Here is a 72,089-nt window from a genome sequence, read left to right on the forward strand (position 1 = left end):
GTTACTACAACTAACTATAACGGAAGAATTTCCATGGTTTTGTACGTAGGTTAAAGAGACATGTTAGTCAGGTGATATTGAACAAAACCACTGAAATATAATAGTTATAGGTAATTCAAGTAATCATAACTCGTGCCCTAAAGTAACTATATTACGCACAAAGTTGTAATCATTTTAGATGTTGCAGTATTGTTATCAATGATGTCATGGAATATGTCATGAGTGATGTAATGTGTAGGGTAATTAACAGTGCATGGCAATGACGTAAGTTATAGTTACTTTAGGGCACAAGACATCCACATTTCAAATTTTGTTGGGGCTTTAGTTGGAGCCTCAGGGCCTCCATGGCCCCAGTCTGCCCTGCAGCCAGAATCCATAGTGGGTACCAGTGGGAGCCAGTATGTTTTTCTTAAGTGGGCACCTACTGCTCAACTTTTTTGGGGAGCCATGAGAGAGCCCCAAAGCCCCCTTGGCCCCAGTCGGCCCTCCTGGATGCAGAAGCTTGTTTAACCAATTTTGGTGGGTGCCACGGTGTCCACCTAGGTCACCGAACCCCGTTAGGACTGTTGGAGGCCATGGGGAAGCCTTAAAGTCCCCCTGTCTTGACTGGCTCACCAGCCAGCATTATACTGGATGCTGGCAGGGGCCAGTGGCTTTTCTTTGCTCCCACGAGGGCAGGAGCAGCATTTTCTTACTGGTCATGCAGGAAGGCAGAAAATGTGTGGTCCCCGCACAGTTGAGTGCAGGAATGGCATACATAAACGCGCACAAGCCGGAAACCACCGTGTCCCGGAGAGTGCCTCCCTAGGACACTGTTAAGTTTTGGGTCCTGAGGGTGGGGTCCCCCAGGGTGCGGTCCCTAGAGCCTTTGAAAGCTTGGAGAGGGGGCTGTGTGCTCCCTTCCCCTTATAAATGATAATGTCCCTGGGGATTGGGTTCCCAGGGCCTGAATACGCTCAGGGAAGATGGCTGCATGCCCTCCCCCCTTCAAGATGAATATGTGGCTGTAGGACTTGGACCTTTTTGAGTAATGTTCCCTAAACGTTTTGCTTTTCCCCTAGACCTTTTTTTCTGACATGTATAGCCAACTTAGATGCTCTGGACACTTTGCCACTGCTAAACAGTGTCAAAGTGCAAGTGTTCCATGTATAAAGTGTAATGGTGATTGCTTGGCCATTATTGGTATGTTTGCTTTACTAGTAAAGTCCCTAGTGAAGTGCACTATGAGTGTCATGGCTAGTAAGTTAAATGCTACTGGTGGGCCTGCAGCACTTTTTGTGCCACCCATCCAAGTAGCCTTGGAAAGGGAAGCCAGGCCTGCCATTGCAGGGCCTGGGCGCAGTTTCCTAAACTGCCATGTTGTTCTGGTAAGTGCACACACTTACCAAACCATGCCATTCCCTTTTCATGCACATCAGGCACCATTTTGGTAGGTCTAGGATACCCCTGGACAGGATGCAGTGCATGTGAAAGGTGGGGCATGTACCAAGGTGTGTGCCATGTCCTGGCAGTGAAATAATCTCCATTTTATTTTCACTGCTGAAAGGCCCTCTTGCTCATTAGAATGGAATTGGGAGGCGGTGTAATATATTTTCCAGCCTATCTCCCCAAGGGCTTAAGATGGAAAGGTGAAGTTTAGTATACCTGAACTCACCCTGCAATAACACATCTTTTTATGAAGATGGTTTTTGCATTGTGTGTTTGTAAGCCAATCTTTTAGAAGTGTCTGCGTTTTTGTGCTTTAAACATTTCTGTGTGTCTCTGCCCGATTGTGGATTGACTGGCTGGATTTGAAATCAATAGGATCTGGGGAATATATTGACCCTGGGGAGGAGGTGAGACAAAATAGGCTGACCTGCATCTGGTGGGTAGGAGGAGGAGTAGGCCTAGAGTTGGAGAGGCCTAGACTGGTGCTATAAAACAATTGTTCCATCTCCAGATGAGTGATTGAGAATTCAGACCCCCACTAATCAAAGAGAGATGGTGTCACTGGTTGGGAGGCACCCAGTACTGGTTTGAGAAGGGGTCAGTGCCCCCTGTAACACAAAAACCTCAAAGCCATTGAGGGGTATTACTATGCGAGCTGAAACCCCTGAACTTTGGAGAGTGGATTGAACAAGTGTGAACAAGACTGGAGCTACTTTGTGGATCAAAAGGAACCTTTGCCAAGGAAGAAACAACTGAATAGACTTCTGGATAGGACTGCTCTTGCTGTGTGATCTAGGACTGGCCTGTAGTTTGCTGTTTTAACCAAGGAAAGGCTGTAGGGATTTAGCTGTGTGCTGTGTCCCCCTGCTTGAAGGACTTTGCTGTGTGCTGTGTCCTGAAGTAACTATACCCAAGGGCCTGAGGTGAGCTACATCCCTGTTTGGAAACACAAGAACACAAATATTTCCAGAGAAGACTCTCAGATATGCCGTGGATGTGTGTGCTCTGTCTAGCCTGAGCCTTCACAAGTTGTGCCTTGTGATCTTGGGCACAGGGAGTTCCAAATGAGATTCTGAGACTTGGTGTGTGTGTGCTCTGTCTAGCCTGAGTCCTTCAAGAGGATCGTTCTGTGAACGTGTGTGCAGAGGAGCCAAGTAAGTCTCAGTGACGTTGTGTGTATGTGCTTGGGGGCAGCCTGAGACTTTCATGTGGATTGGCCCATGATCGTGCACATCAGAAGAGCGAGTGTGCCTCAGCGATGCTGTGTGCATGTGCTGTTCGCAGCCTGAGACCCTTGCTGGAGGGGCCCTGTGATCGGGGGCACCGGGAGTTAAAGTATGTCTCAAGCAACGCTGTGTGCGTGTACCTTCTACTGCCTGAGACCTGCACAAGAGGTGCCCTGTGATCGGGGGCACCGAAGGATAAAGTGTGTCTCAGCGCCGCGTAGTGCGTGTGCTTTCTACTACCTGAGACCTGCGCAAGTTGTGCCTTGTGATCGTGGGCAGGAGAAGATCAACTGTGTCTCAGCGGTGCTGCGTGCCTGTGTCATGCGTAGCCTGAGACCTTCATGAGGAGTTGTCTGGTTAATGTGCACCCGGAGTTCCTGTGAGTATTTGTGACTCTGAGTGCGGGCGTAGTGTGCAGCCTGGGATCTTCCCATTGCCCCGAAAGTCAGAGATTGCATCGGAGGCCAAAGTCGCTGGACGTGGAGAGGAGAGTGGGTTCTCGCCCCACATGTAACCTGTGCCAACTCTTGGGGCAGGGCACGGGCTTGGAGGGAAGTACTCTTGACCTCTCTATCTGTTCTGCAGTGTAAGCCTCTGCTTCAGCTCGGATGGAGGCCTGTGCACCAAGGGAGTAGCAGCACCAGGGCCTGAGTGCGAATCTGCAGTTACTGTGTTCTATCTTACCCGTGTGGGGGGGCAACTGTGGCCAGAGACTAACCGAAAGCCAGCACTAGTGGCGGAGAGACCATTGGAGGCACTGTGAACGGTGCTTGAGTAACTTACGTATTGCTTAACTTTTGCTTAGCGGAGTATCTGATGATTGTATAACGCATTGTTTTATTTCTGCACACCGGACTGCCTGTTTTATCATATTGCCCATTGTATTAGTTTTCCTAACGAACTGCCTGATAGGTGTGTTATGCATTGCACTAGGATTGCATAATGAACTGCCTGACAGAAATGTTACGCATTGTCTGCTGGATTGTCGTATTACGCATTGCATTAGTCTTGCATACCGAACTACCGAATATATGTGTTCCACATTGCATCAGTTTCGCATAACGAATTGCCTGATAACTGTATTACAAGTTGCATTGCTTTTTCCCACCCGAGTACCTGAAGGAGGACTGTACGCATTGCATTACGGAGGCATAACAGTTTACCACGGTGTTGCTTTACGCATTGCATTACAGTGACAGTACAAATCGCCAGATAACCGTATTACAATCTGCATTATTCTTATGTTGTGAAGTACCTGACTGTTGCATATCGAACTGCATATTACGACATTAGTAGTACGCAGAATTGTTAGGCTTAGCTCAATAATAATAGGACAGGGGGAACATTACCCTGACGCATATGTTGGTTTAGTATTGTTTGGTTGCATCGTATATCGTTTTATAAACTATACTATGAAACTCGTGTGGAGTCTATTTGTGGTGTCATTATTGGATCGCTGTGAGCATAATTGCAAATACTTTACACATTAAGCCTTGAAGAAATCCTGGCTGCTCGCTCCAAGCTACCAAGGGGGTGAATCAGGAGCTATCTCAGGAGGTGACCTGTCTTTTCCCTAATGCTGTGGCTCACGGGTCCCTGCTTGGCCTGCGGTACCCACCTCAGCCAACCAGGGATCTTGGAAATTCCAACAGTGGCCAAATTAAAAAATAAAATGTTGGGCCTCAGTGGGAGTCCATCTGGCCTGAGGGTCATGTATCATTACCCTGCTCCCTTATATCTTTTTAAACTTTTTTTCTAGTACTTGAAACTGACCCCCAAGTCCTAAGACGGCTGCCGACCCATCGTTGTTGATGGAGTGGCAGCCAATCAGATCTGCTCTGGAGATCTATAGGCTCTACAGATCCTCTGTGGCTTGAAAAACTACTTAACAGATTTACAGCAAATTACAAAAAGCATGCTTTCTGGAACATGACCTTGCTTTCTGCCAAATTTGGTGTAATTCTGTTTAGCAGTTTTTGCATTATTACAATTATTGTGTGAAATAAATAACGTGGAAAACAGTGTCTCAAAATCAATCTGACCCATGAAGCACCTCAGGCGGGTAGGTGAGCAAGTTGGTCCCTGTGTCCTCCTGGTTCTCAAAGACGTTTTGGGCCCAGAATTGTTAAATCCTCAGTTTTGTGATGTGGTCGTCTGAGCACCTTTAGCCCAAAGGGGACAGGACTAGGGGGGTCACCTCTTGGGGTTCCAGACACATTCAGGCTGGGTCAAGGTGTTGTTCAAGATGGTGGGAGCCTTTTATGTCCCTGTGGCTGTGAACACGAGACCAGACATTTAGCCTTTGGGGTCACTCTGGTAGTCCTGGGTGCACATGAAGATGTAGGGCTCCTCATCAGGGTTAGCTGCTGAGGGTTCAAGGCAGGCTCCAGGCAAGCAGGCAGACAGGCTTCCAAGTACAGCAGCAATCTGGCAGAGTGCACAGCCACTCACAGCAGCAGGCAGTCCTCTGAGAGGCCTTCCTCAGGTCCAGTAGTGAACTGAAGACTGGGTTGAACTAACCTATTTTTATACCCTGGTGCCATTCTACGAGAAGGTGGGAGCAGTTTCCGCAAAGGTTCTTTGGAGTGCATGGAATTTCCTGGCTCCCCTGCCCAGGGTAGAAGATTGCTGCAGTGACTATACAGGGTTGTTAGGCTCTTTTTGTGAAGACAGAGCACACATTATTCAGTTGTAAATGGGGTTCCATACCGCCAGCAGATGGCCCATTGAGACACACCTAATCCCTCTATTGTGTGACGGTCTGGGAGGAATGTACAATATCTGTCAGCTACACCTAGTCAGGTGACCCAAGACACGCTACAGGCACAAAAGGCAGGAAAATCCCAACCTTCTAAAAATGGCATTTAAAAATTTGAAATTAAAAAAATCCCAACTGCAATTTTATAAATACCAAACATGACATAGCTGCCAGCTCCAAATTGGAAATTACAGCTTATTAAATCTAATAACAAATCCCCAATGTTATCCTATGGGAGGGTTAGGCCTCACAGTATGAAAAACAATGTTTTTCACATAACAAGACAATGTAAAACGTAAAAGTACATGTCCGACTTTTTAATTGCACAGCACCCTGACCTATGGTCCACCTTAGGGGTGTGTTAAATGAAATAAAACGGGAGTATAAGGCTTGGCAAGGGGGTTTTAATGCCAAGTCAACCTGGCAGTTTAAAACTGCATTCAGGTTTAAATGGCAGGCACGGGCCTGTTTTGAAATGCCACTTAAGTGGGTGGCACAATAAGTGCTGCAGGACCACTGTTAGCATTTAATTTACAGGCCCATGGTGTGTGGTATACCACACTACAAGGAACTTACAAGTAAATTAAATATGCCAATCAGGTCTATGCCAATCAAACCATGTTGAGCCAAGTGAGCACAAGCTCTTTAGCACTAGTTAACACTAGTAAAGTGCACAGAGTCCTAAGACCAACGAAAACTAATTTCAGCAAAAATTGAAGGTAAGTAGGAAAAATGTTTGGGGGAAAACCACCCGAAGGCTGACAGGTCTAACAGTAAATAAATAAATAAATAGGTACTGTGGTCATCACGTGACAATTGACAATTGATGAGTTACGGCTAATCCTCAGATCCAAGATAGATCAATATATGAAACAAGCTATCAAGAATCTGGAGTCAGTCTAGCACTGATCGAACCCTGGTATGATCAGAATAGGGCAAAATCCTTTACAACGCAACTTTTACCATGCAGTGCCTTTACGACGCAACTATTACAACACATGTCATTACAACGCATTGCGCTGGGGGGCGCTCTAGGATAAGGAATAGATTTAATTTACTATCCAACACCTTCCCTACTATCCACGGGGACTGGAGTTGGAATAGTAAATTAAACTATTCACTATCCAGCACCCCAAAGCGCTATGCGTTGTAACAGCATGCGTTGTAACAACTGCGTTGTAAAGGCATGCGTGGTAAAAGCATGCGTTGTAATGTCATACATCCTCAGAATACCATACTGATAACATACAGACCTAGATGAGAGGTGTGAGTGGTTAACCTGTGAAGCCTGTAATCCCTCAATACAATAGCCCTTATTCCTATACATTCTTGGAAAAGATATGTGGTAGTAATGATCTCACTGCTTTAAAGGCCTTTCAGGCACATCTATTTACTTTTATGTCAACACGCTAAAGCCTCATTTTTACTATACTGATAGCACGCTGCCTCTTGATGCAGATGAAGCAGAAAAGGTGGACGTGTGCTCTTTCCTGACCTTCTGCATAGAAGGTCATGGCTCCCCAGAAGGGCCACATATTTCTACTCATCTGAGATCATAGTAGCAAAATGACTGGCAGTGGCTGTTACACCAATTAGTTGCCCTATTCTGTTTAAGCCAGAACTGACAGGTGTCAGAAAGCCCTGAACCAGCCATTTGGAATTCATCTTGATCTTGCTCTAGGGGGAAAACGTCTAGCATGAACTGTAATTCAGGTCCCTTTTGTACAGAAATACAAGCAACCCCATGCTGTTTTCAGCCTATTGAACTTCATCAGAAGGGTTTAGCTTGCAGTGGTGGCAAGCAGGAGGGTAAAGTGGAAGGGCAATGATAGATACATTCAAAATAAAACCAACCTGCCCGCCTCATCGCCTGCTGCATCAGTGCTTGCAGCTCTTCTCCTGATCACAGGCTCCCAGACTCCTTTGCACCAATCCAGACACTGCTCTCATTTTGGTAATACTATTACCCTGCATGAGTGCATCATCAGGATTGGGCGGAGTTGGCTGGTTTTACGCTCCAAGAGTGACTGAGAGTCTGTGTTAGCTCCTTTCCGTGCACCAGCCGAGAGACTTCTAAGTGTGCATCACAATTTGGACATCCTAAGACAGCCAACCAAACCATCATGCGCCCTTGCAGTGCCCACCACTGCAAGAGTTCTCAAAGATTTCCTTGGCCCCATCCCCAAGATTCGACTCAGCTCCAGCTCCTGTCATTAAAAATACAAAGATAATAAAACTGCTTTATTATCATTTTATTTGACATGATTTTAGGCTGCTGTGGTAGGGGGCGACGCTCCTCCGCCACATGTTCTGTTGACGCAGTGAGCATGGGATGGGCAATTGTCTTGAGGAGGATGGTCACACTGATTTGTATAAAGTGGGCAAACACAATGAGTTGGAGTGCTACCCAGAGCAATTGCCAGTGATTTACACTGTTTGTAGGCATCCCTGTCGTCACTTTTTTGTGAGTGTTGCAGTGCTACTGTAACTTAAGACCTAAGCTGCATTTCACTGATGCCCAATTAGGCTGAAAGCATTTTAGGGTTGCCTTTAGTCCCACCTAGAGGTGCTTGGACTGGCTCTTGGAGCTGCAGTGCTCATATGCGAACAGGACAATTATTGATTGGAACACCAGGCAAATTTCTCTATTGGTTAGTCAACCGTAAATAGATGAATGCAAACTATGCAATAAAACAATGAGAACTTCTAGAAAACTTGGAATTTTAGAAAAGGATAGACCTGTCACTGCCTTTGACTTTAAGCACAATGTGGCCAACTTTGCAGCTGTACAGGCTGCAGATCTGCACTCAGTGAAAATGCTGCAGGTACAAGAGCGTGGTCTGTGGACAGGTGCACAGCCTGGCCCTGTTTGATACACGCAGCACCACAAGGGAAGCATATCATGCTCCAATGCCTACACCAACCCTAACCTGGCCTTTACTTTACCCCTGCAATCTCACCTCCCAAGCCAACTGGTCCTCCAGATGACATCTCACATCTGCTCTAAGATGGCAGAATCCAATGTTTCACCGAATTAAGTGAAACCACTGGAAAACGACCCAGTATTCTTCTTTACGGTACCACAACATGTAATTGCCTTATTTTGATGTGAGATGTGGTTCAAAGTTGGAGATTCAAGACCCTTGGTATGCCTGCCCCAAAATGGAAAGCTCTTAATGAGGATTTTATGGGAGCTTTTGGAATTGCTAATGACTTTACCCTGAGGCTGTGTTCCTGAAACAATGAGAAGCATGAGTGTGGCATCAGTCGTTGTTGGCACCTGGATAAATATTGTGAATAACAGTATTGCAAACAGAAACTCAATGCATTATGTAAGTGTGTATGTATGTGTTATTTTTTATAGCATGAACCTTGACTAAAGCTATACAAGGTCAAATAGAAACATAAAGTCAATAAGTGAAAGGAGAGGTAGAAGAAGTATGGACGGTTAAAAAATTGCGATGCCGATTTATTTGAAGAGATGAGTCTTGAACACCTTCCTAATTGTGGGCAGCATTTGAGCAGTCATGATGAATGCAAGGGTTTTTTACAGATCATGGATGCAGAGATGTAAAACGCCTGCTTTCTTCTTGTTGTTTTTTTTTTTCACACTTAGGGACTGATTACGATGGTGGCCAGACGAACATCAACAACCATCGTGGAGCCGCAGGGGGGCTGGGACCCTGCTAGGGGGCCTAAATCTCGCTTTCTGTCTTCCTTTTTTATGACGGTTGGTCAGCCATGAAAACTCAGAGGGAAAGGGGCATCATAATCCCGACGGTGGTTCCTGCAAAGGCACTGCAGCCATTCAGGGATTACCTGGCTGACCACTGCTCCGAAATGATTTCCAATCCTGTCTGAGGTGGCAGGCTTCCCCCCTCCTGCAGCACTCGTACCATCAGCATTGTAATCCAGCAGTCACACTGCGGCCCTGGATGTAGGGAGGACCACCATTGATGGCCTGTCAATGGCGGTCTGTACAACATCTTAACCCGACCCTTAGTCTGCAGTTTGATGTACTGGTTGCAGGTATCCATAGAACCACCCGAAATGGTGAGCTTGTCTGCAAGATAAGCTACGGTGCTGGTCATGATGACTTTGCAAATGATGCAGTTGTTTTTAAAGATGGTGTGGGCCAGCTAGTAGAGCCAATGAAGTGCTATCAGGAGTATTTCTTTAGGGCCTGGATGAGTCGCGCTGTGGTGTGTAGGATGCCCTTAAGTACAAGGGCTTGAACAGCAGCACTGAAGGCATTTTCTTGAAGAAATGGTTTAACTTTCTTTAAAAGAGGGTGTGGGTGGTTTCCTGGATGAATCTCAGAGAATTGGTTCAGTAAGCAATGGTGGTTTGATCCCATCAATGTTTATGTCTTGTGCGGTTTCTCCTTCTTGGGACCAAGTTCTGTATGTCTTGGTTGCACAAAGAGCTACCTGGACAAGACAGCTGCTTAGATCTAATGATCTTCAATATGGATTCGAATATCAAGAAGCAGCCACTTCTGCTGGAGAATTGTCAACAGCTCATGAATTACCCACCATGAGTCTCCAGTAAGTCTAAATTAATGGGCATTGGCTGCAATTGGTGGGGGGTTTTCTGCTGGAGTTTGGAGCTTCTACCTTACACACAGAATAGCAGATCACCTTGCAGTCTTATTGTGGCTCTGGCAATACTCTGAATTTAATTGGTATTTCAAAAAAAGTTATCCTGCCTAAAAGAGAGAACTTTGTGAACAATTATAAGTATTCGATGTCTGACCCCGAGTTTCTTGCTGCACGTGCAGATCCGACCTTAAAACCAGCCTAAATTCGAGCGCATATTTTGGGACAATCTATCAAGAGGCTCCCTGTTTTCCATTTTGACTGACTTTTGCAGATAAATACAGTCAGAAAACTATTTGTTTACTTGTCTGTATTTATTTTTAAATGTGGATAAAAACATACATTGAGCTGCTTTTTAGGTGATTCTAAATACTTTCTGTCATGACTACCAGGCCAATATCTGTGTGGATTGATAGGTAAGTGTTTAAAAAATAAAGACATTTTAGTAAAGAAGCTTAAACAACAGTAGATATGCAGAAGATGATATTGAATTTTGCATATTTTCACATAAGCCATTGACTTATCTTCCGATGTTTATCTCACTGCAAACTGGCAGGCATTCAAGCATGAGTTTATATTTATCGGTGACTAAATATGGAAGTATACCAGTTTCAGCCTAATTTTTTTCACAAAATCCAAAATAAATATGGATAGATACAGATACAAATATCCAACGATAAATATGGATTAATGCAGACTGAAATGTAAAAAAAAGAAATACCAGAAAACCCGATACCCTACATTTATAACAGGAGCAACTTTAATTTCTTTCACTTCAACCACATCACAGCACTCAAGTGCAACATTTTATAGACCCCTAGCACATATTCTTTACAATGTAATGAATTAATCGCACGCTAATATGTATGTATTCTTCTGATTAATTAGTTATGTGGACTTATTGAAATATATATGCAATATTTATGGATTATCTCTATAGTTCTGAACATTTTGTTTACACCAATTTTATCAGAAAATGACTCGCATTGCTACAAAATGGTGATCTGGATAAAAAGCAAGATGTTTTCCTCTTCACCGCCTACTGCAATCACGCTGCCAATTTGATACCCATCCTCTGCGTTCTGAGCTAGTCACTTCGACAATCAGCTGAAATGATGTAGGTTGAAGCCAGATGCTGCCACTTTTTTGGGCGTTTGCAGCATTTGCTTAAAGATTTGATATTAAATTGTGAGCAACAAGAGACAGACTCTTTAATAAGTGGCAGAATACATACACTCTGAGGTGTCCTTGGCACCCAGGATGAGTTGAAATATTTGACAGTAAAGACTATAGCACTACTCGATCCGTGCCCTAGGGGGGGCTGGGAACCAAACACCCACCCAGTATAAAGATAGCTCTCTGGCAAGATGCACTCTCGAGCAGAGCTTCGAGAGATGACAGTGTTGTCCGCCCCCTTGTTTTTCCCTACCTCTTGGGCCAAGTACAACCTGTGATAAATGTCTTCGTACACTGTCAAGAGTGGTAGAGAATCAACAGAAAAAAGCATTATCTTCAGCAGCACATATTTCTTAATATTTATGTTAAATATTGCAGAGTGGTTCAAAAAAGAAATTTTAATCACTACTACGAGATGAACTTTAAACACAGAGCATTAACCAAAACACCTAGGCTCAGATTACAAGCTGGAGTTTAAATTCCGACCTCTTTGCAAACTCTTCTTTGTAATGGATCAGAATTTTGAGCTGTGCAACAATTATCTCAGCTCTGCTGTTTTCCACTTGGTAACTGTTTGCAGCGCAAACCTGCTGAGCCCTATCAGGTAGGCTTAAGCACTACAAACAAGGCAAATCGTCCATGTTTTACGCACAGTGACTGGTCTCTTTATGTTGCGGCAGATGCAGTGGCATCTAGCATCAACGAGGAGAGAGGGTGCAGGCGTGCGGGAATGGGCCCCCAGGGGCACTTGGCAAAGCCAATGTCCCCCTGGGGGATTTCGCGCGAGGGACGACCTCACGCGACCTGATTGGGTGGTGGGAGGGGTTTAGGGTCAAGTGAAGGGTGGGGAGGGAGGGCGACGTCACTCTGAGCGAGTGAGGTGAACTGCGGAGTCGCTTTTTGAGGCGCCCGTTTACTTCTTGTCAGAGCTGTCAGTCGCTGTTGCGAGTGATTTGTTCGATAGAATTTCAGTCAGTTGCTGAAACATGTCGTCGGAGGAGATTGCCCTGGAAGCAGTGCGAGCTTTGGTGGCGGTAGGGAGGAGCGACTTGTTGAGGCCCGGCGCTTTCGTTGACACAGCTGTGGTTAAGCGTCCACGTCGCTTGGCAGCGGAAGGCGTGTCTCGGGCGGTGGCGGCTTGTCAGTCGGCACGCAGCGACCGTCAGGAGGAGGACAGCGTCGTGAGGACGTCAGCGGCGAGGGTCAGGAGAGCGCGCTCGACGAGCCGAGGAGGCCGGGGTAAGAAGCAGCCGCCCCCGCGCTCGTTGTCAGCCCCAAGTGAGTTCAGGGGGGGCCGCAGTGTCAGTGTGGCACCCCTTCGTCGTAGAGCTGGCAGGCGAGGAGGCAGCGCTGGTGTGAGTTTTGACATGCGCGTGTCTCAGGTCCAGCTGTTTGAAGGAGAGGCTGACAGGGAGTTTGAAGCGCAGAGAGCGTCGACGTCCCAGGAGCCTTGCGAGTCTGCGCCACGTCCTAGCATGAGGGCTACCTCAGGTCTACTTGTGAGGGCAGCAGGGCAGCAGGCGAGTGGAAAGAAAATTGAAATTGCGCCAGATTTAGAGGCTGCCAGGCGGAGTCCAATGTTAGTGGACTATTCCAGCGATAGCGAGGCTGAGGAGTATGAGCTTTCTGGAGTGGAGGAAGGCGAGGAGGTCGAGGGAGGCGCATCTGACGTCGATGAGCAACGCCAGCTGGTTGAGTTCGAGGACTGCCAGAACATTCTTGTTCCCCGGCCTAGGGGCCCCCCGAGACAATTGGTGGAGGAGGAATTTAATGTGGATTTAACGCATGATGTTCAGTTTTTGCAGGAGGAACAGGGGTTGGGTGGGGTGCGACGGAAACAACCAGCAAGGCAGTTCAAGGGTGGGAGGTGGGGGGGCAGGGGTGACAAGGGGGAGGGCAGGCAGGTGCAAGAAGCCACTTCAATGTTTTCAAATGCCAGGCCCCCGCTTGTGTGTCCTGAGGTATGTCATAGCATGGGGTCTGCGATTTCACAAGGCCAATGGGTGTGGGTGGAACATACAGAGCTGCCTGGGTCAGGCAGGGCGGGTATTTCAGCTTCTCAGGCAGGTAAGTATGGTGTGGGTCCTCGCTCGAGCGGCGAGTACCTTTCTGGAGCTGCTGGTATGGTACCAGATGAGCAGTTCTGCTATCCACAGGCGGCGCCGCAGAGCGCGGTGTTTCGGGGGGGGGCGAGTTTGAGAGGCGGATCTGGTGCGGATTTCACATCAGCGACTGGGCGCTTTGCACGGAGGCCCGAGTCTGAGTGTCAAGGTGCTGTTACTAACTTGGCGTCTGGCAATAGGCCAGGTAGGAGTTTGGTAAGGTCGGAAGGTGAACAACACCTCGAAAATGAGTTTGGTGATTATGATAAAGAGAATGTTTATGGGACGAGAGATGGTCTGTCTCAGGGTGGTAGAACTGGGGTGGGGAGGGGGGAAACGAGTTTAACTTCTACCAGTGTGTTACAGAGTTCTGGAGCGGATCTCTCACCGGCACACGGGATGCAAGGCGGACGTCATCGGCGTGATGGTCTGGAGGACTTTCGGCAACGGTCTGCGCAGTTACCAGCAGGTAAGACGGACTGGTGGGCTGCTTGGACACGGCCGTTGGAAGGTGTATCAGGTGGGGCGCCTGCAGAGGGTGGTCCAGTGAGGGTGGAGGTTGGGGACGGCTCAGGTTCACAGCAAAGCAAACATGTAAAGGCAGTGTCAGGGGATGGGGGGAGGCCGGGATATGAAAGCCCGGGTTCATCGGTTACTAGTTCGGAACAGAGTGAATTGCCGAAAGTGAGTGGTACGAGATTGCCTTACATGGGAGTATCAATGCCGTTGGGCATACATTTGTCAACCAGAACTAGGCAGCGTATTTGGGATCATGAATATGTAGATGTGTTTCGGCTCCTTCACAGGGAATTGCAAGCAAAGGAAGGTTCTAAGGAGGAGGAGGCTGAATTGTCCCGTCGTCCCAAAGTTCCTAAAACAATAGAAAACTGGACAGCGGCCCTTTTGATTTATGCCAGCGTATACAGTGAACGGTACCCTGAGAGGGCGGTTTCGCTTTTCAAATATTTAGATGTCATACGAAAAGCACATTTGCAGGCAGGGGGTTACGCTTGGCTGAACTACGATGAGGAGTTTAGGGCACGAATGGGTTTATTCCACGATAAGCCATGGGGGGAGGTTGATCAGGAGTTGTGGTTGCAGTGGATGACAGGTCATTCTTCTGCCAACACGATCCACACAGCCAGTGGTTTGCCGATTCCTTACCGGCCCTTTTCTCAGCGTCCCGCCACACAAGGGGCAATTGGCGTCGGACGTGGACAGTTGCCCACAACTGGAGCATGTTGGAGCTTCAACAGAGGTTCCTGCGTGCGCCAGTATTGTAAATTTAAACATGAATGCTCCCAGTGTGGGGGCAGACATGCTGTCTTCCAATGCTTCCCTAACCAACACCCGGGAGATCATGGTAGGGGCCAGAGGGGGGGGAGAGGATCTGTGCCGCCTCTTATGCCAAAAGGCGCCTACTCCAATTAGGTTACAGGCCATGTTGAGCGCATTGGAGAAATACCCGGATTTGGAAGGAGCGGCCAAGTTATTTTGGGGGTTTAGACTCGGCTTTAGGATTGGTTATCAAGGCCCCAGAGTTTCACGTTGGGCTGATAATTTGAAGTCAGCTAAGGAGTTGCCATCGGTGGTGGAGGTGAAGTTAATGAAAGAAGTGGAATTAGGCAGAGTAGTTGGCCCTTTCAAATTTTGTCCCTTGCCAAACCTAATTGTGTCACCACTTGGTGTTATCCCGAAGAAGGCAAAGGGTGAGTTCCGCCTGATACATCATCTGTCTTGGCCGGAGGGGCTTTCAGTTAACGATTTCATTTCCACTTCCGATTCAGCAGTGGCATATGCGTCAGTGGATGACGCGTTGGCATTGGTGCGCAAGGCGGGGGTAGGAGCTGACCTCGCAAAATGTGACATACAGGCCGCTTTTCGCCTTTTGCCTATTCATCCAGCTGATTTTAGTTTGCTGGGTATGTACTTTGCAGGAGAATATTACGTGGACCGGGTGTTACCCATGGGCTGTGCTATCTCTTGCTCCTTGTTTGAAACATTTAGTACATTTTTGGAATGGTGTGTAGTCCAGCGCTCGGATCACGCAGCTGTATGCCATTACCTGGATGATTTTTTGTTTGTGGGCAAAGCGGAGACGGAGCAATGTACTAAAGTCTTGGCTTGTTTCCAGGACTTGGCTAAAGAGTTTGGTGTGCCTTTGGCGGAGGACAAAACGGAAGGCCCAACGCCTCGGTTGACCTTCCTGGGCATAGAAATAGACACAATGGAGATGGTGGCCCGTTTGCCCAGAACAAAAGTACAAGAGATCAGGTCTTTTTTGCATGAAATACTGGGAGCTAAAAAAGTGCAGCTGAGGCAAGTCCAGAAGCTTCTGGGCTATTTGAATTTTGCTTGTCGAGTTGTCAGGGCAGGCAGGACATTTTGCAGGCGGCTGGGCTTTGCGTTGGCTGGGGCATACTTGCCGCATCACCACATACGTTTGACAGCAAAAATCAAGGAGGATTTGAGCATTTGGCTACGATTTTTGGACGATTTCAATGGCGTGTCCATCAATTTTGTGTCTGAGGACACAGTCTGGCCAGTGCAGATATTCTCGGACGCGGCTGGGGCCTTAGGTTTCGGCGTGTTCTGGGACGGAAGATGGTGTGCAGAGCAGTGGCCGGCACAGTGGTTGCAGCAAGGCCGCAGCATTGCCTTTTTAGAATTCTTTCCCTTGTTGGTGGCGCTGCAGATTTGGGGCGAAGAGTTCAGAGACCGCTGCGTGTTGTTTCACATCGACAACATGGCGGTGGTTTTTCTGGTGAACGGGCAGCGGGCAAAGGATTTAAAGGTGTTGCAATTGTTACGGGCCTTCATGTTGCGTGTTCTGCAGCTGAATATTGTGTTTAAAGCCCAACACATCCCTGGTGTCAACAATTCAATTGCCGACGCTTTGTCTCGTTGCCAGTGGCAGAGGTTTCGGGAGTTGGCGCCTGGAGCGGACCAATGCAGAACACCGATTCCGCCGAACATGTGGGACCTGGGGAATTGAGGATGGCAGAGTTTGCGGAGCAGTCCTTATCAGAAGCCACGCGTCGCAGCTATCAGCTAGCATGGTCTGGTTTTTTGATTTACACCGCACAGCACGGCAGGGATGGCTCGGCGGTGCGGGATGAAAAGTTTATGTGGTGTTTTGTTCTGAGTTTAATAGATAAAGGTTTGTCGCCTTCCACCATTTCGGGCAAGTTAGCGGGCATTTCATTTTATAGTCAGCTAGAATTGGGGTGTGAGGTGCAGAAAGGTTTTCGTTTACAGAAAATGCTGAAGGGTTTTGGGAGGTCCTTTGGGCAGGCAAAGAAGTTGAGGGCCCCCATTACGTTCAATTTGTTACATAAATTGTTGGGGGTGTTGCCCTCCTGTTGTTATGATGAGTGGGAATGGTTTCGGTTCAAGTTATGCATGATATGGTTGTTTTTCGGTGCATTTAGGATATCAGAATTATTGGGGTTACGTAATCAAGAAGGGATCCGGTCATCTGATATTGCTCTGTTGGGTAGTGGTGTGTTGCAAATCACATTGAGAAGGTCAAAGACAGACCAGGCAGGAAGAGGGATGTTGGTGCGACTGGGCAGGAGTGGGGTGGAGGGTTGCTGCCCTGTTGGGGAGTGGGAGGCATTTATGGCTTCAGGAGTGTTTCGAGAGGGTGGGATATTCTGCCATAAGAACAAAACACAGTTAACTTGTTTTCAGTTTCTAGCGGTTTTACGGAAGGCATTGACTTTCGTGGGTGAAAATTCGCACTGTTTTGGGACGCATTCGTTCCGAATAGGTGCGGCTACAGAAGCGGCAAGGTTGGGTTGGGGGGCAGAAGATTTGCAGCGAATTGGTAGATGGAAATCGAATTGTTGTTTTAAATATGTCCGGTTGTAAAAAAAAAAAAAAAAGAGTTACTCGTTGTGGAAGTCAGTTAGTTAATGTTACTTTTTCCATCACAGGTCGAGTGGCGGATTTTCCTCGAAAAAAGAGGACATGGATTGTCGGCCATTCTATAGTAAAGTGGGCTGCGAACTTTGCCGAACAGCAGCTGTGTGGGAGAGGGCTGGGACTATATGGCAACGATCATGAGGTGATTTGGAAGGGCTTAGGGGGAATGAAATGGGGGGAGTTGTTTTCAGTACTGAACAAAATGGCTGCAGTGTGGGGCATTCCAGATCTGTTGATCCTACATTTGGGGGAAAATGACTTGGTGGAGTGTTCAGGTCTTGCTTTAATCAAGCAGATGAAGCTGGATTTGGCTGTGATTAAGGACAGATGGCAAGGGGCCGGGCTTGGGTGGACAGAATTTCTGTACAGGAGCCAGTGGAGGGGTGCCAGGGTTCATGCCGCGGTTGAGAGGGCCCGCAAGAAAGTTAACAAAGCATTGAAGACATACTGTGTGGCAATGGGAATTACGGTCATTGCCCATGAGCATTTTAATGGTGAAATGATGCACTTGTTAAGGGAAGACGGGGTTCATCTATCACAAATGGGGCAGTCATACTACTTGATGGAGCTCAGAGATACTTTGGCCAACCTCTGGTGTGTCGATTTGTGGTGCTCCAAACCAAAGTAAGGAGGGGAAGAAGTTGGGGAAATGAGGTTTTTCCTTCTCCGTCATTAGGTATTGTCTTGAGCGGACTATGTTTCTGCATTAGGGGAGGGTTTTCTGAGGGTGGGGCAGGAAAACTCAAGGGTTTTCCTGGGTGGCGTGTGTGATGGGGATTGGATAATCTAGAGCGGATTCATCCTTTCTCTAAGGGGGAGGGCTTGGGAGGGTAGGTGGGGGAAGAGATGGAAAAAGAAGAAGGAAAACTCAAGGATGGTATCAAAACAAGTTATGTTATCGGAAAAGAAAGAATTGGAAAAAGGAAATGGTTATATGAAAGGTTTGGAGAAATAAATAAAGATAAAGTTTGTTGGAAAAGTTATGTTGCGGGTCTGTCTTTGGCTGTCCTGGTAATAAAGGTGACCTTTTATACTATATTCAGAGTTGTGTGAGAGTCCTTATTTGCGCGATGGGCCCCCAGGGGCACTTGGCAAAGCCAATGTCCCCCTGGGGGATTTCGCGCGAGGGACGACCTCACGCGACCTGATTGGGTGGTGGGAGGGGTTTAGGGTCAAGTGAAGGGTGGGGAGGGAGGGCGACGTCACTCTGAGCGAGTGAGGTGAACTGCGGAGTCGCTTTTTGACCCACCCACCCGCCCGGATTTCAACAAATCAAGGGTTGGTGTTTTTGTTGTGTCTGTGGTGTCTTTACGTTGTTAAATAAAAAAATAAAAAAAAAAAAGGCTGCAAAGAAAGTTTTTCGCAGCTTGATCATAAAGTCGTGCAGGCATGCCTACCTATTGAGTTAGGTCAATGTGTCAGGATGTCACCTCAGGACAACTCAGGCAGACTCTTTTGTTGTCTCGTCGGCGTGTGTGATGGGGATTGGATAATCTAGAGCGGATTCATCCTTTCTCTAAGGGGGAGGGCTTGGGAGGGTAGGTGGGGGAAGAGATGGAAAAAGAAGAAGGAAAACTCAAGGATGGTATCAAAACAAGTTATGTTATCGGAAAAGAAAGAATTGGAAAAAGGAAATGGTTATATGAAAGGTTTGGAGAAATAAATAAAGATAAAGTTTGTTGGAAAAGTTATGTTGCGGGTCTGTCTTTGGCTGTCCTGGTAATAAAGGTGACCTTTTATACTATATTCAGAGTTGTGTGAGAGTCCTTATTTGCGCGATGCACCCACAAGCAAATATTATAATTAAAAAAATATTTACCTTATCCGACGTCCTCTGACTTCCTCAGCTCCGGACATCTTCTTTTTTTTAAGTTTAGAATGCTTTATTGAGATTGTAAGCAATGTAAAACATCAATGCAGAGTCTGATAATGACAGAACAGTGATAAAATAGAACAAGTTATTAGAAACAATATCAGGCAATATCCTTATAATATCAAAACTATACTAAGTACAGGTGCATTTTTAGAAGATTTTGAGATGAGATAAGAAAAAGGAAAAGAGAAGGAAAAGGAAAAGAAGAGAGTAAGGAAAGAAAAAAGAGAAAGAAGAGACCTAAAAAAAAAAGATAAAACATTGAACATGTTAAGAGCAATATTCAGTAAATAATAAACAACATAGCCATATATAACAATAGGAATTAATCTGATTTGCTAGATAAAAAATTAGTTAACGGTAACCATAGTAAGTCTCTTTTATTCAGCAAAGAGGTGGAAGTGGCATAAGCTCTATCCATTCTGTGATGGTGACATAATAAAATCCACCTTGCTTGGTACGAAATTTTTGAGGTGCCTTTCCAGTTGGTAGTAATAATCTGAAGTGTGACAGCTAGAAAGAAGTTGATGAAGTTACCTTAATTTTAAAATTGACCAAAGGAGGGGAGAGATTACCAAAAAAAACATGTTCAATATGGAAAGGAATGTTAGAAAATAACATGTCATTCAATTTTGACCAAATGCGGAACTAAAAGGCTTTAAAAGGGGGCAATGGGAAAACATGTGAGAAAATCCCCATGCTCGTGAGGACAGGACCAACATTTAGGAGAATCTAGTAATTTAAATCTGTGAAGATCGTTAGGAGTAAAAAATAGTCTATTGTAAAAATAGTATAAGGTCTACGTGGTGCTGGCTGAGCGCGAAATAGTTTGAATTTTGGACCAAAGGAGATCCCATGTACGAAAGGGGAGGTCAAGGCCTAAGTCTGTTTCCCAAATCCGTTCTATAGGAGATTTGGTTCGAGCAACAAGGGAATTAGATAATACTTGTAGATGGTGGCAGTTAACAATTGTGTGGAGAAGTCAATAAAACCAGTAGAAGGAGGTGAATGTTCAGGTGCAACAATAGGGTTAGGATTTGCAGGGAAGTAATAGCGACTAAGGGCATCCTTGAGTAAATTGTATGGGGAGTCATGTTGCGAGGAAATACTATATAAGGATTGAAGAGAAGGACATGAAAGAACCATCTTTGATCAGATGATGAGGAGTAATGATACAAAACATAGACAGAGCACAACACTGGGTTAAGTAGACAGCTGATTGAGCCCAACCAGCAAAATTATTTTAATACAAAATTTCATAAAGTAGATTCTGTTCAGCAAACAGTCTTCGTGACGATTGTTCTATGGTTACAACATTGATACAGCCACAGCCGACACGTGTTTCGTCACCATTTACGACTTTTTCAAGGCTTTGTATGAATTGTGGTCGATATTCAAATTGTCATATCCAATAGGACAAATATAAGAGGGGTCCGAGTACGGTAATCCAGCGCAAGTCAAGTAAAATGCTAGATAGTATTGGTCACATACACACGTCATTTTCTTCGCGACCAAGTTTTCATTAGAGGCGTCGTGCAAAGTAAATCTCATTAGTATTGCCTCTATATCAAGTAATACGTCTAAGTTTGACGAAAATGCACTCTCTTTCGTGGATAAAGTTATACTGAGCAATCCAAAAGTTCTTTAAGTTTCACCGCAGCACATCAACATGCCGAAAATCCCCTCCATTCAGAACAAGTCCCGACTTCTATGATAGGAACAGGTACGGACTCCGTCGTCGAGCAGTCTAAGGTAAATAATCTCCCGCACCGTTTGCCTATCGCGGTATAAAAACACGTGTCGGCTGTGGCTGTATCAATGTTGTAACCATAGAACAATCGTCACGAAGACTGTTTGCTGAACAAAATCTACTTCATGAAATTTTGTATTCAAATAATTTTGCTGGTTGGGCTCAATCAGCTGTCTACTGAACCCAGTTTTGTGTTCTGTCTATGTTTTGTAATTGATTAATATATTCGGAGAGGTCCGGTGTGTATTACGGGATACTGTGGGGGGCATTGTATAAGACATAGAGCACGCCTCAAAAAAAAGAGTTAGATACAGGTTTTTATGCAAACAAAGAGGAGGTGCTGGCTGTTCTGTTTATTCCACTGCCATCATGTCCCATTATATCTAGGAGTAATGATACCTTTGCCAATCCATTCTTTCCAGAATAAGGCGCGATTATTGATCTTAACGTTTTTATTATACCAGATCGGGTGTTTAGGGAGCGGTTATTTATAGAAAGATGTGTGCTAAGAGTAGGAAAGGAAATACGCTTCGGAGGTAAAGTGACCTGGATAGCAGAAAGGAGAGAAAATTGACAATATTGGGCTTGTTCTAATGCACTCCATGCAGTACATGACGAAGTAGTGGAGTCAGACAAAAAAGTCCAAATTTGTTTCAAGGCAAAAGCTGAATGATATTGTCTGAGATTAGGAAAGTTAACCCCACCCAATTCTTTAGAAAGTTGTAGGCGAGCTAATGAGATTTTGGGTTTACATTTATTCCAAAGAAAATGAATCAGTGAACTGTTGATAGTGCGAAAAAAGTATAAGGAAGGGAGACAGGAAGCAGAGGTAGAAATTAATGATTGAGAGGAGCATCATCTTAATCGTAGCTAATCTACCCCACCATGAAAGGAAAAGAGGAGACCACCCATCAATGAGGGTCGCGAGCTTCTTAAGAATGTCAGTATGATTGAGTTTAATGAGTTCCTTGTTATTGTTACTATATACAATTCCAAGGCATTTAATGTGAGAGGAAGTCCATTCAAAGCCAGAACATAGAGGGGAGGCAGAATTTATTTAGAGATAGGATTTCTGATTTGTCGACGTTTTATTTGTATCCAGAAACGCAAGAATAATCATGTAATAGGGAAAAAAAGCCAGCAAAGAAACAGAAGGGTTAGAAATAAATAGTAGAATATTGTCTGCATAAGCAGTGAATTTGATATCTAGGTTTTGAAATTGAAATACAATATATTGTGTTGAACATCTAATAGTTTCCAGGAAGGGTTCAAGGGGCGAGGATGAAAAGAAAGGGAGAGAGAGGGCCGCCCTGTCTAGTTCCCCTAAGGAGGGGGAAATATCGGGATTGATTTCCATTTACCCAAACGGACATAGTTGGTGCTGAGAATAAGAGTTTCACAAATTTAATGGTAGGAGGACTAAAACCATGCCATTTCAAAGCGCCAAATATAAAATCCCAGCTAACCCTGTCAAATGCTTTTTCGGCACATAAGGTGATGGCTCAACAAGAGAATCAGACTTCGAGGCTAAATGTATGATGTTTAGAAAAGTACGTGAATTATTTGTGATGGACCGACCTTTCACGAAACCGCATTGATATATATTAACTAAATTGGGGATAACCTTATTGATGCGAAGGGTGAGAAGTTTTGCGTAGATTTTACAATCTGTGTTTATTAAGGAAATCTGTCTATCATTCTTGAACAGAGAGGGATCTTTGTCTTTCTTGGGTATTAAACAAAGCATCGCTTGCGTAAAGGAACCCTGTGACTCACCAGTGAGCATAAAAGTGGCAATCAGCGGCATGAGATCAGGGGTCAAACATTTTTTAAAGTGTAGAAAAAATCAAACGGTGAAACCATCTGGCCCGGGTATTTTATCTTTGGGTAATGAGGCCATTCCCTCGATAAGTTCCTTTACAGAAATGGGGGCATCAAGAGAGGAGAGATCGGGGCTATTATCAGGTGATTTAGGGATGTTTTGAAAAAAGGAATCAATGAGGTTTGTAGGAGGGTAATTTTCAGGAGTATAAAGAGAGGAGTAATACTTAGTGAAGCATTCAAGTATGTTAGAGTCTGAAAGATGTAGATTCCCTAGTTCATCTTTAATGGCCACTATTTTAGATTTTTGTTTCCTAATTTTGAGATAGTTTGCTAGAGATCTCCCTGCTTTATTATGACCACCATACATTTTAGCATTAAATTTGAGTATAAAATTGCTGGCCGAATCCCAAGATGATTTGTTATATTGCATTTTGGCTTTAATAAGAAGGGGCAATGTATCAGGGCAGTTAGTAGTGAAGTATTTATGTTCCAAAGTTTTGATTTGTTGTAGAAGTAATGTTGAATGACAGAGGGGTTTCTTTTTCTTCCGAGATGCAAAATCTATGATAAAGCCCCTAGTGGAGGTTTTAAAAGCATCCCAGACAGAGTGGAATTGAGAGACGGAAGAGAGGTTATGATGAAAAAACTAATGAGCAAATGAGATAAACTGTTCAGAAAATTGGGTCTAAAAGAAGGAAATTATTGAAGCGCCATCATCTGGAAGTAGGAGAGGGTGAAGGGTAGTCTATATCAAGAATAACCGGAGCATGGGCAGAAATAAGGATAGAGCCAATTTCGACTTTGTTCACAAATTAAAAAGCAGGTTGAGTGAGGAAAATGTAGTCAATATGTGAGTGTGATTTGTGGACAGGTGAGAAGAAGGAAAATTCTAGAACATCAGGATGGGAGGTACGACATATGTCTGTCACTCCCCTATTATTAATGGTTTTGAGAAAAACTTTCTGCATCTTATTTGGAATGTATCTGGTCAGGGATTTCCAGTCAAGAAAGGGGTCCATACGTTGATTACAATCCCCACCCATAATCAAGTGCTCAGCCGAATGAGTGGAAAGGAAAGTTGAGAAGTCGTTCCAAAAAGATAGGTCTATGCCATTTGGACCATAAACGTTACAAAAAGAAAGCTGGTGATGGTTAACTTTCACATCTAAATATATCCATCTACCATTTGTATCAGTAAACTCATTTAGTAATGAAACATTCAAAGATTCGTGAAATAAAATGATCATACCATTCTTGTTATTAACAGCAGGTGAACAGAATATTTCACCCACCTACTGTTTACGTAATGATGATAAGTCTTGTAATTTAAGGTGTGATTCTTGCAACATCGCAACATGGCAGTGCAGTCTAGCGAGGTGAGATAGCACCTGTTGTTTTTTGACAGGATTATGCAATCCTTTAACGTTCCAGGTTATAACACGAAGTCCTTTCATGAGTAAGAGGTATAGGAAATAGGTACTTGAAAAGGAAAGTAGATTGGGGAAGAAGGTTGAGTGGGAGTAATTTAAAAAATCAGTAGGCAGATAAGGGTATGAAAAAAAGATCAGAAAAGGTGTAAAAAGAAGAAAGGATAAGGGAGCCAATAGGTAATATATCTGCGAAGAAGAGAGCATGAAGGGAGAAGAATACAGAATATAAATAAAAAGAAAAATAATTAAAGACAAAGAGAAGCACAAGGACGGAGTGTGAAATTAAAAGGAAGTAAAGGTCTAAAGAAAGGAATAATATGTGAGGTCCCAGAAATACAGAGGAAGAAAAGGAAAGAGAGAAAAGGTGCAAATACATAAAAATAGGAGGATAGAGCTTCCCCAAAGTAGATATCAAAAAGAAGATGACAAAAAGCCCTAGGGTTTAGCCATAAGACCATTCAAGGGAGAGGACATTGAAGTGAGAGGGGAGCGGCAAAAAGCAAGACAACCACACAGAAAAGAAACACCGAGAAGAAAGAGGTAACCTAATGGGACTGAGTAAAAATTTGAGTTGTGAGATAAAGGGTAGGAGATGCATATTATTAAAAGAAGATAAAATTAGGTAAAATAAAGGGAGCTTACCATACACTAGGGTAGGACGAGGCCACAAAGTTGAACTTCACATACGATACAAAACGTGGGAGAAACATGGGAAAGAAACATCATCAGCCACATAGGGAAGGGTAGACCTAGGGAACATGAGAGGGAGTAAACAATAAAAAAGGTATATTAAACAATTACAATGAAGTGAACAAACATTAAGAAAATCATAGCAGGAAAACTGTGACAGACCAACATGCTTTACTAGGTTCCATTAGTTCTCCTTTTTTAGAATGAATGCATTTTCGGAGATCAGCTGGGTCTTCAAAGCTCACAGTTCTGTCTTTGTAGGTGACTTTAAAGAAACAAGGGTGAATTAATCCATAACGTGCATTCATAGATCGCAAGGTGGGTCTGAGGTCAACAAACTCTTTCCGTAGGTTGGCAGTCGACTTGGAGACGTCTTGAATAAAGAAGATTCTGTGGCCAGACCATAGCAAGTGTTTATGTTGTTTAATAGCATTTAGAATAGCCATGAGGTCTGAATAGTGGGGAAAATATGAAATTATGCCTCTTGGTTTTGAAGAGGAGGACGCACTCAGCGGCCCCAGTCTATGAGCTCTTTGAATATTGAACTCCACGGATTTTGGAAGGCCAACGATTTGAAGAACTTGAGTTTTCAATTAAGCAATCATGTCGGAGCCTTCAGAATTCTCAGGAATACCATAAATACGCAAATTATTGTGTCTGTTGTGATTTTCCAAATCCTCCGTGGTCTTTTTAAGTTGATTTACTTCTTTTGGAAAACTTTCAACTCTGGCTACGACCTCTTGGGCTTCACTGACCTTCTGCTTGACATCTGAGACTCTGGAGTCGAGACCCAACCATTTATCTTCGATACGTTGAAGGGTGGCCGTAGTGTCAGTCATGAAAGGCCTGAAGGCGCAATTCCTCCATGATGTCCTCCAATGTGAGGGGAAGTGGTGATTTGGAGGGAGAAGGTGGATCCTTTTTGAGGCGTTTGCCTGCTTCAGCATTTGCATCCTTGCGCCCTCCAGATGAGGTCCCCTGAGACTTATGTGGATGCTCCATCATCACGTAGAGGCTTGAAAAATGAGAATGGTGAGCAGCCGTGAAGCGGTTGTCAATACAAAACTAGCGTAGAGGTGGAAAATTGCTAGCGATAAAAAACACAGCAGATTGACAACAGAGGAGTGGAAACTCAACAAAAGAAAACATGAAGGTAGGCGCTGAAAATTACTGCAGGGTACACATTGTAACTATCACCATATCAAAGGGGCTGGAGGTGGTGAGAGGACCCACAAGTTACACAGTGCTATGTGAGGAAAAGCATAGTTCCTTGGTGGCACTGGGAAGAAAAAAGGGAACAATAAATGCTGAAAACAATATTCCTGCGCTCATCAGGTGAAGACTTCAGTCTGTTGTGAAAATATGAGGAGGTGTAAAAGAAAATTGGTAAAGCTCATGAGGAGAAACTTTTAAAATGGCGAACGCGGTAAAAACGGAAGGATAAGAGACAATATAAATTAATTTCCAGACCGTGCCGTGTTCTGAGTCTTTCACTGAATCGTCTCCATGAGGTCTGGCACTGGAATCCATCGTCTGGATATGGCTTCAACTCCCGGAAAAGGTCTCTTCTTGTTCGAGCACAGCTCGATCCGGAGGTGCTTCTTAGGTGGCAGCCATCTTGCGTCACCGCACCACGCGCCTCTACGGGCCTCTTCTTTACCGTATGCTGCAGTGCAGGCACCAATCCAGGTGCTGCTCTCATGCTATGAGAGCAGCGCCCTGATTGGAGGGATCAACCTCACTCACTGCTCCTAAGGGAACTGGATGCCTGCACTTTCTCTAACCCAGCTGTCTTGATTCAGCTGGGTTAGAGGTTTTGTAGTGCACATGTGCAGCTAGCCGTCGCACGACAGCCAGCCAAAAAGACATGGCGTCTCTGAAAAGTTCAAACGCAGCCCACCCTCCTCCCTGCTGCTGTCAGCAGCAACCCCCACCCCCCTCCTGATGCGAGCATCAGGACCGGAGGATGGCAAATAAATGAGTAATGTAACACCATTTTATTTTTCATCTTTGGGGGTGGAAGTAACTTAAGTGGGGATACTCTCCTCCACTCCAATGGAGGAGCCCTCCACAGAGCAGATATCAGTAGGGTATGCAGAATTATTCTACATTAATATTGATGAGGCAGTAATCTGTTAGAGAAGCCTCCTGAAAAGACTGGTAACACATGGATGGAGGCCTTCGCTGGACTGCTGACCCTTGTCTCAGCTTTTACATTCACTACATGCTGTTTTATTGTACCAGACACGGCCCCATAAAGGAACAATGACAACAATAAAAAATGATTAAATGAACAAATTGAACATTGTGAGAAGGTCACTGGGATATGCAAGCATTGTCTCCTGTAATGCTGTGCACTCCCCCCAATGCCAGAGCCAACATTCACAAGTTGTAACCTGTGTAACATGGACAGCTTTCACTTTGTGAATGCTATATCACCCCTTTGAGGAGTTAAAGATATTTGCTACTCACATGTTAGATTATGTGTTTTCGTAAAACACATTTTCACCCGCGAGGGTATCCGGGCACTGAGCAGGTGTGTGCCTAGCCCTGCCTATGATAGGCTGGTCAATGGAAAACCCAGGTCTTCAGCTTCTTGCACAATGCAAGCAGAGTGGAGGAAGCTGTGATGTGGAGTAGGAGGTTGTTCCATGCTTTAGGAGTGATGTAAGAGAACGGCCATTCTCTTGATCTGGTGCTTGGTGCTGTGGATAACTCTTGTACAGTTTTCATACAGGTGACCACCCAAGTGCATTTTTCACAATCGCTATAATTAATTCTTGTGAGGACTATACACATTATGTGTAGAAAAAAAGGAGCTATTTCGCCCACCTCTAATTCTGCTCAAGGAAATTGTAAGGGAAAATAATGGAGCTAGAAAAAGTGCTTTGTACCTAGTCAGGTGGATTGCTGAATTCTAACTAACTAAAATACTTAGGGCTTGAAACACAAGCTGCTTTTTGTAGTGAATATGGTAGTACTCCAGTAGTACTATTTACATTGTACAAAATGTAGTTTGCAATCCTGCAGCCATATATCTCTGCCTCCACCTCTCCTACCATTTCTGTATGGACATCTTTACGACAGTGGTAGAGAGCTCCGGTGCTAGAGGTATACTTTTTTTAGTAAATGATGAAGGAAAGTGGTTGGAAAATGGGAAATAATTACTTAAAAATAAACGGGTTTAGGGAAATTTAACGGGGACTTAGAGGGGGATATGGTAATGCAAAAACACCCACAAATGAATAAGACAAAATACATTCCTAATTCCACCACAACTCGAAAAAGGTACATAGCAATCGCAAATGTATTTCGGCCCATCCCAGACATAAGAAAGCACCATGCAAGGCCCGTTAGTGATACTGCAACACATGCCAATAGAAACCAATGGGGTCAGCAAAGAACACTAGGGAAAAGGGACAATGTTTTTATAAGACTTTACCGATCTCATATTAGCTTAAAAAAATATTTATTAAAATATTTTCGAACAAAATATTACAACAAGGCCCCCAACATATGGCACACACCTAACTAATGCAAGGGGGAGGCAGTGATGACTCAGAACTCCGTCATTCATCTATAGGTGAAACTCATTACAACAACGGCCAATCACATGCAGGTTAACCACATATGTGGAAATGTGAGCGCATTGGGCAGGCCTAGGATGACATATGCCAGAAAGAGCAGTATCTGTGTATCGAAATGTTTATCTGTATCGTTTAGCATCTATTCCCAATATGGAGAAAAAGTGGGGCAACCCCATAGCAAGTGTGTCAGCATGCCTTCTGACACACAGTTCCTCCAGGAGTCTGATTCGCAGGTGGGGTTGCTTCTGTGAAGTCTGGGGGGTGTAAGATACCAATACGTGGTGACCTTGGTTGCCGTTTCCATGCTAGATACATTCCGCATGGTGTTGCAAGCCCGATAAAAGATGTTGCCCCATTCCGTTTGTGAAAGCGTATGCCCCAGTTCAGCTTCTCAGCTCTGCTGTCCTGCAGAACTTACAGCTGGTTCTGGAGGCTGAAATAAATAGTAGCGCTCAGTGATGAGATAGTGCTGGTTGTTTTTGTGTGCAGCCATTTTTTGTATGGGGTAAGGGGTGTCTGGGCCCCTGGACGTACCAAGGGATGCATGATCCAGTGTCGTACCTGTTGGTATTGATAGCGTTCGTTCTCTGGCAGCGCGAAGTCGGAGCAAAGATCTTCGAAGGTCAGAGATGCCCTATAAATCTACACCCCTCCTTATCCCAGTGTTGGAAGGCTACCAGTTCGAGACCCGGAGTGTAATCCAAATTGTTTACTATAGCCGTAAGGAGTGACGGGAAGGAAGTCAGGTCGCACCTTACTGCAGTTGAATCCCAGGTTTTTATTGTTATGCGAGTGACCGGTGATCCATATAGCCATGCAGGGCGGTGGGTTTTGTGGATGAAGGAGTTCCACAGGGACTCGCCAGGGATGGCTCTTTCCCTAAAAAGCAAATGTTTCACTGATTCACTATGGAACCATTCCAATGAAGCTCAAAGCTCCACGGGGAGTGTCTGAAAGATGTAGAGAATTTTTGGTGACATGTTCATTTTGAGTGCTGCCATGCAACTGAGCCAAGAGAGGCCAAATGGCCTCCAGCGGTGCAGGACTCATACGATTTGGGAAAGGAGTTCCTTGTATTTCAAGGCGATGGTGACCTGTGTCGATGTTGCCAACCTAATGCATTGATATGTAATCGATTCCATCGCCCACTGACTTGGACATAGCAGTTTAAGAGCCTACTAAGTGGAGGACTGAAGGGAAACTCCAAGGGCTTGCGATTTTGAAACATTGACCAGGTAACCTGAGGCTTTTGCGAAGCTCTCAAGCTCAGCAAGGAACGCAGGAATGGAGATCTGGGGATCCTACAGTGTTGTGATGATATCATCTGTGTACAGGCGTATGGTATGGCATTCCCCACCAAACTGAACCCCTGAGATCAGTGGATTCTCTGCACTCTCTGGGCCATAGGCTTCATGTAAAGAGTGAATAATAGCAGGGAGAGTGGGCACCCCTGTCTCGGAAAGGGGTCTGAAGAATGACCGTTCACCTGTACTGTGGCTGTGTTTTGACTGTAGGTGCTAAAATACCCATTCGCGGAAGCGGTCTCCCATGTCAAACTGCATTAGAGTGGCCGCCATATACAGTCAGTCCACCCGGTTAAATGCTTTTTCAGCATCGACCGACAACACCACTCGCTCCACCCTTGGAGCCTTATTAAGGAGATAGAGTAGTCTCTGTATATTATCACTGCTTTGCCTAGTGGCTACAAACCCAGACTGATCTGGTTCCACCAGTCTCGGAGTCATCGGTCCGAGCCTGGTGGCCAGGATCCAGTGAAAAGGTTTAGGTCAATATTTAAGAGGAATATTGGTTGATGAGGCACAGTGTCGACCGTCTTTGCCAGGTTTCAGGAGTACAACTGATGCCAGAAGCATTGTAGGGGGATATTGCATTGAAGAGCATAGTTAAGATGGCTACTAAGTATGATGAAAAAGGTCTTGTAAAACATTTCAGAGAACCTATCAGGCTGGGAGATTTAAGATGTTTAAGGCAGACTGTGGCTGATATCACTTCCTCTATATGGATTGGGCTGTCCAGGCTGGCTACCTGTTCCGAAGGTCAGTTTAGAGTGGGTTGCCCCATGTAGATAATTAAGGGAGGCCTGTTCTGCAAAATGTAGAGTCATGTAAAGTTTAGCAAAAAAATCGCGGAACGCACGTGTTATGTCTGTATCACTCAAGCATTCAGAGCCAGTTATGTCCAAGACTCTGTGGACGGTGGCTGCTTTGCATTGGATGTCCAATTTGTTCAACAAAAGGCACCTGCATCTGTCTCTCCCCCACATAAAATGAGTGTTGTAGCCTGAGGACGGTGTCTGCTTTATCCAAATCCAGGTCGGAGAGCTGCGAACATACCACCTCTAATTGCTGCTATACCCGGGGCACCCCTGTCTGCTTATGAATACGCTTGAACTTTTGCATTTGTTTGGTAAGGCCATCCCTTTTGTCCCTTCGAAGCTTATTATGAGCTGACGAAGTGGCAATAAGTTCCCCTCTCGCAACTAGTTTGAGTGTTTCCCATAGGATGGTAATTGAGGTGTCAGGGGTATCATTAAAATTCAGGAATTCCTCTAATGTCTTAGCTAGGCTTTTACCACTGCCGGGTGATGTACCACACAGCCACCAAGAGTATTTTGGCCTGTCTGCTGGGAGGATCGCCAGTGTAAGTGTTAGCGCAGCATTAATGAGAGTAGGGATTGAAACCCAATGAAATAGTCAATTCTAGCGTAGGTTTTGTGCACATGTGAATAAAATTTATAATCTATGGTCCGTGGGTGTAGGGAGCGCCAAATGTTCACCAGTCCCAGGTCGAGTAGTTATTTCCACCCACTCTGCGAAAGGGCCCCGCCTGCCCATGCTGCTGGGCTGGACTGTCTAATTGATTGTCTAAGACCGTATTTATGTCTCCCCCCCAGAATGTTTTGCTTATCCATTGAAGTTGTTAAGTCCATCACTGCTCATCGGAAAATTGCCTCTTGCCCCTCATTGAGCACATACATAGAGCCAAGAGTAAAAGTGCTGGTGTGGATGATTACTAAGACAATTAACAGCTGCCCCTTAATTTCAGCCAGTTTTGCACCCACCTTTCCTCCAAAGGTGCAGGAGAGGAGAATGGCGACTCCGGCTGTTTTGGTTGTGTGTAAGGAGAAGTATTGGTGTGGGAAAGCCCTCAATTGGAGTCTATGTATGTTCCTGGCGGGGAGGTGGGTTTCCTGTTGCAGGCATTTGTGTGCGCCACAATGATTTAGGTAATATAAAATAGCCCTTCTTTTAATCTGGTTATTCAGTCCCTTTACATTTAATGTGAGTATTTTAGTGTTCGCTACCATATGGGTTGAGACAGGGTTGAGAGCTAAACAAGGGACTAGTGTATACCGGCAGACCGCCACTCACCGAGATCCCAAAGGAGCCAAGTGAGTATACCCTGCAGAAACAGTTACCTGAGCTTGACACCAAGCATTCACGGAGCCTGGAAGGGAGATCAAAAATACAAATAAAAAACACATGAAACTATGAAGCAGTGAACAAACATCATATGAATGACTAGAGTCCGGAGCAATGTGCTCCTAGAGAGTTAGTAGACAGGTACCAGTGGCCAGCGTCTCCCTGCTTCTGCCAAGTCCCAGCACCATGAGTTAGTAGGGAGAGATCTAGGAACGAGTCCAGCAGATCGTCCAATATCTTCCCTCACTTGTCATGGTGTCGATGTTCCAGAGGAGTCCCCGGTCAGGGTCGCCAGGACCACTTGTCTCTTTTTGGCCATGGTGCTCAGTTCAGGGCTTAGTGTGTGAGTTGGAGTCTTGATTGTTGTCCACTCATGGCCACTCTGACTGTGTCTACTCATCTTGCTTTGTTGTGCTTCCTCCACCACAGGGACCTCAATACCCAAGTTAGTGCAGGCCTCGGTCACTCAGCGCATTTGCTGAAGTTCCCCGTTGAGGGGGAAAAGTAATCTGAATGGGTGACCCCAGGAATATGAGATGCCAACTGCCCTTAAGTGCGTGGTGAAGCTCTGCGATTTTATAGCGTGGTTGCAGCTAAATCTTGGTATAGTGTGGGTTTCTGGCCCTTAAACTGGAATGCAGGATCATCTCTGGCAGTGCGGAGTATGCGCTCTTTAAGCTGAAAGCCATGCATATAGGTAAGAATATTAGCCAGCGAGGCCGGAGCGGCCCTCCGGGGCCCCACTCTGTGTGTGTGATCAAGTTTAATGCAGAAGTATGCTGGCTCACCCAATATTGCATGGAAGAGGTTGGCCACCAAGGCCTCAATGTTCTTGTCTCCGTCCCTGCGGCAATACCTCGGATGCGTATATTATTGTGCCGGGATCGGTTTTAAAGGTCTTCCATGTGGTCTTGAAGGTCGAGGTTCTGTTCACGCAGCCGGATGACCTCTTGTTTGGAGGCCTTCAATCTCCTCGTCCCTGCTGGACTCGTGGTCCTCCAAGGTGTTAATCCTCTCCCCCAGGGAGTACAGGTCTCGACGGACCTCTCTGAGGTCAGCCGATATGTTGCGTTTCATGGATGAAAGATCCTCTCGGAGTGAGGTGAAGAGTGATTCCAGGAAGTAGCAACTGACCAAGCCCTCCACTCCGTCCACTCCCTCAACCTCTTCCATGGACTTCTGAGGGGTGGGGCCCTCGGCCTGCGAGTTAGGTGTCTCGAGGAGCATGTCTTTTACCAATCTGTTTTTCCTCTGCTTGTTGGAGGCTTTGTCCCGCATATTGCTCCTAACTGTTCGTGGCAGGTCACCACAGCTGGCTAGAGGCAGGGCCAAGGGGGCAGTGCAGTCTTCCGGGCTGTAGATTACCACCATCGCTCACCAGGCCTCCAGCAGTTGGAGGAAGGCGGGTTGCTTTTTTTTACCCTGGCGTTTGGGAGCCTAAGTAGAGTCCTTAGGTCCTGGTCCTTGTTGCGTTAAGGTTGCAGGCTCTTCACCTTGAGTTCTCTGGCATGTGCCTGGCTCCAGTCCACCAAGCTGGCCTCCAGTCCCTAGGCTCGGTCCCTCTGATGTGGGCCCCGGGTCTTTGCAGGCAAGGGGGGGAACAACCAGCCCTTTTGCTGACGGCAAATCCAGCCAGGTATCACTGTTTTCCATTTCCAGCACCCGCAAGCCCTGTAGAGTGGGCGGCTATATATCGGGAGACGAGGGGAGGGAGGAGGGAGAAGAAAGGGGGCTGGCCCTTCTTCAGTTGATTACTCGAGAAGTTTACACCAAAGTTGTCATCTCGGCCTGTCTGCGACTCCCCCAGTGCCCCCTCGATAACACTGTCCGGCTGCCTCCACTCCCTGTCACCAAAGCGCTCCGCCCCTTGACCCCTTTACTTTGCTGGGTGTCAGAGGGGGCCTCTTCAGAGACTTGCCTTGTGCTCTGGTACCAGCTTCGGCCGCTGCCACTCCCTCTTCACTTCCCTGTGTCTTTACCATTCGTCTGAAGCAGCGGGGTCCTCAGCGATTATTCCAGGCATTGATTCAGGGCCTCAAGAAGTCCCATCATCTCCTCCAGGCCAGGCTCTTCAAGCAAGTGTACCCGCTGTCTAGGCCACCAGCTCCGCTTCTGTTGACTATCCACTGGGGCCCTAACCACACACAGTTGCTTCTAGAGCTTTGATGGACCCAGAGCGCCGCACTACTGATTGTGCGACCCACATGAGTAGCCCAGTCGCAGCCGGTGCAGGTAAGCACAGTGGGGACGGTGGAGTGCAGAAGGAGGGAGTCTGCAGATGACAGAATAGGTTTTATTTATTTATTTAATTTTACCTATTCTGTTGTCTGTCTGTCCTCTGATGTTAGCTGTCTGGTTGGTACATATAAAGGTGTCCACCCACCTCTGTTTTTTTAGTATGTCAACAGTCTCTGGCTTTAATAAATGTGACTCCTGGATGGCAATGACCTGCGCTGGCGAGTCTCTTAAATATTGTAGGATTTTATCCCGTCTATTCCTGGTGCGCAGGCCATTGACATCCCAGGATAGAAAATGTGTCAAGGCCATAGAAAATCTTTCCTCACATCCTTCAAAGCCTGCTGACTAACCCCTCCCCACTTTGGTTTTAGGATCAGAATTTTAAATTGAGAGCACACATGAGCCCCCCACAGGCGGCTCTGACTCATACCATTTTGAAAGATAGCACATCTATAGTAGTAGTGGGGTATCAGCAATTGAGGAAGTTTTGCTTTTATTACACCCCCCTCCCAACCCTTGATGCTATGGCCTGATAGATGGCCACTTTGCATCTCAATACCCCGGCCACCCCCCGCCACCCCCAACCACCATACATGTGATAGCATCAGATATAAAGTTTTTCTAGTAAGAGTAAAAAAGGAAAAAGAAAGGGGAAAGCCAAAACATTGCTGAATTGGTGAAAGAAGTTTTCCACCCCTTCACCCAAATTCTCAGTATAAAGAATCGTTTTTTTTTGTGTTTTTTTTTCTTATTTTTCCCCCAATTATTTTTTTTCCCTTCCCCTCCCTTCCTCCCCCTTCCTTCCTTCCTCTCCTTTCCTCTTCTGATTTTTGTCCATATTTTTATTTTAATTACTCAACTTGTTCGTCAAGAGGGGGCCGAGAAAAATGGGGGGTCCCAAAACACGTTTTTCCCATGTTAATTTCCATAGGGCGGTTAGCCTCACTTTTAGCCCGAACGGCTGGATGGATTCGCACGAAACTTGGCAAAATTGTAGGGACTGGTAGCCCGATGTGCCTTTGCTAGGTCTCAATATATGTGCTCCAGTGGATTTTGAGAAATTAACGTTCAAAAAAAGATATATATCTGTAAGCGCGCTCCGGGCAGCGCTCCGGTTCGCGTACTTGACGCGTAACGGAACTTCGCGTAGCGAAGCTGATTGGCTCTCCGGTGTCTGTAAACATTCCAAACAGTCCGTAGCGGCCGCCATCTTGTCTCTCGGTAGGATCGAGAGACAAGAGGAGGCCAAAGCGAAGGGGCAAATGACCATAAGGGGGCATAGTAGATCCTCCCTGACCCCCTAGGTTTGATGTAGAGGCTTTAAAAGGGCCCCGCAGGGCAAAAAAAATTAATTTTTTTTTGTTTTTTTGCGTGGGGAGCGCCCGGTCCGCGAACCGGGAAGCGTTCTGGGAAGCGTACTAAAAGGAAAAAAGAATGATAGACTTTTCTAATATTGTATGTTAATTGATTGTTTGTTTTGTTGATTATTTTTTAATTTCTTTATTTTTTAAGCAATTATTTATTATTGTGATTGTGTTTCAAAATTTAATAACATTTCTAACATTTCACTGTCTGAAATGTCGTCATTTTCATTGAACATAGCTTGTAATCTCTGAGTGTGTAAAATGTCCTCATTTTGAAGGAGGTCATCTACTGCTTGCACACATTGCAGTAGTTCTTGGTCCCAAGTTTCATCCATAAATTCTATATAATTTGGATCAATTAATTCTTGGCTGCTCTCTTGCAGGACAATTTGAAATGAAACTTTCTGTTCGCCTTCCATGTTGCCTGAAATTTGGATAAAAAAAATATATATTAGTAGAGATAGGGCACTGTTGGGATTAATTTTAGATAGGCAGTTTTTATCAGTGAATTTATCTTTGGGCAGTGTATAGTATCAGAGTGGAAGTAGGAATATAAAAAAAGTGTATGTGATCTAACGTAAGTAAATTCATAATTATACAAGAGAAACCTAACTCCATCCATAACTAAAACAGAGAAGTCTATCTAAATCTATAACTACTACAGAGGGATAGTATATAACTATCAGAAAAAGTTTACCATATTAACTGATAGTGCACAATATACTTCAGTTTTTAAAATAACAACTTACCTTTACAAAGAAGCTGAAGTGATTAGTGAAAATCCAATTGAAATGTACACCAGGAAGTAGTAGTCAAAATGGCTGTGTTTCCTTCTCTTCCTTTATATATATTCAGGTATATAACCAATCAAATGTCAGGTAAAAAAAGTAGAAAATGAAAGTAACATTTTCATTAGTTGTCAATTCCAACACTTCAGATGTGTTTTGTGAAGTAATTTACCTCACGGTATTTAGAGAGGTCTACAGGCTAAATGGCTAAATGGAATTTCAATCAAATTTGTGAAAATGATAGGGATTGATATGTAGTATGAGCTAATCTATATTTGGTGAAAGTGTCTCCAGTCGTTTTTCTGTAAATTACTTTCCCACCTTTTTTGATGGAGCGCTTCCCGGGGAGCGCCCCGGTACGCGAACTGGCGAGCGCCCCGGTACGCGAACCTGAAGCGTTACGAGAGTCCACCATTTTGTGTTTCGGTCGAATTAAGATACAAGATGGAGGGCAACTAATGTTCAGAATGGGTAGAAGGGGGCACGGTAGACTTATCTTGACCCCCTAGGTTTTCTGAGGGTGGCTGAGGAGGCCCATATGTGCGAAAAAAACATTTTTTTTTTAAATTTCACAAGGTTAGCTTCCGGTCCGCGTACCGGGTAGCGCCCCGGGGAGCGTACTTTGTTGAAAATTAGTGAAAAAAGTTAGAGTAAAATAATAATTGTGAGTGATCAGATGTAGGGTAGCTCTGAGAAGAGCTTTTGGGTTTATGGTACATTTAGGTACTTATAAGTAGGTACCAATGCACAGTCTTAAATTCAGAATGAAAATTCTGTTGCCCTCATCTGAGAAGTGAACTCCATCTCCTCTGTAGATATCTTGCATGTAGTAACGCAAGTTATTGTTGTACACGGAGCCCATTCCATGGTCTCTCATGTAAGCTGAAACAGATTTGTTTACATGCTTCCTCGACTTCTCAATTTGTGGACAAAATTGGTTCGACCACCTCCATTTCTGTCTTTGGCATATATTTGAATATACCAAGGCAGTCTGAGGAAAAAGTGCCATTAATTGCTCAAACGTGTCCTTTAAAAGCATTTCCAGACCTACCCCAGTCAAAGTGCCCAAGTCATTACCTCCACAGTGCACAATTAACAGGTCAGGTTTTGGCAAATGCATAAAGGTTTTCACCAATGGTATCAATTGGTGACATTTTAATCCTCTGTGGCCAAACCACTTAATTTCCACATCTTGTAAATTGAGGTTAGGTAAATTTCTGTTATCAGCATACCTCTGAGCCCAGTAGATGTAACTATGTCCAACAATCCAGACAGAAAACATGGTGAGAGAAGGTTCTGCTGCAGTCAGATGAAGTGTGGCAATGAAATGGCAGTTGAAAAAATAAGAGTTTAAAATGAAAAAAACTGTGGAGTTTCTGTGTTAATGAAGCAGTAACAGTGATTGGTGGATTTTGATTGCTGAAAACAGAAAGTTAGGGTGCATGGATGAGTTCTTTGAAAGATGTATTTTGAATGGTGAAGAAAAAATCATTAAATGAAAGATTGCACTGGATATGCAGGTGCACTGAGAGTTCAGAGTTCAATTGAAACATTGTTGTGTGAACTTGCAAACACCAGAGGTCTTCCAAGAGGTGGTTGCTATGCAAAAAAGGCAGAGAGGGCAGAGGGGGGAAGGGTTTTGATTTGAAAAAAGTGAGGGAAGAGTTTTGATTGGGTGACATGAGAGATATGTGTGAAGAATTACAGCATTTCTGTGCTTTTGATAGCTGCAGACTCTGGAGTGCATACCTTTTGCTCTGCTAAAGACAAAGTGGTGTGTTTCTGAGACTGTTTTGAAACTAACTATAAACATTTGCTATTAAAAAACCTATGAAATTCACTGAAAAAACCATAGGTTATAGACCATATATAGTTAGGAATTAGCATTTACAAAACCATTGAAATTCACTGAAAAAACCATAAGTTATAGACCATATATAGTTAGGAATTAGCATTTACAAAACCTTATTTTACTCACACAAAACCATTGAAATTCCATATATAGTTAGTTGCACTAACTATATATCGCGCACTTGCAATCCACTGCTGATGATGTCACATATTACATCATTCATGACATGGTCAGTGACATCACTGATGACATCTCAAATGACATCACTGATGACATCACTGATGACATCTCATTTGACATTACTGATCACATCACTGATGACATCATTCATGTGATGATACGATGAACCTCTTCAGACTCTAATATAACCTTAGATACACTCAGTGTAAACAGACATTCACAGACTGTCACTCATCCATGGAGTTACTCACACACCTAGTCAGTCTTGCAAAGAATCAATCACACCTCCATTTCCTCAACTATATAGTTATACACACCTTACTTATTGAAACATATACTAACACATATTTACTATGGTTTTGTCAGTGAATATATATATATATATATATATATATATATATATATATATATATATATATATATTTTATTATTTAGAATGAGCTCTATTCTTTTTAGCATAAATCTTGTTATTTCTTACTTGGAGAAAGAGAAAAACAAATGAATTTCCCTTCCTAATCAGATAATCCTTCTCCTTCTCCTTGGAAGCACATCTCAAGGATTCCAATAGCTCGTCGGTCTCATGCGGCGTTCTGATGTTGTACATCTTGTTGTTAAACATAATCTTAAGGAAGGCCGGGAACTTCATCTGCACTGTGGCCCCTAATGCCCTAAACTTATCCATTCTATGACCCAGTTCCCACTGTCGTTCCAGAGTTACTCTAGATAGATCAGATCGCACTTCAAATGAGAAATCAGGCCCTTTGAGTGATTTAACCTTAAGAGCTAGATTCAAAATCTTCTCTTTTACCGCATAAGTAAGGACGTTTATGAGGACCTTTCTTGGTTTGGACCTACTTTGGCTCCGCCGAAATGGATCTCTGTGGATCCTCTGAATATCTTGCTCTAGAAACCCACAGATTCCTCGAGGTTCAGCGAGTCCTTAAGCAGTGCCACTACATAGGTCTTCAAATCGCTTTCTTCCTTGCCCTCCGGAATTCTTAAAAGGCGTAAGTTATTCCTGCGTGAGTTATTTTCAAGAGACTCTACTCTCTCTCGCAGAGTGTCCCCGTCCCTTCGTAGTGCCTGGATTTAATCCTCTGCTGAACCGAGACGACTTTTAAGATGATCAACCTAGCCCTCTAGCGTTTCAGTTCTTAAATTCAGAACGTCCACTTTCTTATCAAGGGCCTCACATGCCGCTCTAATCTCTGATTGATTCTCCTCTGAGACTGCAAACCCCTGCTTTATATCTTTTTTGAGCAAGAGAAATAGTGCCTCTATCGAGCTCGTATCAAAGCTCCCCCCTTCTTTCGATTCACTGTCCACCGACGAGTCCGCCTCTGAAACTATTTTAATAGATATGTCCGAGGAGATTAAATCCTCCGGGGCTGATACCCTAGTAACAGGTACCGAGGATAACGCCACTGATTGTACCAAAAAGGGCGTAAGAGGGTTAGAAGTAATAGGAGAAGTAGGTGTCACAATTGTTGGCCCGATAGGCCCTGCAGGATTAGCCATCGCAGAAGGGCCCAAGGGAGAACAGTGACAGTTTTCACCAAGAACAGAAATACTCTGCTGGGATGATAATGTTTGGTTTGTAAGGTTCAATATCAGCGGTTGAACTCTAAAAAAAGATCGCAGAGAGAGTGTGACCCTGATAGAAGCAGCCTTCGCAGATAGCTTAGCAGAGCCTTTGCTTTTAGCCCCTTTGACACTCCTTCCCTTTACCTGATAGCTCTCGAAAGCAGATTTGTGTTCCCCCCGAGGTTCTTCTTGCTGTTGTCCTCTATTCTGCTTAGATTTCAAAGCTACTGAGTCTTGAGAGGTGCACAATTCGCCACTAACCGCTTCTAGACCGTCAGTGGGGATTTCCGGCAGCTTCTTATATGGGCTCTTAGCCTTAGCCTTCCCTTTTCCTTTACCCCCTCTCCTACGTCCACCTAACTTGGTTAAAGTGTCGGAATTATTGATGGCTGCACTTTGGGGAATATGAATGGAGGGACACTCCACCACCTGAGGGTCAGAAGAAGAGACTCCCTTACCGTCAGGGTCCGGCTTATTCTCCCTCCTTCCTTCAGCAGTCTGGTCTGCAGCAGGACACGCAGAAGCAGGGAGACACTCGAGACCGGCCACTCCCTCTCGCAAAAAGAAAGCTCTTATTCCACTTGTTCTGCCGCTTCCCTGGCTACCCCAGAGGAGACCGCGAGCCGCCGCTCTGCGACTGCGTCTCAGCTCCAGGGCGGCTGACTTCCAGCGCAGCAGCAGCAAAGGGGCGGGGGAGGTGTGGGGAGCACCGACCAGCCCAGGGCACATCCAGGAAAAACTCTCGCCGCCCAAACGGCAACACCAATAGGCACAAGGAGAGCCCGGCAAAATCCATTAATATATGCCGTGGACGTTATTGTTATTGTTATTGTTATTGTTAGCTTCGGTTTATATAGCGCCAACTCACCGGCAGGTCTCAAGGCGCTCATGACCGAAGGACAGAACAACTATTAGTAGATCGGAAAGACCAGTAACACAATGCGGACTAAGTTGAACCCAAAGCCTCCCTGAATAGAAGTGTTTTTAACGATTTCCTAAAACGCAGAAGATTGCCTTCTTTGCGAAGGGACTCGGATAGTCTGTTCCAGATTTGAGGAGTTAGAACAGAAAAGGATCTCCCACCCTTTGTTGCTAGTTTAAACCGTGGGCAAACTAACAGCTGAGCATCAGAAGACCTCAGCCTTCGTTCAGGTTTATACACCTCCAACCGTTCTTTAATATAGGCAGGTGCTTGCCCATAGATTGCCTTATGGGCCTTGCATAAGCTTTTGAACTCTGCCCTTTGCCTAATGGGCAGCCAATGAAGGCTCTGTAACAAAGGAGAGGCGTGGGATCTTCTCGGGAGCCTGAAAATGAGTCGTGCGGCGTCATTCAGGACAACCTGCAATCTATTGGTCAAGATTTTCGGCAGACCTAAATAGAGAACATTCCCGTAGTCCAGCCTCGAGCATGGACGGGGAGAGAAGAGGAACTAACTTACGCAACTGCATAATTAAGCCAGTGCAAGTCCCCACAACGGAGGAAATCTGGCTGGCCATTGACAGTTCGCAGTCAATCTTAATACCAAGACTTTTCACCTTGTCACATGGTATTGGGGTGGGACCTAATTCCTGGGGCCAATATAAATCACTCCAGGGGGAACTTATAGTCGAGACAACTAGAACCTCAGTTTTTTCAGGATTAATTTTCAACAGATTTGCAGTCATCCAACTGACTGCATATCTGAGAATATCCTGCGCGTATTTCTGCGCGGAGACCGTATTGTTTATGCTAAGTAGCAGCTGGGTGTCGTCAGCGTAATTAAACACACGGCAACCCATATTGGCCAGGGAGTTAATCAATGGTTGTAGATAAAGATTAAACAATAATGGGGATAGTGCGGAACCCTGTGGGACTCCGCACATCAAGTTACCCACCTCCGATATGCCGACCCCCAGCTGAATCCGCTGTGTCCTTCCCGACAGGAAGGATTGAAGCCACTGAAAGGCCGTATCCCGAATCCCGAAGTTGGCCAATCTATCCAAGAGCAGGGCATGGCTGACAGTATCGAACGCCGCTGATAGATCTAAAAGTATCAGGGCGCTCGGTTTCTTGCTGTCAGCCATCCCTCTAAGCTCATCCAGCACCGAGAGCATCACCAACTCGGTGCTGTGGTGTGCACGAAACCCTGCCTGACGTTCCTGGAGGAGATGGTGTGACTCCAGAGATGAGGCCAGGGACTTCAGCACATGTGGTTCTAAGATTTTGGACAAGAACGGGAGTTTGGAAATGGGCCTATAGTCTTTCAAAATAGTGGGGTCGGCTCCTGGCTTCTTTATCAGAGGCTTCACTCGTGCTTCCTTGAAACTGGCTGGTAACAGCCCTGTTTCCAATGAGTTGTTCAGAAGGGAGATGATGTGATCTTCTAGAATAGGGCGTGCCAAACGGAAGACATGTTAAAGCTACACATCTGCATAGAGAGCTCTGATGGTTGATGAAAGGGGGAGAGGAAGCACAGAGGCGAGACGCGCGCTACCGCTCAACTAGCGGACGCCATGTTCCCCAATGTTCCATGAATGCCACACTTTTAAATCTCCTACATTGCATTATAACATGGGTAATGTTGTATAACGTCCATCGCAATACCCATTCCCATTGGAACACTTGTCACTATTTTCTGTGTAAGTCTGCCTCATAAACAATGTGGGATCAGACCACGTAAATTGTCTGAACATACCCTTGTGAATTATGCTAAGCACATATTGACTACCCAATGTCTAGAAACTGATGTTGTGGCTGGAAATGGGGTCTTGTGAATGTGTCACTCAAGAAGTGTGTGCCAAATGTTCACATATACCTACAGGGCTGTCTTGTAGTCAACAAGGCTGCAATGGTCATGTTTTGATTGTCAGACAGGGAAAGCAGATCCCTTTAAGTATGCAACATGAACAGAGATGGGAGTGTTACAGGCCATCCAATTGTATGTAAAGGAATCTGATGATGAAAATGACACATGTGGAAAGTCATGTCTGATATTAATTCAAGTTTTGTACATGTCTCACTGCTGGAAGACCATTGATAACTCAGGGTGACGTAGATGCCTTCATGGACCCACACGCCACTGGTGAGTGCCTTCCTCAGATATGTGTTATTTGGTGAGATGTGAAGATTTGATGGAAATGCTCCTGTATGTAGTTGAACTCAGTCTGGGTGTGTATCACATGGACCTCACCTCTAGTGTGATGAGTCAGCCGTAAACTAAGATGTATGCACACATTTATGATGTTATGATGGAGGACAGCATTTGACTTCTTGACTTGAGGTTGCACATCCCCAATTTGTCAAATTCATCTCTGCACATATTAGCAAATATCCAGCTTATCACTGTCTTTCGCCCTGTCTCTGAGCAATTTTCACGGCATGCCAAATATGTGGGAGCTCTTCCACGAATACGCAATGTGGCCTGCTTTGGTGCTAGCCATAGCAAATGGACACTATTGTGTATGCCAATTAGTGTTGCCACATTATCATGGGACCTTGTTGGCCAACATGCATTAGCAACATATAAGACCCATACTCTTGAGATGTTATTATGTCAATACAATACAACATACACTTCCAAGGGTGCCCATCTGAAATATGTTCCACCAGATGTGTGATCCTATGGAATCCATTGTGTAAAAATTCCCTCTATTCAATGTATGCTTTGGCTGTGGGTGCTCATGCCCAGACAATTACTGCACTCAACTGTCACACAATGTGCCAGCAAAATGTGTAATACCATGATATCAGGTGTGAATTCAAGTCCAAATCACGGAGTGTAGATGCCTTCTTGTTATTGCATAATGTTTACGTGGCGGCTTAGGCTCACTTGGCATGGCTACAGTTAAATGACATGTCATTTTGCAGTCGGTACTGACTGAATCAGTCAATGAAACCTGTGAAGTCACACAGACACCTTCACTGAGGACCGAAATCCGGTATGTCACTCCAGCCGATGCATGTGGATTCCACAGTGTGCATACAGGAGAGGAAACATGTGAGTGATGTTAGTAATAGGTGTGACCAAACATGGAAAACATGTACAGCCTGGATTGAGATAGCTGTCAATGATGATAAATTAATTGGAGCACTACTTGTCAGTTACAGGTATCAGTCCAAAGAATCTCATATACAAGATGAAAGCTGGTGTACGTGAGACATTCGTTTGAGTGGCCTGAGTCAGAGTCACACCTCCTTTGAATGAGTCGACCTCACTGTAGGAGATAGTTAGGTGCTGACATTTTATTCCTGTCTATAGTCACTGTATTGCCTCTGATCTAGTGTAACTTTGACATGTTGGTGCATACTAAAAGGACACTATTACCTATGCAACTTTACTTGGAACAACATTGTGGTAGCAGAGTGGCTTAGCCTTAGTTACAATGCAGCGTTAAGCCAACCCCCTCGGATTAGCGCACAATAGTGCTTTAGACCACCTTTTAACACCATATTTTGGATGCAAATGGTGGGCCAAGTCTACCTGCACAGCCAACATTTCGGAGGTCTGGCCCTTATCTACAAACCCAGTGTGAATATGTTGGAGTGCGAAATTTGTAAAATTGGGGAAAAAAACATTTAGTAACTTCAGTATGTGCTGCATTAAGCAGCACACATAGAAGTGACAAAACATAATTTCAAGATTGTTTATGTGCAGGAAGAGGCACCCTTTGGCAGCTCAACAATCTTCCCATCAACGCAGACACCCATGGTGCAAGGGTGTGTGTGTAGGCGCAAGGCTGCTACTTTTGGTAGCATCGCAAGGTAAACACAGGTCTGCTCCATACTGTTGTACAGATGTTGCAGACGTTTGTTCTTGAAGTTGCAGGGTGTGGTCTTAAGCCAAGGAGGCAAATGCCGCTCTCCGCCCCTTCCTTGTGAAGATGCCCCTATCTCTTCTTCTTGGCTTGGCATGGCATGGCCTGGCTCTGCAATGGGCCTGTCAAGCTGTCTCCTTGAGGTAATTCCCCTGGTAAGCTCAGCCTGAGTCTGTGTCAACACCATAATTTAACTCTGCTAATCTGCTAATGTTTCGACTGTACTCTGCCCTTGATCTGTCCAATGCCATACATTGACATGTAATTATCACTATCAGGTTGTAATTGGTCCTTTTATTCACAGTGCATAGTTTGTCATGTTGGAAGTACCAAACATTTGATGAGAGTGTAGAGTCCATGTTTTATGCACTTGTCTTTCATACTTACATGGTGAATATTGTAATTTATCTTGGTTCTTACATATTCTCCTATGTATTATTTTTCAGACATGTTGCCTGTGGAGGTGCACGAATTCCAAGTCTGGAAGGAACAGTATTTACATTTCCAACTTGTGGCCAAGGGATTTCACGCAATGGCTCGGTGGTACCGAGAGGACCAGGAAGCAGGATGCAGGACATCACTGCCCGAATTTTCTCGGAAAAGTGGAGGAAGGGACATAGAAGCAAGGTCAGGTCCTTCCAATGTCAGTCATGGGTCAAGACGTCATCAACAAGCTGCTGCTCACAGTCAGCCTGTGCAACCTGCTGCACCTGCCTCAGGCACGCACCCAGGTGCCCCCTCACAACTTCTCCCCCAAGGCACTGCATCGCTGCCAGCTGCACCCCAGACAACTTTTGTTGGTTACACAAACCGGGACAGTCATTATCTATTGGACCTGAATGTCAGATTCGCACAAGTTGATAGGGACATATCTAACTAAAAATAAACTGCAGCATCTTCAGTCCACAGCCTAATACACTGTTGTACATGACATGCCTGGTGGGAGGGATGGGGGCGGGGTAGGTTTGGAGGGTAGTACTGTTGTTAGGTATGGGACATTTAGGTAATGTATGTCAATGATTATTGCACAAGAATGAGTTTATGAGATGTGGGTGAGGGAGGGCAGCACAACACACAATTTAGCTATATTATTTGTATTATTTACAGTAGTGTCTTTGCTCATTCCATTGTATGTATCTTGACATGAATTATTTCCCAGAATGTAATTGTACAGACCTGTAAAACTCAATAAAATTTGTTTAAAAAAAATCTTATGAGGAAATGATGCAGTTGTAAAACACATTAAACGTCAACATATTTGTGAATATGGGGAGGGCTCTATCTTGAGATGTGGCATGGTGTAACACCCATCACAACAACCATTGTCCAAATCATTGACTAGGAGTATATCTGACAAGTATGATGACTTGTTAGCAATACAAGGTGAAACCACTTCTTGTGGCATGACACTGACTTGGATATTGAAACAAGTCCCTATCCCCATACTGAACACTGGGAAATGTGAACTTCTTGAGAGGATATGTTCTTTGAAATATGAAGTATTGGCTAATTCCCACATATCCTGTCATCTTACTGCCTATCAGGGAGACAGACTCAGCAATACCCCTTGTTCAATTGGCCCTTTGGATTTGTTCTACCTAAGCTGGTCATACATTGTTGACACGTTAAACTTTGAATGGTCACAGGCAACACACATCTTTGTGACTTTTGTGCTTTTATCTACAAGTTAACAGACTGGCCCAGTTCTTTGGACAAAAGCCCCCACGTGGTGTACATGGTTGATGGAGGGCCAGACAGAGTCCTTGGTGGGGGGGGGGATATGTACAGAGACATGTTGAGGAAAAAGAAAACTATAGTCAGGAGGCTAATTGTGGGAGAAATTGCCACATTGGCAGTCCATTAAAAGTCCAAGGTGAATGTAGCAGAGTCAACCTGAGGACAGTGACAGATGATGTTCTGATCCATGATAGTAAGCACAAGGCTAAGCAGAAACTATCCATTTGACACAGATGAATGCTACTGACTTCTCGTTCTGAATGTTGTTTCATCCAGATCTTCCTCCTCTGATGTGTCATGTGCCTACCGTGTGGGTGATGGTGGATTGGCAGAAGCACTAGGAGGCAGTGACACATCATGGGGAAGAGGTGTATGCTGAAGGTGCAGCATCATTCATCTGTGCCAGCAGATAAGGCATCACTGCAGTGATGATGAGCTGCAGTGCAAGCAAGCCTCCAGCAACGTCTGTGTGGTAGGAAGCATGGGAGCTATAGCAGCCATGTGTGAATCTTGCTTCTGCTCCATGTTCTCCATGATTTTGTGCATTTTTACCCAACTCTTTGGCAACATTGCTGGTGCCACTGTGACAGGACAGTTGTACTTGTCTCTGAGTGAGGACTCCAACAAAGCCACTAATGAAATGCTGGGGAGCATGGAGTGGACTGTGGGTGCCACTGATGGCTTCTAGGTGGCCCCTAGTGGGACTGAGGCACTCAGTGACCCCATCCAGTTTGCCCACCAGGATGTCCAACCCCACCCGCACCTGGTCAGCCATCTCATACTGAACTTCTACCACACTCCATTGGAATAGTAACAGTGGGACCTCACAGTCCCAGGAGACAGCTGTGGTGCTCGGTGGTGCCCGCTGTATTTTTTGCGCTGCAGGTGGAGAGGATACTACATGGCTGGATCTCTCTACTTCCGGAGATGGGCTGCCTATGGAGTCGAGCAGCACTTGTACGGTGTCCTGGTCGAGGGTTGAGAGCTCTTGTTCCTTTTCCTCATTGAAGAGTGGGACAGGCTGCTGAGCAGGAGGTGATGTTTCTTCTTCTTCACTGTTTAGGGCAGATACTGTTGTATGTGTTTGTCCACTTTGTATTCTTACATGCCACACCTATTACACAGAGCTTTGTGAATGATTGCACTACATCACTGATGTAACATTTAGGTTGATCATGGGTTTGGGCAGTTTTGCCTGTATGCAACTGCGAGGGACATGTTTATAAGCCCCTGCTGCACCTGTTACATCATCTGTACAAAACTGCCCGTGATGCTGGTTGATTCACATTATTGGCCATGGAGAATTAATCTGATTCTTGTGTCTTAACAATGCATTGTGGATAGGTCATCCTTACTCAAGAGTGGTTTTGTCACTAGGTTTTGAGTTGTAGATACACTGCACCCCCCGATGTTGGCACTACCACATATTTTGTTGTGTGGCATGAAGAGGGTAATCATGCACCTGAGATCAGGGATACAGTGATTTACACAATGAGATGACAAGTAGATGTGCTTGATTTCCCATAGTCTCACACAAGTGTTCATGTGTCTGAAAGTGGCCAAATCAAATAGATACAGGTGATTCCCATTGGTGGATGTTGATGTGCAGGGAGGTACACCTTGTGGTTTGTTGAGAGTCATTTCCTCTATCCAGTCAATCTTGTTCTTTGGGGCATTGGCAATGGTAATATGATGCAAGCAGGAGAACATAGGACTTTGTGGTAGGCTTCTGGAATTGGTGCATGTTGTGATTGTAGTGAACATAATCCTACAATGCTGAGGCCTTACACTGTACTTTTAAATTCATATCCCTTTTATTCAAAGGTGAACAGCACCTAGGCCTTCCAATATTTTCATTTTTGTCAACATGGAATATGCACATAATTGACACAAGGTGCTTGCTGTGGCAGTGCAGCTTTGGATGTGAGCAACATGGGTGGGTGTACTTTGAGGGAGGGCTTCCCACTCAACCCATGTAGTTATGTGTGCTTCATTCACCTGCACACATAAAATCAGCAGTTAAACCATATCATTTGCTTTAAGCAATTTTCCAAAACATTAATACAAACGGACCATCATCAAGTTTTTAATTAGTGAGGGCATGGATGCTTCAAAATACTTACATGGTAATGTTGACCTACTTGATGTGGATTAGAAATAACTTGTAGAGGAGGCAGACTTTCCTTATGTACCTGTGGTCCTATGTACAAACCTGTATTGTAACGTAGCGTTAGTCTTCTTGGTTTGACACGGCGCTCAGCTACTTCTGTGAAGCGGGGATCACACATATTTTTTAAATTACGTTGCTGCATTGAATCTTGGCATGCACATGCATTTAATGTTGCTGACTAGCCCGAAAGCAGGCACTCTTTCACCATTGTACATGAGTGCCTGCTTTTTTTCACTAGTCAACTACATGGATAACCAATGCATTTTGTGGCACAGGACTGAGCCATACAGTGCAGTGTTTTGTTTCAGTCATGGTAGAGATCTGCACGGAGCCAAGTGAGCTGACCTGACGCTCAGTGACTTCTTGGAATATTTATAATCCCCTGACACCACGGGTACGTCACTTTGATTGACTTTCCTGTGGCAATAATGCTTATCCTTATTTACAATGCAGAGTCACTGCACTTAAAGTGGCTTAACGCTGCCTTATAAATGATGCACTCTTTCACGCTGTACTTTGCGTAAAGGGGAGGGCAGTGAGTGTTGCATTGTCAGTACCACAGCAAATCCCATTAATTTGGACACTGCCCCCTATTTACAGGGGCTGCATGATTAGGCGGCAACGCTAAGATTAAGACCAGGTGAAACCTGGTCTTCAACATGCAAAATGAGGGGAGATGTCTTATTTCCCCTTGTTTTTGCTGTTCCAATGTGTGCTGCGTTGTGCAGCACACATAGGAACAGCAAAAAGCCAATTATTGCTTTTGTGCAGGGGTGAGAGTCCTTCCTCCACATAAACATTCTTCCCCTCAACACAGACACCATTGCACTAAGGAGTGAGGATACCTGCATTGGTGGTAGGCTGCTAAATTTTGCACCAGCACAGGATGAAACGCAGGGTTGCATCATATTGTTGTCAATAAGGTGCAGCACTGTGTTACAGAACTAGCAGAGTGTGGGGTTAAGCCAAGGAGGCTAATGCAATGCTCTGCTACTTCTCTAGTCAATATGCCCCTTAGCTTGTTGATGTAGCCCAGAGTTAGGAGACACAGTTGTGGTCAATTGTCTATAAACTACATATGTATATGTGCAAGTGTGCAGTTTTACAAGTTACTTACACCACCATTGTGTGTCTTTATAGGTATTCAAAAACTAAAGTGACATTGGTATATTCCCCCAAGTACCTATGTATCTGGAGTTTGGTCTGCACGCAGTGTAGTAGGGCACTGAGACATATTTAGAGGTATAGAGGCAACATTCCCCCCAAGCCCCTTGTTGTTACTTACCCTGTTGCTGATGTAGCTGGTCATCTTCTGCACTATCCTGTCCCTCAACTTTACCCATTGTCTCCTCAGAGATGACTGTGGACACCTGCACCTCCAAGGCATCTAGCTCCTCCTGTGGCACTGGACTCCCACCTCTGGCCTGCAGTGCTGCCTGCCAATTGTTGGACAGTTTCCTCTTAGTCATGCGCTTGGCATCAGGCCAGCTCTTTTAATGGTCGGCCACTGTCCTCTTGACTTCTGCTACTGCATTCAGCTTGGTCACAATGGACTGCCAAATGGCATTTTTGATACCCAATGACACCCTGGAGCTGAAACAGGGCTAGTGCTGTACTCCGTCCGCAATCAGGATTGCATTTTCCTCCGTACTGTATCTTGTTTTCTCATCCTCTTCCCCTCGGCCTCTGGCTGGTCACCCTGGCTGTCAGAGGGGTTATGGGAGCTGGTATCTCCTTCTGTCCTGGGTCAAGCTTGCTCCATTTTGCTTCCAGGGTTTTTTTTTTGGTGGTTTGCAGGATTTTTATGGTTTATTCTTTTGCGAAGCGTGAAAATGTGAAGTGATTTTTCTGTCTGCTGACTGGCCGGCCGGCACTTGCTGTGACATTAGTGTTAACTGCAACATTTCCTGCCGTGAGCAGATGCTTTCTCTATGTAGCGACGTATTGTAAATTTGTTTACTCGTGGCGGTGAGAAAATTGCTGCTAACTAACGCTAGTTAGCGGAAATTCTTGTAAATATACCCCTGAGTTTCTTTTTTTCAACATTTAAAATGCCTTTCAGCCAGCAAGTACATTAGATAGTTGAGAGGAGCATAGGTGTTAAGCACGCCAAAATGAATAGTGCTTCTATTTTATTTTTCCATATAATATACGATTACTTGCAATGGTCCTACTTTCAGACGGACATACTCCAATAAAGAACTGGTAGAGATGAGCTCTACCCCCTGCCTTGCTGGTGGGCTGGGCCCCTGCCCCCTGTATGAGGGTCCATTTTCATGTCTGGCTTGTGGCTATCAGGCCATCATCGACAGCAAGATGCCTACTAATCATGATATGACTCACACACTATCACATACCCCTACAGCTAATCCAAGCAACCTCCCTATCAACTCACAGCAGGTGTGGAAAAGTATATTGTGCAATGTGATATCCCTCCCTAAGCACTTTGCCGAGGTTTGGGATCTCCTCTCCTCGATGCAGCCCGACCTAGGGTTTTTAACCGACACTTGGTTGAAGCCCCATTCAGTCCCCTCTATAGCACTTGCTCTGCCTGAGGGATACAGATTCATTCGCATGGACAGGCAGAATAAAGGAGGTGAGATTGCTATTGTGGGCAGGGATAACATCAAGATTACTGTGCTGGAGCAACACAGTGACCTGACCATGGAAGTACTGGTCTTCCGTATCGACCTCTTATCTCGGGTAAGTTTGAAGGAGGCCTTGGTATATCGGCCTCCTGGCCCGCTAAAAAGCTTCCCTCTTCATCTTATCGAGTTAATCGCACCGCATGTAATCGCGAGCAGCTATTTTTTGCTACTGGGCGATTTTAATATACACAGTAAGTGCAGTTCTAATGTGGATACAGAGTCACTTGTTACGGAGCTAGCCACTCTTGAGTTAACCTAGCTTAATGAGGGCCCCACCCACAAAGCGGGCCATACCTTGGATATAGTCTTTTCCAACTCCCCTAATGTCTCCTGTAAATCCCCCCAGTCGTTGCCCTGGTCTGACCATGAGTTAATTGAATTTTGTATTCAGGCACCTAGGAAGAGAACTCATGTCATTCACCCTGGCTTTTTCAGACAGTGGAAGAGAGTTACCCCAGAGGGCTTTAAAGCCTCTTTTGTAGAGCCACGGATACTAGAATCAGATAACATCAAAGAGGCACTTGCCAAATAAAACTTGCCAGTTTCTAGTGCTGTGGACCAGTTAGCCCCTCTGAAACCCCTTCCCGGTACTCCTAGGCTCCCCCAGAACGCCTGGTATTCACCCCAACTTCGTACGCAGAAGCGAACTTGTAGGAAATACGAAAAATGGTGGCGTGTTACGCATGAGGAGGAGGACAAAGTCCGGTATCATGCGGCCCTGGCTGACTACCACAGGAATATTAGGGCAGCACGTAAAGTTCATATAGCCCTACAATGAGATCTGGCCAGAAATGACCCAAAGGTGCTACACCGCATCTTAAAGACCTTTACGGATCCTAAGGCGTGCGAGAATCCAATGGTTGCTACACAAAAATGTGTGATGATATTGGTACCTTCTTCATACAAAAAAATGAGACCATCCATACTAATAATATAAAGAGAGAGCACAAACCTTTGAGGCGGGCAAGCTCCGGAACCACAGCACCTACAGGTACACCCAATACAGCGTTGGAAAGAAGAGTATCAGCAGATGGACATAGGCTATACACCAGCCCAACATATACATTAGAAGGGAAAAAGAACGTTTGGGAAAAAGTAGTCCGTTGTGGGTGTGTGTGTTGTGCTGGGGGCGTGTTCATAGAGCGATGGGTGCGCCATTCGTCAAAAACCCAACCCTGCCAAAAGCCAACCCTGCTGAATTATACCACTTGCGATGAGCGCGGCATTTGTCAAAACCCAACCCTGCTGAATGATACCGCTTGCGAGAAGCGTGGTCGTGGGGGCATGTGCATAGAGCGATGGGGGGCATGTGCATACAGCGATGGGTGCGGCATTTCTCAAAACAAACATGGATTCCACCGCTTGCGAGAAGCGGAAGTTGCATTTGCCATTAGACGCAAGATTTGCATTTGGCATTGTTGGCCGTTGACGTCAATTGGTGCGTCTAAGGGGCGCTACAGCGGACAAACTCGTTCTCGGCTGCCGCGCCGCCTGGAGCGGACACACACCTTCGCATATTGCGGCAAGGACATCAAACAGAAGAGCACACGCTCACCTTCAGCAGTACCGAACGAGGGCTTCTGAGCGGACGCACAGGCAAGTTTTGAAATAAATTTGCCTTGCCTATTACAACCATTGCAGAGATTCTATTTCATCCCCGGACAACGTCAGGGCGGGCAGCTAGTACCAAATATGAAGCTATGTTGTCTTACATATTCGAATTCACTTCCGCCAAAATTACATGGCGGCCATATTTAAATATCCGAACCGCGAAAACCGGCCTATGTTAATGCCGCATTGTATAAAATATCAGAGACTGCATCCATATCCATACTAATATTATAAAGAGAGAGCCCAAACCTTTGAGGCGGGTAATCTCAGTGACCACAGCACCAATCACAACACCCAATACAGCGTTGGAAAGGGCAGTTGCAGCAGAAGGACATAGGCTATGCAGACGGCCACCATATACATTTAAAAGGTAAAAGACCCGTGCCAGCACAGTAGTCCCTTGTGGGCGTGTGCTGTGGGGGTGGTCTGGGGGCGTGACTAACGCTGGGGGCGTGTGTTACGGCCATCACATCGTGGTCTGTGGGCGTGTGCTGGGGCGTGACAAATGCTGGGGGCGTGTGTCCGCCCTTCATGCCATGTAAGTCGTACATACAAGCGCCAATTACGTTGCTGCGCAGCTTCAAGGGGCACGCTGGGGGCGTGAGAAACGCTGGGGGCGTGTGTCCAGCCTTCATGCCATGAGAACGCAATTGCGCCGCATCAAGGGGCACGCTGGGGGTGTGTGCTACGTTCCGCCCTTCATGCCATGTGGGTCATACATTAATCAGAAGATCGTCTGCTATGGCCGTGTGCTGGGGGTGCGACAAACGCGTTCACCTGGAGGCCTGGTAAGTAACGTTACTGCAGCCTCTCCTGCGCGCTGTTACTGAACTCTCTCATTCAACGAAATTACACGCGCCTGCTACCATCCACCAGGGCTCTAGCTGGGCTCAGGCGGCGGATCAGTACACTAATTACACGCGCCTGATAACATCAACCAGGCCTGCATCTGGGCCTCAAGCGGGGGAACACGCAAATGACCTTGTCTGCAGGGACAATTAGTGCAGCCTCTCCTACTCGCTCTCACTCAACTCTCTCATTAAACGGATTTACCCGCGGGTGATAACTCTCTCATTCAATGACATTACACGCGCCTGCTAACATCAACCAGGGCTGTAGCCGGGCTCAGGCGGTGGATCACTACGCCAATTACACGCGCCTGCTAACATCAACCAGGGCTGCAGCTGGTCCTTCTCCGTCCCTATTCTAATGAAACAAAAAATGTTGTCTACCGCGAGATTTTAAAATAAATTGCCCTTGCCAAATACACACATTACACACATTCTAGTTCATACCCGGACAACATCGGGACGGCTGCTAGTCTATGATAAAATTGTTCAATCAGGGGAGTATTCTCCCATTACTATGACTCCCGCAGAATCTGGGCAGGCAGCCATTCAATTGCTGGGAAGCTTTCCCCCGGTGCCATAAGGGGAAACTGAGTCATAGATCCACTCAGTAAAATCTGGTTCACCTTAGGATCCTATGCCGGCAAAAATCATCACTTCTCTTGCCAGCTACCTGTCCCCCTCCATTGCACATCTCCTCAATCTCTCCCTTAAAGAAGGTGTGGTCCCTTTGGAATGGAAAGCAGCACAGGTTATGCCTATCCGGAAGAACACCAAGGCCCCGCTAACTGAGTTTTCCAATCTTTGCCCCATCTCTCTCCTCCCTTTGCTGGGCAAACGTTTGGAGAAACATATAAACATCAATCTCTCTAACCATGTCAAATGGACGGGCAGCCTTGATCCATCTCATTCAGGCTTTCGTCCAAAGCACAGCACAGAATCAGCCCTACTAGTGGTAACCGATAACATCAGGATGACCCTAGATAGAGGCCATTCTTCGATTCTGGTGCTGTTGGATCTGTTCGTCGTGTTCGACACGGTTTCCCATGAGATCTTGCTCAGGAGATTGGAGTAGATTGGACTCAGAGATCTAGCCCTACAGTGGCTAACGACTTTTCTTTCTTCTCGTTCCCAGGCGGTTAACCTTGGTTCCTATCGTTACGCCACAACAGAATTGTCCAGGGGAGTACAACAGGGCTCCTGTTTGAGTCCGACTTTGTTCAACATCTATGTGGCTCCCTTGGCCAATCTGTTGAGGAGCAGTGGATTTATCCCTGTCTCTTATGCGGACGATACCCAGTTGCTTTTTCCATTTGCAAAGTTTACTTCATCAGTGCAGGCCACCTTCTCTTTGGGAATGAGAAACATCTCTCAGTGGATGAGGAGTAACTTTCTTCAGTGCAATGTGGGGAAGACGGAAATTATGCTCTTCGGTGAAGCTCAACTGCTGTGGAGTCCTGACTGGTGGCCCTCTGACTTGGGCACTCCCCCCACTCCAAAAACCTGTGTAAAAAATCTAGGCGTTCGCATTGAACAGACCCTCACTATGAAGGAGCATGTGGCACAGACAGCTGGCTCGTGCTTCCATGTGTTGGGTCTATTGTGACGTATCCTTCCTCTGCTTCCCGATTAATCTAGGAAAACACTAACCCAGGCGCTTATATTAAGTCGCCTGGACTATTGCAATAGTCTTATGCTGTCTGCCAATGAGGCTGCCCTTGACAGACTTCAGGTTGTCCAGAATACAGCGGCCCGTCTGATTCTGAATGCTCCTCCAAGGACAGCCTCTCTGCCTCTGCTTTACCAACTCCACTGGCTCCCGGTACGGAAGCGTATACAGTTTAAAGTTTATTGCACTATTCACAAGACCTTGTCCAAGTCTGGCCCTAGTTATCTTGCGGATACATTTATCCCCTACATTCCACAGCGGTCCCTCCGCTCAGAATTCTAGCACCTTCTCACAGTGCCTAGAATTAAACGAGCCAGACAAGGGGGGAAGGCCCTATCCCAGCTGGGTCCCTGCCACTGGAACAAGCTCCCTGTGCAACTAAGACAATGTGCAGAACATCTCCATTTCAGGAAACAGCCCCTGATCCTTAGCTGTCAGGCTCTCCCTCACGCGACCCGTCTATAGCGCAGAGATACCGCTTCAGGGGTCGATTCTGGCGCTTTATAAATAAATAAATAAATATATTTTAAAAATCTATGCGCCATCCAGATGCTGGAAAATCTATTTTCAACATGCACATTTGATCAAGAGCAACAATCTAGCATTTGTGCTTTAAAAAAAAGAAAAATGCTACATTTTCAATGAATTACTTTCATTTATGTAAGAAAAATTTGAAGTGACTAATATATATAAGATGTGCTATGAACTGTTACTAAATTTGAAAAATGTACAAGTTGCACACATGCACAAGCACAAATGTGCCAACGCTCATGCTGCATATTTTAGCAACACATTTGTGAAACTGCACCTGTGACTTCAAGCACATTTCTAGTCACCGGAGATGTACGATTCCAAAATGTACTGTACAAAACAATCTCATAATTAGTTAATAATAAAATCTCACAACCTTTATCATACAAATTGCATATTTGTTATTGGTACTAGTGAAGTCATTCACAATCATGTTGAATGGTAGAAAGAACACATTTATTTCCGTACTGTGAGTGTGTGTCACCTAGTAAAGAGCAAAGCCTAGCACTTGTTTACTCGAGATTGAGGTGTCCACAGTTCAACCATATAATTCGGAATTTCTCTGAGCTATTGCTTGAAATTCCCACAAGACGGGAAGGAAACAGTGTGTATTTGTTGCCGGAATTTCATTGGTTAATTTGGAGAAATTCCAAGGAGTATTAACTGAGTTTTTGCAATCTGTGGGGTTGCCCTGTGATCCTCGGAACCTGGGTCTATTAAGTATATATGTGCAGTGGTTTTGTGAGATATATTATTTACTTAATGTTAACAATAGGTAACTTAGCAATCCCCTCTACTTGTATTAATGAAGGATATAAAATTCAACTCACAAAGAACAAATGTTTTTTAAGTATGAAATAGTTAATTTTACTTATGATGACAATATAGTTCTCACAGGGTTCTCAGTTTGAGTGAAACTAGTGCTCGTGCAGCACATGGCTGTATATAGTATAAAAATAATCTTCCAAGTTGATAAAACAATCCAAATGGAATCAATTTGGGGCGTGGCCACACACTCTTCAAAAGAACTCAGTTGGACAGGCAGTCATGTTGTTTTGCATACAATCCAACATTATATAGTGGTGCAAGACTTTCTATAATAATCCATCAACGTTTAAACATTTAAGAATATTGTGTCATTGGGGCGTGGCTTGGCTCCGAAGCGGAATGGCTGCTTGATCTCGCAGCTCCGCTGACCGAGCAAATAAATCCGGCAATTATAGACACTTCTGGTGTGTGGAATCGGACCTACCTCCCCCAGATATCAGCCCGACGGTCGGACAGCTGCCCGGTGGTGAACTTGGTCGCTGAGCACAGGCTGGGGCGAGGAGACCGCGGACTGCACGTGAGCGGAGCGGAGGCCTGGTGGACAAGCGGAGACTAGGGGCTCGCGTTAATCCTTAGCCCGGACGGGTGAAATCGGACGAAGCGCAGTACCAGAGCCAAGTGGGAGGTGCCTGTGCGCGAGAGCTGCGAGCACACGTCGGACTGCGGGAGACACCTGCGGGCTGATCTATGTCCACCGAAGCACCTGGTGAGCAATAATTAACGGAGAAATCCTAGCGCTACCACGCACCACTTGCGCTAATCACTGCGGTACACACTAACGGTCTATGCGGTGAATGGCGATTCGCCTAGCGTAAGGCCCGGTAAGGAACCATCAGGGCGTGCATTGCGGGCTGCCGGCTCCCGATTTATTCGAAGGAGTGTGGACTGTGTGGGTGCCTTCGCGCCAAGCCTTCGGCTTTACTGTACTGGGCGGCCATGCCTGAGTGTCTGGTGGCGTATATCTGCAGGCTGCTCCCCCTCACCAATCTCCCTTGCTGAGGCTTTACTAGAGCTCCTTTGCTGCTGCCCTGAGGCCACACCGTAATTGGCGTAAAAGAGTGTCAACTGTAAGGGAGTTCCAGGGAAACGTGCACCGATACCCCAGGACGCCTGTCTGAGGCGTCAGCGAGAGCGAAGAGTGAGAGATCGAGGGGACGAGCGGGGCCATTTTGTCCTGAGGCTGCCCCAGTGCCAAGCCCTGGCGCCTCGGCCTGGAAACACGTTATAGAATTGAGGGATCTGAGAAATTTGTGCAGATTGTGCCGTTCTCGTGAGGATACGCCAGAGTCTCTGGCCACAGGTCAGCCCCGGAGACGCACTGGACTTGGAGGGCACATAACTTGGGGATCCAGCGGGCGCATTGGCGCGAAATCTGCTGCTAGTGGGAGACCGGCCGGAATAGTGTGGAAGTATTTACTGGAGCGCGACGCTGCATATATACAGCTGCGACACAGCCACTCCTAACTTGCCGCTGTGTTTGGGGCCGAATATGGGGAAGCCGGACACGAGACAGCCGAGGCTGACCTTCGACAAGACTAAGCAGAAGACCGCTGGACAGGACCAGTCGGAGGATGACGCGACTAAAAGTGACCAGTGTGGCTCGTAAAATGCCAACATAAAATCCATGTTCCAAGAACTGAAGACGAGCCTGCAAGGCATAGATCACAAAATGGATGATTTGGCAGCCCGAATGGACAGTATCACAAGGCGTATGGACAAGCAAGAGGGTAGAGTGGGGGTGCTCGAAACGCGAGTGACTGAAACGGAGGAGAGTCAGACTGATATGGATAAAAAACTACGCGGCATGGACAAGATTCTGTGGTTAATTCAGCAGAAGAACGAAGATTTGGAGGCCCGCTCGAGACGCAACAACGTCCGCATAAGGGGCGTGGCGGAATTGACAAACATCACGAAAATGGAGCTGTATGTCGAGGCACTGATGACCGAACTGTTTGGAGCGGGGCTCTCGCAGATGTTTCTGGTCGAAAGGGCGCACAGCACCCTGGGCCCCCAGCCTAAGCCAGGCGCGCCGCCCAGACCCATTATTGCCCGCATCCTGAACTATAGGGACCGGGACACCATATTGCGCATGGCACGAGACACGAAAGACCTACAATACCAAGGTAACCACATCTCAATATACCCGGATTTCACCATGCAGGTCCAGGCAGCCAGAAGAGAATTCATACCGGCTAAAAAGATTTTCCAGCAACTCGGCACCAAATACTCGCTTATCTACCCGGCGAAGCTGAGGGTGCAGGGCCCAGGCAAACCATCCTTCTTTGTGGACGCGAAGGCGGCATTACAGTACGCCAAACAACTGTCACGAGATCAGAAAAATCAGACGCACTCGGAAGAAGCACGTGAGAGGCTGAGTGATGTTGAGTGACTGGGGCCTATGAACAGAACTGCATGCACTGTGCCTCTACAACCACGGGTGTTGGAGGATGAAGACGTCGGCCTGTGTAGCTGCTGAAAAAGACCTGTCCAGATAAGTTGTCAAACGTAAATATGTGTGGGGGGATGGGGAGTCCTTGAGCGATCACTACCAGGCCGGCGCTCGGTTGCCCTGGCACAAGAACAGGGTTAGTAGGTGACCAACCCGCGTTCCCCAAGGGATGATTCCCATTGAACTCTGTTTGCTGGAGAATCCTACTGGGTTCTTGAAGTTGGGGAGGGAGGGAAGGGGGGGAGTTGCACGACCTGATTGGGGGGTTGGAGAGGGAGGGGCAAGGGTGGGTTCGAGATTGGGATGGAAAGTTGAGTTTTGTTTAAATGTAAGTGATACGACGTATGTAGCAAATACCAACAATGTATGGAGCACTGGAAAGCACGGAATGTTAGGCCAGCAAGGATATCGTGCTACACGCTGTCCAGGGTTGGGCAGAAATGCTGACTGGATAGTTGCCACTTTGATTACTTGGTTGCAGGAATCTAGGTTGATGTATAAAACCATTGTAGTGAGCACAATGTACATAACAGTAATATGACAATGGCTCAAATTAAATGTTTAACTTGGAATGTACGTGGAATGAATGATAGCCGTAAGGCCAGACTGGTTCAAGCCTTCCTACTTAGAAAAGCTATAGATATATGTTTCCTGCAAGAGACTCACCTGACTGCTAATGCTACCACTGTGCTCCAACACAGTAGATGGGGTGAGACTGTGCACGCACCCTATTCGAACTACTCCCGAGGGGTGGCGATATTGGTCAGAAGAGGCCTTAATTGGAAGACGTCAGAGGTGGTACGGGATCCTAATGGCAGATTCATATTTCTGGTGGGGACGTTGTGTGGCATGCGAATGATATCGGTGAATGTATACGGTCCTAATGATGACAACCCTGATTTCTTTTGTGATCTCTGGCATAAGATTCAGACTCGTGGCCAAGCCGCGGTTGTCTGGGGTGGAGATTATAATGTGGTATTGTCAGACACCATGGACAGGCAAGGGGCGACCAGGGAACATCACCCTAGGGCAGCGACAGCACTTGGGGACATAATGTCAGACGCTCAATTGGTAGACTCATGGAGATTACTGCACCCCGAGGCCCGGGAGGGCACATGTCTAACGCTACATAGGGCGGCATGGTCCAGGTTAGACTACTGGCTACTGACAAGGGATATTCACGCCTTAGCACAGAAGGTAGCGCACCTGCCCAGATCGCTTTCGGATCACGCCCCAGTCTGTTTGACACTGTCTACCCCCTCACAATATGCCCAGCCTTTCAGCTGGAGATTCCCCTCTCGGGCTCTCCGAGATCAGGTTTTCAGGCAGGAGCTGAGGGAAAAACTTGAGGAGTACTTTGTACTGAATGAAGGCTCGGTGGACTCCCCAGGCACCCTATGGGAGGCATGTAAAGCAGTGGCGAGAGGGTATTGCATGTCACTGAAAACAGGGGTACTAAGATCCATTAGGGACACACTACAACAGCAAGAAACCGAACTGGTAGCGCTTGAGGCTCTGCTCACAGAGGCACCAACAGATAGAGTCCGGGCTGACTTCAGAGTGAAACTCATACAATACCAAGAGGAGGCAGACAGAAGGTGAAGTTTTTGTCCAGAGACAGCCAGGCTCGGCGATATGGGGAGGGAGACCGGGCGGGGCGTACCTTGGCTAACATGCTTCGTTCGCCGAGGGGTACGGAATATGTTTTGGAACTTACAGATGAGGGAGGAGATATTGTTAGGGAACCCCAGGCCATACTCAGGGTTATGACTGATTACTACAAAACACTTTACACATCCAAGGTCACGCCGGATGACAAAACGCTCACAGACTACCTAGACACAATCGCCCTGGCGTGGTTCAACAATGGGGCCAGGCAGTACATGGACTTGCCGTTCTCACAAGAGGACATAAGAGCAATAATTGCAGGACTGCCTCCAGGTAATGCACCAGGGCCAGACGGACTAACAGCAGACTTCTATAAGGAATATGCGGACATACTAGTACCCAGACTTCACAGGGCCTTCGAGGAGGCGGTAGACTCAGATACACTCCCACAGACGATGCGGGAGGCGTTAATTATTACGCTACTCAAGCCCGATAAAGATCCCACAAATCCGGACTCCTACCGTCCGCTTTCGCTCATAAATATTGATGCTAAAATCTATGCGAAACTGCTTGCAGATCGTCTTAAATACATGTTGGCGCACATAGCACTCTCTGATCAATGTGGCTTCGTACTGAAGCGGTCCACATCGCATAATCTGACGGTGTTGTTCGGACTTCTACACTATCTTGATCCAAAGGTGCAGGCTGCTGCCGCGCTATTGGGTGCGACTAAAGCATTCGATTCTTTTGAGTGATAATTTCTGCTCACCCTTTTCACCCGTATGGGATTTAGTCCACGATTCGCCAGACGCATTGGCATATTATACAACAACCCGTCCGCTAGAGTTAGGGTTAATGGACAGACCTCGGCTCCCTTCCCGATAACGAGGGGTACCAGACAAGGGTGCCCGCTGTCCCCGTTGTTGTTCGCTATTGCAACGGAACCACTAGCGGCACGCATGCGCCAACACCATACCCAGCGAAGCATTGGCTTCACGTCGCGCGGCCTACTTATCTCCCTTTATGCCGACGACGTGACAATATACATGATGAATCCGGCAGACAACTTTGACCCATTGATGAGAGAAGTGCTAAGGTACAGTGGCCTTACTGGTATCAATATTAACTGGTCGAAATCTACCATGCTGCCATTGACGGACGGCACGACCAAATGCCACACTGAATTTCCGATAGATTGGGTAGAGGATGAGGTCAAATACTTGGGAATCAGGGTCAGCCGCTCTATACAGGACATTTGGCTATCAAATTTCGGAGTGGCAATGGACTGGCTTGAGGGCAAAGTGAAGAAATGGAAGTCCCTGCCACTATCGCTGACAGGCCGCATAGCTATTGCCAAAATGGTTGTGGTCCCCAAATTTCTTTATTTATTTATAAACATACCCCTTCCTCTGACGATGGCATTTTTTCGCCAGCTCAGATCTGCTATAATCGAATTGGTCTGGGCGGGTAAGCAGCCTTGAGTGGCCTGGAACCTTCTTACTCTTCCGTTTCATCAGGGAGGGCTGGCTGCGCCGGATTTCGAGCTATATGCGTATAGTGCGCAGGCCCAATACCTGCACTACTGGCAGCACCCGACCCCATATCAGCGGCACGTGGCAATAGAGACTGATGTGGCGGCCCCCTGCCCCCTTAAGGCTGCGACGTACAAGAAGTACAAACGGTCTCAGGAAGACATTGATACTGTAGAAGTGGTGCGCTGGGCCTGGACGGGTATTGCTAAACGGGCAGGGGTCAGCGAACTGTATGCCCCGAGCATGCCATTGGAGGGTAACCCACTATTGGGGCCGCTAACGGATGCAGCAGTAGTCCGCAGAGCGTGCGAATGGGGTCTGAAGGTAGCGGGTGACTTGTACCCCGATGATGTGTTTATTGCGCTGCAAGATATGACTGAGTCCACTGACCCAACGGCCTCAGAACTACTGCTGTATTACCAACTACGGGCTGCGTGCAAAAAAAGGTACCCGGTCTTCCCTGGGGTCCCACCGACGCTGGCGGCATTGGAGGAAGTACTATCAAACGCCTCCTCGCATAAATTGATAACACGTATATACAGGGCTACACAGAATGCGTCGCCTGTCCCACACGTTGACTCGCGGGTGGCCTGGGAGGTGGAGGCGGGTATAAGCATCACGGAGAAACAATGGACATTTTGCTGCACACAACTAGAACACCTATCGCCCAACTATAGGTTGCGGCTCATACACTTTAATTATTTGCATAGAACATACCGCACACCCCAGCAATTGGTTAGAATGGGTCTGCAGGCAGATGCATCTTGTTGGAGATTTGGTGCGAGTGAAGCTACATTCTATCACCTGGCCTGGGAATGTGGCCCAATACACACATTCTGGGAGGCAACCTGCCGTAGCATAGGGCAGATAGTGGGTGCACCCTTGGGCCCTGACCCGCTTATCGCGCTGCTGGGATTTGTGATGCCCATACCAAGTGCATCCCGGAAGCTGGTAGCCCTCCTGTTATTACTTGCCAAGCGACAGGTGGCACTTCACTGGAAGCAGAGGGATGCACCTACATCATCCAGTTGGGTAAAATCTGCACTGTACTGTAAAGATCAGCTGTCAGCCTATTGGGAACTGATGCCATTACGTTCCAGACCAGCAGACATTTGGCAGCCGTTGGTTGACTGGCTGGCTAGATCGGAAGGCAATGAAAGTGACTGAGGGATGCAGGTGGGGTGAGTCTGGGGAGGTTGAGTGGGTGGTTCGAGGCTTGCGACCAGCTTTAGTGGACAGCAGTTGATAGCAGAAGTGCCCGGGGATATGCAATTGGTCTATGACTTGCTGATATGCGACACTCACTTACGTCTGTTGTAGTTTGTTGATGAGTTCTAAAATGTGTTGACATCCTGCGCAACTGTACGCCTTGTAATATCTGGATGTGAAATGAAATGCAATTAAGCTGCCTGCCTCCGGGTTGTTGGCTAAATAGCGGTGTACTCATTGAAGAATAACAATAAAGGTTTTGAAAAATTTAAAAAAAAAAAGAATATTGTGTCATAAAAATAAATAAATAAATATATAAGGCGCCCTTGTTACAGATATGTGATTCTAAACTTAATCTAATTCTTTTATGACTCCCTTGCAGAAGGCTTCACCCAATAGCCCTAATGTCACTGGTATGAAGAAAAAAGAAATGCAAAATGGCTTGTTCCAAAGGGCCTGGACCAGAATGAAATATTGGCAGGGACACTGGGGATGCAACTACATGGTGAATAATTAATGAAGTGTATGCATTCCATTGGGATGTTTATTTCTGCCCTTTGGAGCACACCATTTTCAAGATTTTCTGCAAAGGCTGAGAAAAAGGGAGGGTCTTAAAAATGAATTGTTTTGCATGTTAATTGTGAAATTTGGAAGCAAAACAGAAAAAATGGCTGAACAGAATTAACCCCTTTCCTGCGGGGGTAATTCCCCCGCTGTGCTGGGGGGCGGGGGCACGCACAGCGCCCCTGTGCTGATGACGAGCTCTGCTCGTCATCAGCCACAGTGCTCGTGTGCTGATGACGAGGTGAGCTTGTCATGCCCACGCCCGTTTCTTAGAACGCTCAGCACAGCAGGGGAATTATCCCCGCATGTGAGCGTTCTAATGGCCATGACGAGCTCAGCTCGTCATCAACACACGTGCACCATGACTAATGACGAGCTGAGCTTGTCATCAGCATGGGAGGGGTTAACCCAAATTTGGCAGAACATTAGATCTTCGCACAGAAAGCATACCGGTCATTAATTGGTGTAAATTTCTTCAACCGATTTTGAGAAATTAGGGTTCAAATTAGAGTGCTATCTGGTCAGTTGGTCTGGCAGCAGTACCATGACACCTTATGTAATGAAAATGTCTCTTTAAACTTTTTCAATGCCTCTGTGAACACATTTATGGTGCTCACATCAAGAGTCCCTATGCTCTACTCTTCATGAATACCTATGAGTACTGAGAAAGAAATTACGTAACCAGAATACAACTTGCAATATAATTATTCAATCATTGATATTATTATTATTATTTATATTCTTATAAAGTGCCAGACTAGACCCCCGAAGGGGTATCTCCGCGCTATTGCTGTAACAAAAGAGTGTTCTGATTCTGATTGTGAGTCCAGAGAAGGAAATTTAGGCAAGAGAGGCATTATTTACCAGGATACAGATGTGTTTTTAAGATTTTCCGAAAAGTCAGATGACTGGAGAGAGATCTTAGTTCTGGGGGCAGAGAATTCCAGAGTGCTGGTCCGGCATAAGCTAATGCACGGCCACCTTGTCTGGCCTTTTTTACTCTGGGTATCTGCAATAGCTGCTGGTGACTGGAGCGCAAAGGGCGCCCGGGGATGTAAGGCTGGAAGATTTCGGTCATGTATTTGGGTCCATCTTGTGGATTGTACATAGAGTTTTAAACTGGACTCGTTTCCTCACTGGAAGCCAGTGGAGTCTCATCAGCAGGGGACAGGAGGGAGTCCTTGATGGAGCATTTAGGACAACCCTTGCTGCTGTATTTTGGATTACCTGTAGTTTACTAAGCTGCTCCTCGTTAGCTCCGAGGAGCAAACCGTTGCAGTAATCCACCCTGCTGATGACAAGAGCCTGTACAAGCGTTTTTCTGTGATGGTCCGGTATGTAGGGGAAGACTCGTCTTAACATCCCAATAGCCCGAAAACAGGTACCAGCAACTTGATTTACATGGCCTTTGAATGTAAGTTGCTGATCAAAGAGCACTCCCAAGTTCTTAACTGTGCTCTTGAGAATGGGGACAGGGCCCAGCTCTAAGGGCCACCAGTCTGATGCCCAGTGTGTTGCCGCTTGCCCAAAACACATAACCTCCGTTTTCCCCACATTACACTGCAGACAGTTTAAAGACATCCATTCTGCAATGGCTCTCATGCCATCTGCAAAAGATCTTTTTATTGCAGGTGTAAGGTTTTTAAAGGGAAAAAGGAGTTGGGTGTCGTCGGCATACGATAGATAGATGGTATGAATGTAATATCTGAAACATCTGCACTTTGATCTTTAAATAATTAGACACTACGATGAGCTTTACTATTTGCCTAAAAGGCTCATTTCTAAAACCGACAGCCATATTGTAGCAGGAAAGTTGTTTCAAGTTTTGGACACATTTGTTTGAAGAGCAGTGGTCGAAGTGGGCGTTCTGCTGACAGTACTTAGATATTGAATCATATAAACTGATTAATAAAATATTGATTAACTAGAGTGACCTTATAGGTGGGTTGAAACGTGCAATATGGTGAAACACACTGTATATTATTAACTATCTTTTATTTGTTCTGAATCCCGGATATTAATGAATTGTTTCAGAGATTTCACAATTGGGTATATTTGTCATGTTCTTGGATGAATATATATGAATTCATAAGAATTTGGAACAGAGGTTGATGTGTGAAGCCTATGAATAGGCTAGTGACCCTAGGATATAGTTTTTTTGTTTGCTTATAACTTTTGTGCTGCTTGTTGAATCTTCAACTATTTCCTGAAAAGTTTCATGGTGATCCATCAAGCTGGGCCCGAGAAAAAGTGTGGGTCCCAAAACGCATTTTATCCATAGGAAAATTGAACAGAAATACCAAAAGCTAGGTCTTGGTGTAGAAAGCGTGCTTTATATAATTTGGTGTATATCCGTTCAGTAGTTCTTGAGAAATGAAGGTTCAAAATGTATAAATATCTTGATGGTTGGGTACACAGAACTCCTGCGAGAGTCCTACGTACATACAATTTTGAATAATAGAGTTTTTTGATTGCTGGAGGGGCCTTTTTTTCCTATTGGTCACTTTGCTCCCGTGAGAGCGAGAAGCGCACGCAAGTCCTGTGGGATCTTTTGTTCTGATTGACTGGCTGCACCATGAAGAGAAATGTTGTGGCTGCCACTATAGGACATGGGGAGCAAACCCTGGGTCCTGAATATCAATGAAATGATAAAGTATAAGGTGGCAGAGTTAGGGTACCCTGACACTCTGGACATTTTATGGGTCCTTCTGGCTTAAATGTAAAAACAAATGAGTTGCTGTGATCCTGCAGGACTCTTACAGGAACCAGCGCATCCTTGTTTACTCTTGCAAAAGATCAGGCCTAGGCCCTGCAGCCAACCTCAAGGCACGTGGAAGGCCCTGTATGGCAGGGGGTACAAGGTCCATGGGGGGATTCTCCATGCACGCTGAGGGTGAGAATGGTAATAACATATTACTCTACTTTTAAAAAACACTAGAAAATCACAGAACAAAACAAAGGTTAAATTGATGTTAGAGTTAGGCATCTCATTTTAAATTGAAAAGAAAACTTCAAAAAATTCACGGAAAAAATAATAGTTAAGTGAAAATGTAAGTTAAAATATAACATTTTAAACTTAAACAAAACACTGAACTACACCAGGTATAGGCAAATGAATTAAATATAACCTGAGCACTCTCCATGCACTGCTTATGACCGAACATATTACATCACATACTACACACATGACATGCTCTATGATATCTTTGATAACATCACTGATGATATCTGAAATGACATCACTACTCATATATTTTTTATTATGTCAAGATCAATTTTTCCGGCTGTTGTTTCTTACTTGTTTGAAACTTTCTGTCTTGAATATTTCACTCACTTTTATGTATGTATCTTCTAAGGTTTTTATTAAACGAATAAAGATTAGTTTGACTGGCTGGCAACATTAATGACATCACTGTACATGGCAAGTGCTCAAGTACATCAGAATTGGTAGATCCTTTCAATGCTTGTTTGTACTCCTCTTATCCAGTAAGTGCAGAAAGCACTCCGGTCGGTCAAATATTTTTCTTGGATTTACCTTCAGCTTTTGGATTTTTGTAAATTGGAGCACAGAAAACGGCCAAAAATGGGCATGAAAATGTTTCTACACAAGCAGCAAATTAGGCTCGAAACATGCCTGGGAATATTTTTGAGCTCAGGGAACACATATGTATAAATGAGTCTCTGATTCAAAGCCTCACAGGTTTATTTGCAATTAGTATATACAACTAAAATAAAGAATGTAAATCTACATTTATTGAAATACCAAAGTTCAAAATACCACAGTGCACATGTGGAGCTTTCCTTCATAAACGGCAATCATTGCTGTTCATTTTTAGGGCCATAAGCGAAAGATTCATTCAAGGGACCGATAATGTCAGAGAGTAGACATGAGTTCAATAAAATTACTAATTGGTATTATCTTTTTAGTGGTATGGCTTGAGTTTGAAGAACCTAGAAGCTTGCTGATTAAAGTAACTGTCACGCATGACATTTTTCATGAGCACAGCTCACAAAAGTGGTGTATCTGTGGCAGGCCATTTATATTGCAGTTTCACAGTCTGAAGAGAAGCCATAATTCTAGGCATCCTAAATGTATTCGACCATACCCCCTTTAAAAATCTGCACTAAAAGTAAAAACAAATATTATTGTAACTCGTATTCTGCTTTTTTTGATGTGCTATGTACGCTCATGGGTGCAACATAGCTCAACAGAGATTTCTTACTGTGATAAAGTGGATTATTAGTTGGTGTGGATGGTAGCTCACCACAAGTATCAATCAATCAATCAATCAAGCATTTATATAGCGCACTACTCACCCGGAGGGTCTCAAGGCGCTTGGGGAGGGGGTCCGCTACTGCTCGAACAGCCAGGTCTTGAGTTGCTTCCTGAAGGTGAGGTGGTCTTGGGTCAGGCGGTGGTGGGTCGGGAGGGAGTTCCAAGTCTTGGCGGCCAGGTAGGAGAAGGACCTTCCTCCTGTGTTGACTCTTCGGATGCGGGGGACGGCGGCGAGGGCATGGCTGGTCGATCGAAGCTGACGTGTGGGAGTGTAGAAGTTGAGGCGGCTGTTGAGGTATCTTGGGCCTTGGTTGTGTAGGGCTTTGTGTGCGTGGGTGAGGAGACGGAAGGTGATTCTCTTGTTGACCGGGAGCCAGTGCAGGTCTCTCAGGTGTCCGGAGATGTGGCTGTGTCGGGGGATGTCGAGGATGAGTCTTGCTGAGGTGTTCTGGATCCGCTGGAGTCTCTTCTGGAGTTTGGCGGTGGTTCCGGCGTAGAGGGAGTTGCCGTAGTCCAGTCGGCTGGTGACGAGGGCCTGGGTAACCGTCTTTCTGGTCTCGGTGGGGATCCACCGAAATATCTTACGTAGCATGCGGAGGATGTTGAAGCACGACGAGGAGACGGCGTTAACTTGTCTGGTCATGGAGAGGGAGGAGTCCAGGATGAAGCCCAGGTTGCGTGCGTGGTCTGTCGGTTTGGGTGCACTGCCCAGGGCAGGTGGCCACCAGGAGTCGTCCCAGGTGGAGGGCGAGGAGCCCAGGATGAGGACCTCCGTCTTGTCCGAGTTCAGCTTCAGGCGGCTGTTCGTCATCTACTCGGCTACGTCTGTCATCCCTTCGTGTAGGTTGGCTCTGGCGGTGGTGGGGTCGTTGGTGAGGGAGAGGATCAGCTGGGTGTCGTCGGCATAAGAGATGATGTTGAGGTTGTGTTGGCGTGCGATGGCCGCAAGGGGGCTCATGTAGACATTGAAGAGGGTGGGGCTGAGCGAGGAGCCTTGAGGAACGCCGCAGATGACTTCGGTGGCTTCTGATCTGAACGGGGGGAGGTGGACTCTTTGAGTTCTTCCGGCGAGGAAGGAGATGATCCACTCTAGTGCCTTCTCCTGGATTCCGACGTTGCAGAGGCGCTGCACTAGGGTGCGGTGGCAGACAGTGTCGAAAGCCGCGGAGAGGTCCAAGAGGATGAGGGCCGCTGTTTCCCCGTTGTCGAGCAGGGTTCGGATGTCATCAGTGGCGGCGATGAGGGCGGTCTCGGTGCTGTGGTTGGCCCGGAAGCCAGACTGCGAGCGGTCGAGGGATCCGTTCGTCTCAAGGAAGGCGGCCAGCTGCTTGTTGACGGTCTTCTCGATGACTTTGGCCGGAAACGGGAGGAGCGAGATGGGGCGGTAGTTTTTGAGTTCGGAGGGGTCCGCTGATGGTTTCTTCAGTAGCGCGCTGAGTTCGGCGTGCTTCCAGCTCTCCGGGAAGGTGGCGGTGTCGAAGGAGGTGTTGATGATGTCCCGTAGGTGGGGTGCGATGACAGCGTCAGCCTTGTTGAAGACGTGGTGCGGGCAGGGGTCGGTAGGAGATCCGGAGTGGATGGAGTTCATCGTGCGGCGGGTTTCTTCGGTGTTGATCGGGGTCCAGGCGCGGAGGGTGGTGGCGGGGGGTGCAGGTGCGGTCGTGGGGTGCGTTGGCTGTGTGATGAAGCTGTTGTGTATGTCTGCAATCTTGTTGTGGAAGTAGGAGGCGAGGGAGTTGCAGAGGTCTTGCGATGGGGTGATGTCGTTGTTTCCGGCGTTGGGATTGGAGAGCTCTTTGACGATGTTGAAGAGTTCCTTGCTGTTGTGTGCGTTGTTGTCCAGTCGTTCCTTGAATGTGGTTTTCTTGGTGGTGCGGATCAGTTGGTGGTGTTTTCGAGTTGCGAGCTTGAGGGTGGTCATGTTGTCTGGTGTTGGGTCTCTGCGCCAGGCTCTCTCGAGGGCTCGGCAGTTCTTCTTGGAGCTCTTGAGTTCGTCGGTGAACCATGGTGCTTTCTTACTGCCGGGTCTGCTGGGCGGGGTCCTCAGGGGGGCGAGGTCGTCTGCGCAGTTGCTGATCCACCTCATGAGGTTGTTGGCGTCCTGGCTGGGGTTCGCTGAGCTGGCAGGGGGGTACTGGCTCAGGGATGCGGTGATCTGGTCGGCTGTGATCCTGTTCCAGCTTCTGCGTGCATCCTGTTGCTGGTGGTGGTGGATCGTGTTCTTTTTGAAGCTGAAGTAGACGCAGCTGTGGTCCGTCCAGTGGAGTCCCGTGGCGTGGCTGAAGGCGATGTCCTTCCTGGCTGAGAAGACGGGGTCGAGTGTGTGTCCGGCGTAGTGGGTGGGGGTGGTCACCAGCTGCTTGAGACCGAGGTTGGCGAGGTTGTCCAGCAGGGTGGTGGTGTTGCGGTCGTTGTTGTTCTCCAGGTGGAAGTTGAGGTCCCCGAGGAGGATGTAGTCAGCGGAGGGGAGGGCGTGCGGGCTGATGAAGTCGGCGATGTCTTCGCTGAATTGTGTGCGTGGTCCCGGGGGTCTATAGATGAGGGTGCCTCTGAGGGTGGTCTTGGGGTCGGTGTGGATCTGGAAGTGCAGGTGTTCGGCGGCTGCGAGGGTTGGGGTGTCGTCGGTGTTGGTCGTGATGCGGATGGTGTTCCTGTGGATGATGGCGATGCCTCCTCCGGTCTGATTGCCGCGGTCCCTCCGGGTGATCTTGTATCCATCCGGGATGGCGATGGCGATGTCGGGTGCAGAGGAGGCGTTCATCCATGTTTCCGTGAGGAAGGCGACGTCTGGTGATGTTGTGTCGAGTAGGTTCCAGAGCTCTACGGCGTGTCTGTGGACGGAGCAGGTGTTGAGCAGGATGCACTTCAGGTGGTTGCTGCTGGTCCTCGGTTTGGTGGGTGCGGGTGCCGTGCAGGAACGGATGCAGGAGAACTTGCAGGAGTTGCAGCTGAAGGGTCCGTGGGTGTGTCTCGGGGTGGCTCGGTAGCATCCGGGGATGCGGTCGACGTTGAGTGCGTAGAGGTCGGTGGCGTCGTAGGTACGGCGGGTGGGCTGGTGTCTGCGGGGGCCAGGGGTCCTGGCGCTGGGCGCGGTCCAGGCGCGGACGGGCGCAGACGGGCTTACCTTTGGCGCGCCTTCGGCGCACAATCGGCGCTCCCGCTGCGCGTCACCGCTGCGCGTCACCGCTGCGCGTGAGCACGGTCGCCATATATGGCGATGTGCGAGGGAGGGAGGAGCAGCTGGGAGGCGGGAGCGGGGAGGGCACAGAAGGAAAAGGGGGCGTGTCCGCTCTCACGGCGGCAAGAAGCGGGGAGCGGGGCGGGTGGTCAGGTACGGGCACAGCAGCACAGGGGGCCACACAATGACAGCAAAAGGGACAAAAGGTTAAATAACTACAGAAGAAGCTAGATAACAACGAAAAATAAAACACAGTTAATACAGGACACCACTCGAAATACGGCGGGGGCGGGGCCAGCAGGCAGGCTCAGCGAGGCTGAGGGCAGCCGCAGGTGGGGAGCACACGCTACAGCTGGTGGCCGTGCGGCGCGGGGTTGTCCTAAGAATAGGTCACACTCACCTGTGCCGCACGGTCGCCATTTATGGCCAAGTGCGAGGGAGGGAGGAGCAGCTGGGAGGCGGGAGCGGGGAGGGCACAGAAGGAAAAGGGGGCGTGTCCGCTCTCATGGCGGCGGGAAGCGGGGAGCGGGGCGGGTGGTCAGGTACGGGCACAGCAGCAGAGGGGGCCACACAATGACAGCAAAAGGGACAAAAGGTTAAATAACTACAGAAGAAGC

Source organism: Lissotriton helveticus, chromosome 3_2, assembly GCF_964261635.1.
Source record: "Lissotriton helveticus chromosome 3_2, aLisHel1.1, whole genome shotgun sequence".
Taxonomy (NCBI): Eukaryota; Metazoa; Chordata; class Amphibia; order Caudata; family Salamandridae; genus Lissotriton; species Lissotriton helveticus.